The sequence below is a fragment of the Thalia democratica genome, chromosome 7 (assembly GCF_965202585.1).
Source record: "Thalia democratica chromosome 7, ktThaDemo2.hap1.1, whole genome shotgun sequence".
NCBI lineage: Eukaryota > Metazoa > Chordata > Thaliacea > Salpida > Salpidae > Thalia > Thalia democratica.
The window spans coordinates 58,598,220-58,670,308 of NC_139171.1; the positions used below are offsets into that span (position 1 = coordinate 58,598,220).

The 72,089-nt window shown below is 24.7% G+C and overlaps 1 protein-coding gene across 1 annotated transcript; it reads right to left on the bottom strand.

Annotated features, from left to right (window-relative positions):
- Window positions 1–22,479: 22,479 nt before the first annotated feature.
- LOC145840407 (beta-hexosaminidase subunit beta-like) lies at window positions 22,480–45,555 on the bottom strand. Its single transcript, XM_082947658.1, has 15 exons — window positions 45,342–45,555; window positions 44,724–44,914; window positions 39,987–40,097; window positions 38,304–38,418; window positions 38,001–38,066; window positions 36,207–36,253; window positions 35,836–35,946; window positions 35,439–35,540; window positions 34,758–34,926; window positions 34,103–34,244; window positions 33,618–33,774; window positions 32,763–32,937; window positions 32,257–32,353; window positions 31,840–31,944; window positions 22,480–23,447 (listed from the first exon to the last, which is right to left on the bottom strand). The coding sequence occupies exons 1-15, from the start codon at window positions 45,514–45,516 to the stop codon at window positions 23,396–23,398; spliced, it is 1,815 nt and encodes a 604-aa protein (XP_082803784.1). The 5' UTR covers window positions 45,517–45,555; the 3' UTR covers window positions 22,480–23,395.
- Between the last annotated feature and the right edge of the window lie 26,534 nt (window positions 45,556–72,089).

Consider the following 72,089-nt stretch of genomic DNA (forward strand, 5'->3'; position numbering starts at 1 on the left):
TTATAAAACATCCATAAGAGAAACAAAGGTATAAAACATGTTAAACTAAATAATTAGTTTGTAAAGTAATTATTATTGTACATAATAAAAATTATCTGCATTTAGTTTATTTACTAAAAAAGTATTATATATTTAACTTACTAAATCCAAGCACTCATTACACTCTGTTTCAGATAATAACTTGCTGTTGTAAGAAAAAGTTGCTATGAAACTGTGAAATAAATACTATTCGAATGCTAGTTTGTATTTTTGACACTTTTAAGCCAAAGTAGTAAAGTCTTTTATTATTTTTTTTAAAGTTATACAGGGAAAAACGAAATTAATAAAACTAAATAAAAATTCAAAAATTTTTACTTAAAAATATTATTGCTCAGCGGGCCACTTTTAAATGCTCGCGGGCCACATATTTTTCTTTCGCGGGCCGCATTCAATTCAAAAAGTAAACTTGCTCGCGGACCGCAGATTTACCCTTTGCGGGCCGCAGTTTGCCGACCCCTGTTTTAGATAAATTATACGTTGATAATATTGTTAAATGAAATAAATTAAGTTATTAAATGAAATATTAAAGTTTATTAGATCTAATGATTGTGTTTTCAGTCATTCTCTAATCAATTAAGTATAAAATTTTATTAAAACAATAAAACTTTATATAATAAAAAAACATTAAAATTTTAGCATTTGTGTTTAAAGTTATATTACAGACATGAAGCATTAAATTATTTATAATTCTATACATTTATTTTGTTTATTTGTTATAATTTTATCTAAATTTGTCTATGTAATTATTTTATCTCAACTAATACTAATCTATATAATTTAATTGTTTGTTAACTATAATCTCTGCTTAAACAGCTTATATAGACTTTCAGTATTTTAATACTGCATTTTTTTACTAATACATTTTCCCTTATAAAAATAAATTCAACCTTATAAAAATGCAGTTAAATAAGTTTTATAAAACAATTATATTTAAAAATATTTTTATAAGAAACAAAAATTTAAAAATAAACTTGTTATATCGTTTTTTATTGTTTTATTTACAATATAATATGGTAAGGTTTAAATTATAAGTTCAGGTTATTAATTTTAATATTGTCCGTAAAAGCTACGAATAAATTATAAAAAAAATATTATATAAATGTAATACACTAAAGCTTGTTGTAAATTATTAAAGTAGTTAACATAAGTTTTCTTTGTAAGTTAATTTAGGATACTTATACAGTAAAAAATAGAAAAACGTAATTTTGCTATTGATAAAATAAGTACTTTCATTTTTAAGAATTTTAAAGTAAAACTTGAGCATTTTAAAAATAAAGATTTCTTTTGATCGTTTGAAGATATTTTTTGTGTTCTTAACAACTTAAAACACATTTAGTAGCAATAAGTACTTTAAATCCTTAAAACAACTTATTCTATTGAAAATTCTGAATAAAAATCTTGATTTGTTTTTCGTGAACGGCTATTGAATAAATAAGAAATTAATTTTTCATCCTATGAAAAAATTAAATAACTATTTGAAAAGACTAAACTGAACTCTAATAGTTTTTTAAATCAACGAATATTCAATGTCAACAAATATTTTGAGCTCTACATTATCGGCTTTTAGTTATAAAACGTAAACCTTAGGCCTTGGAGTTAAATTTATAAACAAGTTTTATAGAAAAACCTAAATTTTCGAATACTTAAACAATTTTTTTTAAATTTAACATTTTTTCTAACGTAAGCTAATTACATTATTAACTTTACTCACTTAGAATGCAAACAAAAAATCATTTTTTTAAAACAAACTAAATTAGTTAATTTTCAATCGCTTGGTAGCGCTGTGTACAGAATAAAACTTGTTTTAATAGTATATAAACTTAATTAACATTATTGTAAAACAGTAAGCTTTTAATACAAATATTTAATTTCGGTTGTAATAACGGTTAATAAAACATCTTATTTTGTAAATTTAAAAAGCTTAAACCACTATAACTTAAAAACAGCAATTTGATAATTGACAAGTTAATTCACGACTATTTCAATTTTAACTTCTCAGATATCAGAAAATAAAAACTACAGCCGTCATTTGTTGACTATAATGAAAATCAAATAACTTTCTATCTAAATACATGTTAGCCTGGTTTAACTGTTTTTGCGTAAATACATTATTTAAGAGACTGTTTATTTTAATAAACCGCAGAAAGAGTATATTAATTTGTTAAAACTAATAGTTTTATAATAAAATACATTTATGATAACTTTTTGATTAAAAAAAAACAGTTTAATGTATCCATAGTTAATGAATTGCTTTTTTCTTGACATAAAATTCATAAACGAAACATAAATTACCAAAAAAGTTTATTTATAAAATAAGTAAAACAACGTGTAAATTTTATGCTTAATTACAAATATATTTTTTAATGTGTTTTAGCGCTTTTTCATACGTGTCGACTTCTTGAACTTGTATAAAACATGAAAATAATTAAGTTGCTTTAAAAAACGCTTTACTGTGTTATATTAGTGTTATAAAAAAAGTATTATTTATATGTTCTATAAAATTAAAGTAGGTAATATATAAAAATATAAAATAATAATGTAGAATAAAATGTGCATAACTAAATTTCATAATTAAAAAAAAAAATTCAGCTTTAAGTTTTGTCAACAACTTTTTTCTTTTGATAAAAACTTAAAATTTGAAGAACTTTAGTTCTTTGATAAAAAATGACTTCTTTTTAAACTATACTTTAATCAAAATCTTTTGCTACATTTATAAAACGGTTTTTTTATGAGCAAAATGACTAAAAGTTCATGAAAAAAGTTTTTTTTTCTATTTTTTAAATAAATTTAAAGCATGCACAAAGAGTATAAATAAATTTAAGCAAAATTTTGTTGCAACACTTTCTATGAATTAAAAGTTAAAAAAGAAAATAGTGAAATTTAAATATAAACTACAATTATCAACTTTACAACCTGCACTATAGTTGTTCTGTAGATGATTGCTACAATTAGATTTCAATTTTGAATTTGTACACAAAACTTAAATATTCAAATGTTTTAGGTAAAAAAAACTAATTTATGTATTTTTTTTACACTAAGAAATAGTTAGTGTTAAATAAATCTAATTTGATATGAGTTTCCAAATTTAAAGATCTTTAATCGAGCGTAATTTAATAAGTGCTTTAAAATATTAAAGTTTTTAGTTTTGTTTTATTAGTTTTTCAGATTCTTCCAAAAAAAAACTCTGACATAGGTTTATTTTAAACCATTGTGCTGTTTATGAGCTTCTTTGTATTTAGTATTTTTAACCAGTTTATTTACATTTTAACTACTTAATATATTTTCGTCAAAATAAAACTTAGTTTTATCAACTGTTTCTATAGACAATTTTCAACAAGTTCATTACACGACTAAAGTTTTCTTCAAATAGTTTAATTTTACGAGATTTTTTTCTTTTAAGTTACAAGTAATGATTGTTGTTAAATATAAATACTACAGCTTTTATAGTTTATTTAATAGATCGTATGTATGTATATATATATATATATATATATATACGATTTTTATATTTTTTTTTGTGATTATTTAATAAGCCGTTTACTCAAAGGGCCACATACATTTAATAGTCTAATTTATAATGTATTTAAAAAATGTTTCGGGGTTTAAGAGAAAACTAAATTTAGTAAATTTTGTAAAATTCTTACTTATTCATCCGTTACATTTTATGATTGAACTGTAATTAATAACCTTAAAAAAACATTATGAAGTACTTATCATTTTTTGATGTTTTCTACAAGTATACTGATTTAATGTACATAAAACGTTTTAGGTACTTAACACATGGTTTATTTATAAAACAAACTTGTAAAGATAATTATAGCTAGTAAATTAAAGAGTGCTTGTTGTTTTAACAAATATTTTATAACTTCCATATTAATTACTTTTCTCAAATGTCACAAAGCTTTTTAATTTATTTTTAAATTATAATCTTCAAACAAAATACATTTATTGTTATGGAATTAATATAAGCATTTTTTATAAACGTCAAAAATTAAATTAATTTTTACGTTTTATTCTTTCATTAATTATTCGAAAATTTTAAAATACCTGTTTCTATCAACGTTTACTTTAATAATATGGTTTTACTCAAAACAGCTAAATCATTACCTAGAAAAATATGCTTGTCATAAGTATACTTTAATAAGTAAAAGTATAATCCAAAAGTTAAATAAAAATAACTCTAAAGGCAAAAATAACTAAAATGTATTTGAATAAATTTCGATAGTATTTTATAAATTACGGTAAACATTTACTTTTAAAGTTAAAAATTATGTAAAATATATATTTGAAACCTTAAATTTTTCTGAAATTTTAAGTAATGTTTATAATTATTTTTTCGAATACTTGATATAATTGTAAAATTAAAACAAAAAAACAAGTATAAAAAACTTTTAAAAATGTTTTAGTCAATGTAGTTAATCTAAATTTTCGAACTATGTTATAGCTTTTTATTCTGTTTTAATTTATTTAAGATTTTGCATATAATAATTCTAAATATGAAAAAAAATAATTTTTTCAATTAGTACCAATAATACTAACAAACTATTAATTTGCGATGTATCGTTTTTTAGTTTCAATTTTATTCAAATGCTACTAATTCATCAAAAAACCAGAAACGATTATTATGAGCTTTTAAAAACCTATTTCTGTAGTATGTTTACAATGTAACTTATTGCAAGTATCAAGCTACTTTTTTTTAAAATCTTTTAAAATTGTCAAAAAGTTAACACTATTTAAAATTTTTATAAAAACAAAAGTAAAACTTCACTTTTAGTATTTATGCTAAAAATTTCTGATAATTCAAAAAGTTTACATGGTTAAAGTATAAAAAACATTTCTAACTTGTAAATATATTTCCCAAATAATTATTGCTTAACCCAATTTTGTAATTGTTTGTCTTTTTTTTTTTAAATAACCAGAAATTAAGAATAAAGTCAGAATATATTATTTAACCAAATGTGTACAACTGAAATTATCTATTTTTTTTAGTATTTTCCTACGGTCATATAATTACATTGCAAAGCTAAGTTTTTTTAAGAAATTTTACAAAATATATGACGGTTTTTTTTTTGTAAAAACAATTGCAAACATTAAAATATAAAACTTTTTTAAAACACCATAACTGAATTAACGCTATAAAGAATACCTTAAATCTGTAAAATTAAATGTATCTGCGTAAGTAATTTAAACAAAGTTTTTTTTTAAGTAACTATCTTGATAGTAATTTACTTTTAACTTACAGCTGAAAACTATTTGTACAGCTAAAAATGATAATTAAATGTTAAATGGTAAGTATTTAAGTATCGACGAGTCACCTGTATAATTTTCAATTTTAACTTAAAAAAATCAGAAAAATTATTTGACGTTAATGAGTTGAGTAATTAGTTTTAACTACGTTCTAGTTTTCTATTCATAGCTAAAAGTTGTTATGCAACAAAAATTTACGCAACTTCAAACTTAATTGTTTTATACAACAATTTTTAAAATCAAAGAAAATTCTTTACTGCAATTAGTAAAGGTTACTTAGTGATTGATGACGTTTTAACATCTGATGATGTTTTTCTGTTTTCAAAAGGAGAAATATGGTTGCCGTATTAAAAAGTATAAAAGAAAAACTTTTTGCAAACATAATAACAGTTCAAAGACTAAGGAATAAAAAGCACGGGGTTTTAACAAATAGGTTGTCGAATGTTTGTACATTTTACTTTTTATTTTGGTAGAAACATTTATGAATAACGTAAAGCTTATTCAAAAGTTGCTTTATTTTATTATATAGGTGATAAAGTTGTTTTGAAAGTATTTTTTATTAACATATTCAAGTAAAAACGCAAAAAGCTAATTTTTCGAGGTGACTGAGTTTAACAATGAATAAAATAAAACTTAAACATTAAAAAAGCTTGCGTTTAACAAAAAAATCATAGAGTATATAAGTATGAAAAGTTTAAGTTTCAAAGTTACTATGAAGATATTGATCGTCTTTTTATTTGTGGTTTTTAACGCAAACATGACTAGTGCAATGAAAATCAGTGAAGCAGAACCATTGACGGAAGAATACTTTGATCTGGTATGTTTGCATTTCAAAAATTATTAAGTATGATATATTTAACTTTGTCTAGAATCTTCAGAATCTATGAAATTAGTTTTAGTAATTTTTGATAATTAAATAGTATTGTTTTTTTATTCAGATCGATGTTGAATCTTCAGAAAACGATGAAACATTTTCGGTTGACGAATACTCTCAAGAACTGGTTTGACTATTTTACTATAAATTAATTTTTAATTAACTCAACAATATTTTTACAAAGTAAAACTTTGACTTTAGAATACTAAGGAAGTCTAGTTAAACAAAGTTTCTATCATTTTAGATAAAAAAGTACTTCGTAAAAAATGTTGAAAAACTTCTTTTTTATTATCTTACTTAATAATTAAGCTAAAAACTAATAATTTTTATGAAGAAATGAAAATTAACTTTAAAAACTCTAAAAAATATTCAATAAATTCTTTGTATAAACAAATTCTACTAAAATTTAATTAGATAAATTAAATTAATTATAACAATAATGAGTTTTTATACTAATCGTTTAATCGAAGTAAGTTTAGTTTAAATTACACAAACTTCTAGCAGTAATTTTAAAATTAATTTATTTTTACATTAGTTTTTAAAATTTTTCACACAGAGCCAAACAAATGATAAAAATATAAACAAAATGGTTTTACAAATATCAAACAATGGTGAATACTCAGAATACGTTGGTGTTACTTTTTATTTGCCTGAAAAAGATTATTTGTTGTCAAGTAACTCGGTGCTAGTTGGAAATAGTAACATGAACAGTTCAGAAGTTAAAGCTGCCCATATGCCATTTAATGGTACTACGTTTATAGGTAAAATACGTTAAACTTAATTTTCAAAAACTTTTTCAAACCTTTTTATTCTTTTTTTTAATAAAGGTGTTAAGCAAACATTGTTTTAGACTAAGACAAAAGTTATTATATTATTCACAAAAATAAAGCTGTTTGTTCTTTTTGTCATTAATAGTAATGTAAGCATTTAGTTACTGAATCTATACTATATAAAGTATTAAAAAAACAACAAATAAATGTTTTCTTCATGCAAGAATATTATTATTGTCATCTTTCATATAATTATGGTTTTATTTTAAAAAAAGTTTCACAATTACATATTTGCTTTTATATATAGTTTTATTAAAAATATTTTAGCAGTTTCTTTTGTGAAAATATGCTTAATTTAAGTACTTAAACTGTTTTATATACATTAAATTATTTAAGTGGTTTAAAATTATTGTTAACTGTATAATTGACAATTACAATGTAAAAAGTTTAAGCTAAAATACTTAGTACAAAGTTCTAAAAACCTACGCGCTCTATGAACTTAAACTTAACAATGCTACATTAGAAAACTAGATAAGTTAATACTCGATAATTCTATTTCAAACCCTAATATTAACAAGGCTTTAAATTCTATTGATGAACAAATAGAAAAATATGTTTATTGTTATAAAGTGATTTATAACACGCAGTACAATAAAATGCGAAACAAACAAAAAGGAAAAAATAACATACTGAAATCTTTTACATTTTGTTTAAAAAAGTGTTTAGTGTAGATATTAAGCAATTTAACACTAGCCTTATTTTTAAAATATAACATTTTGCTGTAGATGACGAAACATATAGTGAAGTTCAAAGTTCATCGACGAAATCGATATTAAGAAGTTCAAATAATATGAGTTACTCAATTAACTACAAAGTGACTAAAAATAAAGATAAGCTAACAACAAAACAGAACAATCAAATTCTATCTGTGGTTGACCTCTATTCTCTTGATCCAACTAACTTGAATGTTCAAGTAAGCTCAGCAAACTTTGGCGAAAAGAATTACCCTGACTTGGCGAAGCACAGATGGATAATAAGAACTCACGAAGGCTTTTTCTTAAAGTTGAATTTCAACTATGTAGATATTGAAGTTGATCTTGACACAATTGACGTGTATAAGATTTATGATAACGGAGATGAAGAAATTGTCGATCAAGTAAACACTGCAAAGCAACTTGTGGTCGAGTGTAAACAAGTTTATATAATTTTTAGATCCGACTGCACTGTGAACAGAAGCGGTTTTCAAGCTTCAGTACAAGCTGTTGAAAGCAAAAGTAAATTAGGAAAACTATCAATTGAATGTACAACCACCAAAACAGAAACAAGTCAACAACCAACTTCTGAGATGTTAACATTTCCAAACACTACTCCTGTGCTAACAACTACCGAAAAGACAAATCTTAAATTTACAAATCCTGAATTAACAACTTTTCAGAAAGCAACTCCTGAACTTACAACTATTGAAGAAACAACTACTCAATTACCAAACTCTAAAACAACAACTGTTGAAGAAACAACTACTGAACCACCAAATTCTAAAACAACAACTGTTAAAGAAACAACTACTGAATCACCAAATTCTAAAACAACAACTGTTGAAGAAATAGCTCCCAGATTCATATCTACAAAACCAGCAACTACAGAAATTGAATTTTTAACTACAACTCCTTCACGAATTGTTAAGAAAGGTTAAAAATATACTAGTTAAATTAAAAAATCTAAAAATTTAATACTTTGTGTTCTGATTATGATTAAGCTTTATATAAATTAAACATAAGCAACTAAATCTAAGCTTTTGTAGCTCATAAAAAAACCGGTAATTAATAATTGTTTAATTGTAGTTATACAAAACTGTTCTACAACTATTACAATCTTCTTACATTTCATATTTTGAAAAAAAATATCTTTAATTATTTTTGCGCAAACTCTCTTATAGTACACCAACTTTCTGTTTAAGCTTAGTTAATAGTTATATATATCTTAAACAATTAAATACAACATAAAAATTCGAAAAAATTGCCACTAATATAGAGTTTTAATTTTTTTTATTATAGAGTTAAAAAAGAATGATTATAATATATTATAAATAGTATTAGTAGGTTATTTTTTCAGTCAAGAAAATATTTATTACGTAACAAAAAATCAAAAAACAACAAAAAGCTATAACTTTGTTAACATAGTTTAGAAAAACTATGTACACATGCATAATAGTTCCTAAACCTGATAATTATCACAGAATACATACACGAAGCTGTGTATGAAATGTTGAACTGGACCGAAGCTAGAGCATATTGTAAAAAAGAATTTAATGGAGATCTTATTCAGTACGATGAAAGACTTTTCACAATGGAAGGTAGAAGGTACGTGTTGATTATTTAGAAAAAAAATTGAGTTGTTTGTTAGCTTTTAATTTTGATCATCAATAAAAAAGCACAATGAACAAAAAATGTAGACAAAAGTTCCTTAAGAAACACATAGCAAAAGTGTTTTAACTTAGTATTATTATTAATACTCCCATTCAATTTCGTTTTTAATATTTTCGATGAAGAAGCACATAACTTTTAATTTATAAGTTTTTTTTTTTAATTATATTTATAATAAAATTATTGAAAGTAATACAATTGTGAAAAAAAAATATTTTTAGGGAAATTGTGAATAAGTATGGATTCAGATACACATTATACCACATTGGAATTAGACGGGATCCTGACGACTTTTCAATTTTTAGAAGATCTGGTGATGGCCAAGCTGTGACGTTCCCATTAAACAGCTGGCGGCCTAGATATCCGAGAAACGTAGATTCTTATAGTTATTTATACTATTATAGTATTTATAATAAAGTAGGCAACTATCAAGAAACAAATAAAAATTATTTTATTTGTGAATATTCACCACCATCTTCTGAGATAGTAAAATTTCAAACTACTGAATTATCAACTCGTAACACAACCAACTTTGAAAAATCATTTTCAAGACTAACAACTACTAAAACAGCAACTACTGAAGTAGAAATAAAACCTACTACTACTTCAGAAGTCGTAAAAACAGGTTAAAAAACTACTATTTAATAACAATAACTATTAGCGAAAATATTATATACATAATAACTATTTATATATAACTAATTACTTAAGTTTATAATTTGATCAAATTTAAACGAGCTAATTTACTTAAAACATTTTGATTAAAATAATAACTTAATTTAAAAATGTGTTTTATTATAATTTAATAATAGTGTAGCATAATTTTTCAGTTTTTAAAATACTTCTACCTTATCTAAAATCTAAAAAAAATAAATAAAATATTTTTACAATACTTTTTGATGGCAAAGTTATTTTGTTAACATATTATTTTAAAGCTCTATTTATTTCAATAAAAAGAAAGTATAGCTGAAATTTGGTTAACTATCTGTTAATAAACGTTTAATTTTGACGTAGAAAAAAAAATTATTGGAGTTTTAATATAATTTATAAAAGAATTTTACGCGTACAATTCTTTTTATAAATTTAATCATTATCACAGCATACATGTTTAAAACTGTATATCAAGCTTTAAACTGGACCGAAGCTAGAGCATATTGTATAAGAGAATTTAATGGGGATCTTATTCAGTACGATGAAAGACTTTTCACTATTGAAGGAAGAAGGTTGATTGTTAATTATTTAAAACACTTTTTAGTGATTTGTTAGCTTTAAATATTTGTTATTACTAAATAACCACATTAAACTAAAAACAGTTACAACTAAAAATATTGACGAAAACTTATGAAAAATACAAAGCAAATGTGATTTAACTTACTATTTTAATGTTAGTTTTATATAATCTTTTATCAAATTATTTTGTTTAAGAAGCACGTAACTTTTAATTTACGAGATTTCTTTATATTTTTGATAGAATTATTTAAACAAATTTAACTGTGAAATTTATGTTCAGGGAACTTGTGAATAAGCATGGACTCAGACACACCTATTACCACACTGGAATAAGACGGGATCCTGACGACTTTTCAATTTTCAGAAGAATTGGGGATGGTCAAGCTGTGAAGTTCCCAATAAACAGTTGGCAGCCTGGCTATCCGATTTACGGTGCTTCAAAAAATTATGCAGTGTATAATGCTTATTGGAACGTAATATATAACTGGCAAGGTTCGACTCCAAGAAGTTTTATATGTGAATACTTACAACCCTAAAACCATTGAAAACTTTATTCTTGTCGAAGTGCAACTGTTATATTTTTAAAACTGTTTTAGTTTTTTTTATAAATATTTAGTTTAAATCACAGAAAAAACTGACAATAAAAAAAATTTAAAACGTTCTAAAACTCTCAACACAAGAATATTATTCAAACTGCTTCTAATATCTATGATGTAGTAAATTAAGAAAATAATAGTTTAATATTGATCAAATCTATTTATTTATATATTTCGATAGATTTTTGGTTGACATTAATTTTATTATAAAATTGTAACTTGCTTTAAATAAATTATAGATAGTTCTCCACTTATGAAGCTATAAGAAAACAAACTATGACTTATTTTTGCAGAACAAGTGTTATTAATTACTATAAAAAATAAGTATTGTTTTGTTTTTAATAATCTGCATAAGTAAAATTTAGTGTTTTTTATTTGCAAATAAAATAAATACATAAGAATGTATTACTTTTAGTTTATTATGTGTCATTTGTTAATCTAATTAAGACTTTTAAATTTTTTATAATATTTCAAGTATTTTTAAGTTTTAGTATAGGTTGTAAAAACTATACGAAATAGCACTTAACTAAGTTCATTAAAAAAAAAGTTAAAAATTTATTTTCTTCTGAAATGTTAAACAGTTTCAATTAATAGTTTTAATATTTTTTATTGAGTTGGTTAAGTTAATGTATCTTTTATTTACGATTCAGTATATTGTTTTGTATCATTGATTAGCTTTTCTTACTCAACTAAAATTATGTGCTTATTTAACATTTTAATGTTTGTTTTTAACTTAGATAATTCTGTTGGTTAGTTTTACGTTTGTTTAATAAACTTTTAGTTATGTGTCTTTTAAACTACACAATATATTAAGTTGGTGTTATCGTTTAATAAAAAAAATAAATTAACTTGATTGCAAAACAACTATCTGTAAGTACTTGAAGAAAAGTTAGATAAGCTTTTCTTTTGTTTTGTATTTAAACTTCAGTTAATACAGAAGTACTAACTTACTTTCTTAAATAACTACAAGTAAAAATATTTCAAAATTTTTATGAATTTAATTTTACAGTTTACTTTTTACAAAGTGTTAAAGATATTACTAGTTCATAGAAAATCTGTTCATAAACTTAAGGTTAGATGTTTACTTATACATTTAGATAAATAAATCTTAAAAATGATAACAGTTTTATTTTATCAATTTTTATAAGAAGCATTTATTAAACACAATATGTAAACTTTGATTAATTTTTTTTGTGTAAATTGTAATCTAAAAAAAAAGTATTTTGTTAGGTTTGTAATAAAAGTACAATGAAACACTTGCAAAATAAAAATGGGATTTAAAAAACAAGCAGAAATATTAAAAGTTATACTAAAACTTCTAAACTACGACTTTTAATCAAAGTGTATGCTTAATTTTACTTGAAGAAAAGTTTTACACTCCAAAGAATACATCTACCACTAGAACTATTTGCAATTACAGCTACAAAAAAAAATATTTTAGAATAAAAAAGATTGAGCGATAAAGCTCAATAAATTTTTAAGAATAAAAAACTGTTGAAATTTTTGTTTTATCAATAAGAAACGTTTGTCTCTTAAAATGCAATTTAGAAAAATTGTTATTTAATTTACATTCATGTTTAAAGATAATTTTTTAATACTTAGACATCAAGTTACTTTTTTACCTATAAATCAGCAGTGAACATTACTACACTGCATTTTGAATGATTAAGATAGATTTTCCAAAAATTTGCAACCGAATTCGTGGTTCATATTTCAAAACATGTTGCTTAGTATGCAGAGAAATAACGTGTATTTATTTAAAACAAGATTTGAGTGTAAGCCAAGAATCATAGTATTTTTTATTTATTTGTTTGATAGATAAAATTTAAAGATTTTTTTAGGATTGAGAACTTATGAACAAAAAAAAAAATCACGCATTTATATATGCTTTCAAAAAAATATTGTCTATTTAACATTTAGTTTGTGGTAATAAAAGCTAATATAAATCACAAAAATAATGTCTTGAATTATAGTTATTTTGATTATAAGTATAATATAAATCATTTGTTAGACACCGTAGTATAAGATATGCAAACAAGAACTTTTAAAAACTGAATGGGAAATTGCAACCCATTGTATGATTTTTTATAACAATTATACAAAAGTTATAATGATATATAGTAAACAATAATTATAATAACAATTATACAAAAAACAATTGTCTGCAAGGTCGAGATGACGTCAGAGAAATAGTCGGTTACGCGTCACTGCGCGGCATCAGGGTAATTCCCGAGTTCGATACCCCTGGTCACACCCTGTCGTGGGGCAGGAGCCATCCGGATTTGTTGACCCCTTGCAACAGCAACTGTTAGTTGAGTTCATAAATATAGTAATACGTTGCTTAATAGTTAGTAATTTATGAAATAGGGGTCGGCAAATATGCGCCCGCGAGGTACTTTTTAGCTGAAAGCATACTTTTAAACAAAATAAAGATAAAAGGTTTTGCAATGAAAACTTACAACTAGGCTTTTAGTTTAATAAGTACTCTTTTAAGGTGCTATTCTATTGCTTATTTCAATATAATTTTAAGTTTAAAATAGTATTGTTCTAGTAATTACTATGTTCATTTTTATATATCCGGGGCCCTCAAAGATTTTTTCCTAAATAGAGCGGCCTGCGCGCAATTTTCTGATAAATATTGCTTGCGAGTAAGAAAAGCCTTTCGACTCCTGTTGTAAAATCATCGAAAGATTAAGTTGGCTGAAATAATAAAAATTTGAAGATTATTTTGCCTTACGTTTATTATTGCTAAATATAGAATGTTTGAATTGTTTTTTGTTGACGTCACAATCGATTAGAATTTTTTTATGGTAGAGAGAGAACTCTAAAATTTTTTTTATTAATTACTTTAATGTTTTTTCAATTCAACTTTAAAGGTTTTCTCTTTTACAACACTTTACCGTAGATCTTTTTCTATAAAAATAATAGCTTTTTTACAAAAATTTTTCATTTCAAATTCTGATAGCTTTCAAAAAAAATTGCACAAAACGTTTTTTAATTAGCATTTTATTTAAAAAAATAATTTTCATCTTCACAGTCCACCCCTTTAAACTGAGGTCCGTTTTATAATTTTTTTTCTACAAAAACGACACAAACTTTGAAACACAAACTATTAGTTTTTGAATTGAAACTTTTTTACATTAATAAATTATCAAGTTAACTGACTTTAAATTCTGCTCCTATTCAGCCAACCACCTAAACGTTCAATCCGACGCGGGATGCAACTTACGAGTTCATGGAGCAGTTTCTCACTTCCGTGAAAGGGGTTTTCCCCGATAACTGCATCCACGTAAGCGGGTAATAAGTTGACCACTCATGTTGGTTAGTTGCTTGTTAGGGGAATTTTTTAAACTAGATATTTTGAGTTAAAAGAAATACTATCGTTTTTTTTTGTGTGTCAAAATGAATATATGTATAATTTTACTACAAATAAGTAAAATATTTTTTTTTAGTTTTTTTTTCTAACTTGTTTCATGATTACAGGATGATTATAAATAATTAACTAATAAGTGACAATGGTTTAAATTGGAATAGAGAATAAATATTACGAAAGAATACTTACAATAATATTTTAATAATATTTTATTTCACAGCAGTACAAACAGGGAAGCACACACATATATATATTTATTTATTTATTTATATATAAATATATATAACTTATTTAATTTTTATTTATCAAGTCATAGGAGTACAAGCAGAGAAATAAAAAGGGTCATATACAAACAAGTTGTTTATGATAATAATTTAGCAGAATTACTTACTGGGAAATACAGAGATGTAAGTATAAACAAATGTTTTATATTTAAAACTTGTAAAGTTGACAGAAGTACAAAATGATAAATACAGAGGTACATGTACAAACACAAGATCGACTTCACTGAGGACCTGGTCAACGTCTACATGTCCCGGATGTTTGAAATTGCAGACAAACTCAAGTTCAGACCGATTGTGTGGCACGAGGCGTTCAAACTCGGCCCTAAGATTAGAATAAGTAGTTAAATGTTGAAAATTTTATTTATATTTATTCTAATAGTATTTTATACGAGTTTAAATTATTTTAAATATTTTAAACATTTTAAGAATGATTTGTTGTTTTACAACTCATCTGAACGATCGAGTGATACAGTATTAATGTTTAAAATAATAAGTATTTCTGTTAAGTTTTATCTTTCAGTACTTGATAAAGTGGTATTTAAATAAAAACAAACAAAATAGTTTTGATGTTCACAGACACAAACAACAACAACTCAGTAACTAATAACTTATCCTAATATCACCACGTAGCTTTCAGAAATATTAAAAAAGAAATAGTGGTAATACAAATGTTTTCATTCATTAGGAATTCAAAAACGCAATAGCTCGGATATGGGACCAAAACTTTTTCTTTACTACTATTTTTTCATTTTCACAGGGATTTAAAAACGCAATAGTTCAGGTATTGGCTCAGGTCACACCATAAAATTTCAGAATGATCATTTACATATTATTATTAGTTTTTTTAGTTTATATTGTTTACCTAACTGAACAGTTTCGTTGTAAAATCAACGGTATAGAACAATAAAGTAACTATTATTTGTTTTACTTATTATTTATAAAACTTAGTACTTAGTAGGTATTTATTAATAACCGAAAAGTTTTTTGTGAACCAGATCCTAGAACCAAAATTTTTAGCGTCTTATGTTTTTCGTTATTTTAATTGATTAAAGTTAAAAGCTTAATATGACATTTTGCTGTTAAAACACTGACATATATTGTTCTATATAGTATGAAATTTAATGCTTAAAAATAGTATTTTGTAATTAAAAGCAGTAAATACTGATTTTTTTTCATATGTTAATTACATATAAAAGAGGTTTTAAACTTCTGATGCTCTTAAAGAACATATATTAGTATCTTATTTTGAAAATGTCAATACTTTTAAACAACATAACTTAATTGATTTTAAAACATATATTTTTTATTAACTCTGATAGAAAAAGTGCATGTCATAAACTTTCAAAATTATAAATAAAATATGTTCTTAGCTACGGATTTGCTTTATCAAATTTTCAATCAGTTAGTGTACTAATAGTACTAGGGGCTATAAGTTTCATCTAAATGTTAAATATATAGTTTTTGTTTTTAGTTATTTAGTTATAATTTAAAATAAATATTTAATAATCAAATAATTTGACTTTTCATATATTCTGTAGTTTTACTAAACAGAAGAAGGACTACTGCTTATCTAACCATAAGGGGGGATGCCGCGATTTATGACGTAACAGAACGATGCAATTATGACGTAACTATAACGTAATAGTCGGTAATTTTACAATGCTCTAACCTGCCCTTACTCTAAACTGTTTTTCTTCAACTAAGAAGCTACTTTATGTTTGTTTTGTGGTATAGTTTTTGTTACAAAAAATATATACTACTAGTTGGCAAAAGGTAGTACTTTTTATAAAAGTTCGCAAATCGAAACTGTTATACGGAAATTTGTTATAATGCTTGTATATTTAAAAAAAAAAAAAACTTTAATTTCCAGAAAAAAATCTTTCAACTTACAAAATGAAAAGAGTTATTTAAACGACTTTAATTTAACTTAAGCTTTTGATTAATACGGTTAATATTCAAATAGTAACGCTTTTAACTGTTTTATGTTATTTATTGACGTTATTTTAGTTTTTTCTTAACTACTTTTTTAAACTCAAAAACGTTTTAGCTTTTAAACAATTATAAATAGGTGTTTTATTTATTATAGAGTTGTTTTATATTTTGAGTACTTTATCTTTAATGTATTAACTATTACAGTTATTACTTACGTTATAGCAATTTTTATAGATTTTTGTTTCTATATAATTTTTAGTTTTATTTCCAAGCTCAATAAAATTCCTATCAAAAAGTACTCAGGTTTTACACGTAAAAATTCTCTAGTTCTCTATTTCTTCTACTTTAAGCTACTTTTATACTCAAGTTTTAGATTTGTAAAATATAATTTTAAAGTAGCAAATAAAATAATTAAACTTCTAAAAAAATAACACGAACTACTTTTGCGTAGAACTATTTTGTTCATTAGATTTTATATTTACTGTTTTATAGTAAAATTAAAAGTTTATAGTTTATACTAATTATTAAAATTGTTCTACGAGTGTGTTTCTACTGTTTTTTTTATAAGATTTACATTAAAGTAAGGTTTTTATGCTTTTAAGTTTTATTTGTTTGACTAGTTATAAAAAATTGTTACAAAGTATCACTATGTTTTAAACTTAAACAGATGCGATTGTACTTTAAGCTTTGCTGTCTACTATTTAGTTATTAAAACTTTTCTTTAAAGTGAAGTGTTATTAATAGAACACGTTGGTTGTTATCTTGTCTTGGACAAGACTTTAAAAGGTGTCCGTGGTGTGCAACTCGATAACAGAAAGGATTATTCGTGCACCAGGTCTTAAGACCAAATAGTTTACGCACTTTTTTTCGTTCAATAGAAAATAAAGATATTTGATGAAAGTTAGCTATTAATGTTATAAAATATAATTGAGTTGTAATAATTTTATAGCAAGTGGAACTTAAACTTATCGTATAACTTTAAACATTAGTTAAATAAAAATAAAAAGTTGTCAAAAAAGAAGCATATTAAATGACAAACGTAAATCATAGTGAAAAATCATTGACTGGCAAGTTTAAAACGCAAGACTTAAAAAATATAGATTGTGTAAAAATAATTAGAATATTAACAGCAAAAAAACTCTATTTAAGAAATTAGTTAAAAACAACAGCATTTTTATTACAAAAATATTATGTTCCAACTGTAGTGATGTACCGGACCCGGACTTTTTTTTCAAATTAGAATCCGGCCGGAACCGGATCCGGACTTTTTTTTTCAAATTAGAATCCGGCCGGAACCGGATCCGGATTTTTTTTTAAATTAGAGTCCGGCCGGAACCGGATCCGGACTTTTTTTTCAAATTAGAATCCGGCCGGATCTGGATATCAGACAAAAATGGCAATATCCGGCCGGACCCGGACCCGGATAGTGAGTCCGGTACATCACTAGAATAAACTAGCCTGAGTCAGAATGAGATTTTTTAAAAACTGAAAAAATAAAATTTTAATCTAATAATAAGTAGAACAGCTACCAACAAGGTTTACAAATTTAGGTGTTATTTACAGTTAAAAATCTGAAATTAAGTTCTTGAACAAAATACACTAGAAAGTTACAAAATATTGAAAACTGGATCAGCTCAAACTCATTCAAAATCTAAAAGAAAACTAGCCTGAGTTTTTATAAAAATCTAAACTAGCCTAAGCAGTCCAAGATTTTCTAAAATTCCCAAAAATTTCAAAACTAGCAGGGTTGCCACTGTTTAAGTCAATAAAACTAGCTAGAGTGAGTATAAACAAGCCTGAGTCAGAATGAGGTTTTTAAAAACTGAAAAAATTACTTTAATCTAGTAATCAGTAGAACAGCTAGCAAAGGTTGACAATTTGGTAGTAAAGTTGTGGACTGATTGTGGTACACTTAACTTACTAGTCCTACCCATCATAATTAAATCCTACCTTATTTAATTAATATCTAACAAATACTAACTTCTAACTGAGACTACTTTCTATAATCAGACACGACAGTTTTGAGTGATGAATCTGTTCCCGAATAGTGAGTCCGGTACATCACTAGTTCCAAGTTACTTGGAAAACAAAACTAAAGTGAGTATTTAGTAGCGATTTTTCTAATAAAAAACAGCTGAACATTTTTTAGATAAGTAACAAAGTAAATTTCTAGTCAGACAAAGCATACATTTTGTAAAATAAACTACAGGTGGTAAATCTAGCAACAAAGAATGTTTTTCTAAAGCATGTAATTTTTATCAAAAGTTAAAGTAGTTACAAAGAAAAATCGAAGTTCGTCCTACAAAAAAAAAAACTAAAAAGCTTATTTTTTATCTTTGTAATGAAATGCATCGTTCTCTCCATTTCGTTTGTAATAAATTCATAACTTCCTCATTAAAACCACTACAATTTGTAATTAAGTCTCGACAGATTAAAATAAACTTAAGGAGTTTATTCTAAGTTGACCTATGGTATTACGTAGATACGTTTTTGTTTTTTTCAAAGATAAAAACGTCTTTTTTAGCTTATGTTGAGCACAGAGGTATAGTTATTAGAATTTCTAGAAGTTTTATAGTTTCCTAAGGCTCTTATCATTTTTCGGCACATCAGTGTTTTTACTGATTCTCCTTTGTGCCTTTCTGGTCGATTGTAAAAAAAAAGATTAGTTCGTTTTGTAGTTTTTTACAATCTACAACAGAATAGTATAGTTCGCTGCATGGATAATGTCACAAGGAAAGCGTTTAAAAAAGTAAAATAAATTATCTAAAAACAACAGAAATATGTTTAAGTGTTCTGAAAGTTACAGCTTTCTGCAACGTCTCCCTTACACTGCCACAAACTTTTATTGCGGAAGGAGAAAGGAATATTTTTGCATAATCTGTAATGTTGAATTACAAACTCTATTAGCAGCATTTAAAAAATTCTTAACATTTTTTCAAGTTTTTGCACAGTTAAATTAATGCTTTGCATTACCTTATACAGAAAATATACTTCAGGCACAAGTTTAGAAAAACTTTTCAATTAAAAACTAAATTTTTCAATCATTTAAGAGTATTATGCAGTTTTTATTTTCATTCGTAACGGCCAGTGTTACCAAAAAAAAAGTGATTAACTTATTTTTCTCGCTACAACTTTGCAAACAGAAAATTGTCTGAATTTTTTTCAATCTTCAAACTATCCAGAGTTTTTTATTTAAAAACAAATTATCCTGAGTCATTCTGAGTTTAAAAAATTCTTGATCATGCGTGCCTCCTAAAAAATATAAGAAAAGAAGATAAAAGTATAGAGTGTATCAGCTTTATCCTTTAAGCATTTAATTTCCCTGATATTTTTTTTCTTTAACTTTGCGTATTTGGTAATAGAAAAGTTAAAATACGGTTTTGAATACCAAATATGCATAGCCGGTGCGCAGAAAGCATTGTGTCCCGGTTTTGATTAAAAACTCCATAAGAAAATTTTCTATTTCTACATATCTTTATCTGTATCAGTATTTTATTCTGTTTATTGATGACTTATAACTTAATATTTTATACGTGACTTTTTTTATTAACTTAATTCAAAGTTGTCTATCATAAAATATCTCATTTACAATCAGTTTCAATAAACAATTACAAAAATTATTGAAAATTTAAAAACTCTATATTGAACATAATAAACAATGAACTTCACCGCACACCAAAAACAACAGCATCCAAGACAACCTACGACCGGTTTCGTAGGTTGTCTCGGATGCTGTTGTTGTTGGTTGTGCGGTGAAGTTCATTGTTTATTATCGATGGCGAAAAAAATCTCAACCTTTTTGATGGTTGGCCGAAATAATTACCTTATATTAACAAACAATTTTAATATTAAAAGACAAAACTATTTACAGTCAACTTGTAATGGATACAACAATTTTCAGACAGTTGTTTTTTTAAAAGAAAACTAAGATATCTTTGAAATTGCTCTTTAATAGTGTTAAAGACTCACTGTAAACGACATTTAAATTTTTAAACAATGCTTAATATTGGGACACGTTCAAAATCCACCCGATCAAAATTGAACGCGGGTGGATTTTGATACTATACCTTAGTATTATTATGAGTTTAAATATATTTTAAAAAGTATGTTGCTAATCTATTAATATACCCTATAACCTAAAAATAAGTATTTTAATTTGAAAACTAAGCATACAATTTTAAAATTGTACGTTGTTTAACCTAATTTAATCGACTTTACTTTTTTTTTTACTTAAGCTACGAAATAGCAGACACAACTTTATAGTGGTGTAAAAATGTTTAAGCTAAACTAAGTTTTATTTTAACAACTTTTTAAATTTTTAATTATGCTTAACCACGAAGCAAGTAGACTGATATTTTTAATAAAAAATGTACATTCTTTTAAAGAAAAAGTACATATTTTAAAGTTATAGTTTAAAACATACATATGGTATTTGTTTTTTTAATAAAAGCTTTACAGTAACGTAATAAATTTTACGTAGTTAAGTATTACAAAAGTATAAGTTTGAATTATCATATTTTCATTAAAAATCATTTTAAATTAAAGTATACTTTTCAAATTTGGTTTCGGTACTTTATTTAATCTAAAACCGCAAAAGTGAAAAGTACATTTAAATTAGAGGTAAGTAATTTTACTTGTAGCTTACATAACTATTTTACAAGTAAAACCAGTAAAACTTTGTTCTTTAATACCTTAAATTCAAAAAATCAGTTATTTTACTCTTATTAGCGAGGTTTGATAAACTTTTATGACCATATTTTATAAATTTATTACAATGTTAACTATCTGTAAAGTGGTGCTGCTAAGTTTAAACAAACACCAATGCGTTCATCTTAAAATATTTTAATTATTTATGATTTTTAAAATAACGTTATACACCTGTAAATTCGAGCAAATAATTAAGAAACATACGTCAATACTTTTAATTGACGTCATAATCATATAACATAAAATAAACAAATAAACGCTATTCTGATTTTCATTGCAATTTTCAAACGAATATATTTTCTTATTTTTCAAGCTGTATACATATGAATACACTTTGAATACTCTAAACACGTTTATTTATAAGTTTTAACTTGATCTGTTTTTAATCATATACATATTTCTTGCACCAACAAGCTTACGTTGAATCAAGTTACTCAAATAATAAAAACTCAGATACTATGTTAATTTCAAGCCATAGAACTAAGTATTAAACGAGAACCGATGAATAACAAAATATCAGTACGGAAAAAATTTGACACAACTTTTCTTTATATTGACTTTGTAATGTAAATAATTTTAACATTTTAGATGTAAGACCTTTTTTTAATTTATTTATTGGGTTTTATTTTGTGTATTGAATATCTTGTAAGAAATCGATTACTTATACAATTGATTTAAACAGTTGAACAAAGAAAAACTATGTGTTTTAGTTTGTTTAACAAGTTTTTAAGTATCAATTACTTCAAGATAAAACATTTTCGAGCTACTTTGTATTTTTACAGCGTTATAGTTAAAAAACAATATCTTTTTCATAAACTTTGTTTAGTTTACAAAAACAAAAGAACAATTTTAGTAACTTAAAAGCAGACAGCAAAGTACAATTGCATTTGTTTAAAAACAAAGTAAATTTTGCAACAATTTTGAAAGTACTAATCAAACAAACTAAATTTAAAAATCTTTACAAGAAGGTAAAAATTATAAAACAAATATAAGAAAGTATTTGCAGAGAGCGATAGTAATAATTAGTAAAAGTTAAAAACTTAAAACATTTACTATATAACAGTAAATATAGATTATGATGAACCATTTATTTTAAAGCAAAAGTGGTAGGTGTAACTTTATATGTTTTATTTCTCAGACACTTAATTATTTAAATAGGTACTACAAAATATACGTTATATTTCTTTAACTTGAGTGTAACAGTAACTTTGTTCAAAACAACACAGAATTATAGGAAATTTATTTAGAAAGCCGACTACTTTTTGGTAGTAATTTAATACAGATAGGGTATTGAGAAAAAACTAAAACAAAAAAAATTATGTAAAATGACTGTTCTTAAAAGTTACTAAAACGTAACTATACATACGGTAATGCTTGAAATATTCAAGATAAAGTACTCAAAATGCAAAATAACTCAATAAACAATAAAACAGCAATTAATAATCCTTTTATAGCTCAAATGCTTTAAAACTTAAAAAAGGAGTTTAAAAAACAAACATAACGCTAACTTAATATTCATTAGTAACATAAAACAGTTACAAGTATTACTAATTGAAACTTAATTGTATTAGTTAAGAGTAAAAGTTTAATTGAAGTTGTTTGAAATAAAACTTTTTATTGGAGTAAGTTGAATGTTTTTTTCTTGAAATGAAATGTGTTAGCTTAGAAAAATACGCAAGTGTTGAATTTACACAAATAAACTAATTTGAATAGATAAATTAGTTCAACTTGCAAACTTTTATTAAAAATGCTATTTTATTTATTTATTAGTAGGTAAACTACTTTTTATATAACTCAAAATATACCACAAAATAAATACAAAACAGTTTGTTAGTTGAAGAAACACAGTTTAGAGTGGAGGCAGGAGAGAGCATTGAAAAAGTACCGAATGTTACGTCATAATTGCATCGCACTGTTACGTCATAAATCGCGGCAAACCCCCGTTCTGGTTGGGTGAGCAGGAATTCCTCTCCTGTTTCATATGAAAACATTAAATAATTGTTTTAAACTAAAATTAAATAACTGAAAACAAAAACTATTTAATCAATATTTAGGTGTAATTTGTAGCCCTTAGTACTATTAGCACACTAACTGATTAAAAAGAATACTGATCCGTAATTAAGAATATACTTTATTTGTAATTTTAAGTTGTTTTCATGATATGCACTTTTTCTATTATTCTTCAGAGTTAATGAAAAAAGTAGTGTTTCAAACACAACCAAATTAAGTTTTTTTTAAAGTATTAAGTTTTTCTAAATAAAATACCAATTAAATTGTTTAAAAGCATCAAAAGTTTGCTTAAAAAGATAAAACGGCTTTTATAGGCATCTTTTATTTATGATTATTATCTAAATATTTAGGTTTTTATTGTATGTAGTAAAAAGAACTAAATTTTAAAAGATATTCTATGCAACCTATGACCAAAGTTTTTAGATTTTAAACATAAATTTTAAGAGTATTTCTCACAATCTACTCTATGCTATTGTTTAAACAGCAAAAAGTCATCTTTAGTGTAAACAACTACTCGTTCATCCGTTGTAATAAATAATAAAATAATAATCTTTTTATCATTCGACAACTTTGCTTATACAATGTAAATGTTAAGTAGATTAATAATTAAAAATAAAAATTATCTTATCAGTCTTTACCGTTGTTTGTACAATCTAACTGATCATTATAACAAATAATACAAAATATACAAAATAACAAATACCTGATCATTCTACAACGTTGTTTGTACAATCTGGCTGATCATTATAATAAATAATACAAAATATACAAATTAACAAATACCTGATCATTCTACATCGTTGTTTGTACAATCTAGCTGATCATTATAACAAATAATACAAAATATACAAAATAACAAATACCTGATCATTCTACAATGTTGTTTGTACAATCTAGCTGATCATTATAATGAATAATACAAAATATACAAAATAACAAATACCTGATCATTCTACAACGTTGTTTGTACAATCTAGCTAATCATTATAATAAATAATACAAAATATACAAAATAACAAATACCTTATCATTCTACAACGTTGTTTGTACAATCTAGCTGATCATTATAATAAATAATACAAAATATACAAAATAACAAATACCTGATCATTCTACATCGTTGTTTGTACAATCTAGCTGTTCATTATAATGAATAATACAAAATATACAAAATAACAAATACCTGATCATTCTACAACGTTGTTTGTACAATCTAGCTGATCATTATAATAAATAATACAAAATATACAAAATAACAAATACCTGATTATTCTACATCGTTGTTTGTACAATCTAGCTGATCATTATAATGAATAATACAAAATAACAAAATAACAAATACCTGATCATTCTACAACGTTGTTTGTACAATCTAGCTGTTCATTATAATAAATAATACAAAATAACAAATACCTGATTATTCGACATCGTTGTTTGTACAATCTAGCTGATCATTATAATAAATAATACAAAATATACAAAATAACAAATACCTGATCATTCTACAACGTTGTTTGTACAATCTGGCTGTTCATTATAATAAATAATACAAAATATACAAAATAACAAATACCTGATCATTCTACAACGTTGTTTGTACAATCTAGCTGATCATTATAATAAATAATACAAAATATACAAAACAACAAATACCTGATCATTCTACAACGTTGTTTGTACAATCTAGCTGTTCATTATAATAAATAATACAAAATATACAAAATAACAAATACCTGATCATTCTACATCGTTGTTTGTACAATCTAGATGTTCATTATAATAAATAATACAAAATATACAAAATAACAAATACCTGATCATTCTACATCGTTGTTTGTACAATCTAGCTGATCATTATAATGAATAATACAAAATATACAAAATAACAAATACCTGATCATTCTACAACGTTGTTTGTACAATCTAGCTGATCATTATAACAAATAATACAAAATATACAAAATAACAAATACCTGATCATTCTACAACGTTGTTTGTACAATCTAGCTGATCATTATAATAAATAATACAAAATATACAAAATAACAAATACCTGATCATTCTACAACGTTGTTTGTACAATCTAGCTGATCATTGTAATGAATAATACAAAATATACAAAATAACAAATACCTGATCATTCTACATCGTTGTTTGTACAATCTAGCTGATCATTATAATAAATAATACAAAATATACAAAATAACAAATACCTTATCATTCTACAACGTTGTTTGTACAATCTAGCTGATCATTGTAATGAATAATACAAAATATACAAAATAACAAATACCTGATCATTCTACAACGTTGTTTGTACAATCTAGCTGATCATTATAATAAATAATACAAAATATACAAAATAACAAACACCTGATCATTCTACAACGTTGTTTGTACAATCTAGCTGTTCATTATAATAAATAACACAAAATATACATAATAACAAATACCTGATCATTCTACATCGTTGTTTGTACAATCTAGCTGTTCATTATAATAAATAATAAAAAATATACAAAATAACAAATACCTGATCATTCTGCAACGTTGTTTGTAAAATCTAGCTGATCATTATAATAAATAATACAAAATATACAAAATAACAAATACCTGATCATTCTACATCGTTGTTTGTACAATCTGGCTGTTCATTATAATAAATAATACAAAATATACAAAATAACAAACACCTGATCATTCTACATCGTTGTTTGTACAACCTAGCTGTTCATTATAATAAATAATATAAAATATACAAAATAACAAATACCTGATCATTCTACATCGTTGTTTGTACAATCTAGCTGATCATTATAATAAATAATACAAAATATACAAAATAACAAATACCTGATCATTCTACAACGTTGTTTGTACAATCTAGCTGATCATTATAATAAATAATACAAAATATACAAAATAACAAATACCTGATCATTCTACAACGTTGTTTGTACAATCTAGCTGTTCAATATAATAAATAATACAAAATATACAAAATAACAAATACCTGATCATTCTACAACGTTGTTTGTACAATCTAGCTGATCATTATAATAAATAATACAAAATATACAAAATAACAAACACCTGATCATTCTACACCGTTGTTTGTACAATCTAGCTGTTCAATATAATAAATAATACAAAATATACAAAATAACAAATACCTGATCATTCTACAACGTTGTTTGTACAATCTAGCTGATCATTATAATAAATAATACAAAATATACAAAATAACAAATACCTTATCATTCTACATCGTTGTTTGTACAATCTAGCTGATCATTTTAATGAATAATACAAAATATACAAAATAACAAATACCTGATCATTCTACATCGTTGATTGTACAATCTGGCTGTTCATTATAATAAATAATAAAAAATATACAAAATAACAAATACCTGATCATTCTACATCGTTGCTTGTACAATCTAGCTGTTCATTATAATAAATAATAAAAAATATACAAAATAACAAATACCTGATCATTCTGCAACGTTGTTTGTACAATCTAGCTGATCATTATAATAAATAATACAAAATATACAAAATAACAAATACCTGATCATTCTGCATCGTTGTTTGTACAATCTAGCTGATCATTATAATAAATATTACAAAATATACAAAATAAAAAATACCTGATCATTCTACAACGTTGTTTGTACAATCTAGCTGATCATTATAATAAATAATACAAAATATACAAAATAACAAATACCTGATCATTCTGCACCGTTGTTTGTACAATCTAGCTGATCATTGTAATGAATAATACAAAATATACAAAATAACAAATACCTGATCATTATACATCGTTGTTTGTACAATCTAGCTGATCATTATAATAAATAATACAAAATATACAAAATAACAAATACCTGATCATTATACATCGTTGTTTGTACAATCTAGCTGATCATTATAATAAATAATACAAAATATACAAAATAACAAATACCTGATCATTATACATCGTTGTTTGTACAATCTAGCTGATCATTGTAATGAATAATACAAAATATACAAAACAACAAACACCTTATCATTCTACTTCGTTGTTTGTACAATCTAGCTGATCATTATAATAAATAATACAAAATATACAAAATAACAAACATCTGATCATTCTACATCGTTGTTTGTATAATCTAGCTGTTCATTATAATGAATAATACAAAATATACAAAATAACAAATACCTGATCATTATACATCGTTGTTTGTACAATCTCGCTGTTCATTATAATAAATAATATAAAATATACAAAATATCAAACACCTGATCATTCTACATCGTTGTTTGTACAATCTAGCTGTTCATTATAATGAATAATACAAAATATACAAAATAACAAACACCTGATCATTCTACATCGTTGTTTGTACAATCTAGCTATTCATTATAATAAATAATACAAAATATACAAAATAACAAATACCTGATCATTCTACATCGTTGTTTGTACAATCTAGATGTTCATTATAATAAATAATACAAAATATACAAAATAACAAATACCTGATCATTCTACAACGTTGTTTGTAAAATCTAGCTGTTCATCATAATAAATAATACAAAATATACAAAATAACAAATACCTGATCATTCTGCACCGTTGTTTGTACAATCTAGCTGATCATTATAATAAATAATACAAAATATACAAAATAACAAATACCTGATCATTCTGCAACGTTGCTTGTACAATCTAGCTGATCATTATAATGAATAATACAAAATATACAAAATAACAAATACCTGATCATTATACATCGTTGTTTGTACAATCTAGCTGATCATTATAATAAATAATACAAAATAACAAAATAACAAATACCTGATCATTCTACAACGTTGCTTGTACAATCTAGCTGATCATTATAATGAATAATACAAAATATACAAAATAACAAATACCTGATCATTATACATCGTTGTTTGTACAATCTAGCTGATCGTTATAATGAATAATACAAAATATACAAAATAACAAATACCTGATCATTCTACATCGTTGTTTGTACAATCTAGCTGTTCATTATAATAAATAATACAAAATATACAAAATAACAAACACCTGATCATTCTACATCGATGTTTGTACAATCTAGCTGTTCATTATAATAAATAATACAAAATATACAAAATAACAAATACCTGATCATTCTACAATGTTGTTTGTACAATCTAGCTGTTCATTATAATAAATAATACAAAATATACAAAATAACAAATACCTGATCATTCTACATCGATGTTTGTACAATCTAGCTGTTCATTATAATAAATAATACAAAATATACAAAATAACAAACATCTGATCATTCTACATCGTTGTTTGTACAATCTAGCTGTTCATTATAATAAATAATACAAAATATACAAAATAACAAACACCTGATCATTCGACATCGTTGTTTGTACAATCTAGCTGTTCATTATAACAAATAATACAAAATATACAAAATAACAAATACCTGATCATTCTACATCGTTGTTTGTACAATCTAGCTGATCATTATAATAAATAATACAAAATATACAAAATAACAAATACCTGATCATTCTACATCGATGTTTGTACAATCTAGCTGTTCATTATAATAAATAATACAAAATATACAAAATAACAAATACCTGATCATTCTACATCGTTGTTTGTACAATCTAGCTGATCATTATAATAAATAATACAAAATATACAAAATAACAAACACCTTATCATTATACAACGTTGTTTGTACAATCTAGCTGTTCATTATAATGAATAATACAAAATATACAAAATAACAAATACCTGATCATTCTACAACGTTGTTTGTACAATCTAGCTGTTCATTATAATAAATAATACAAAATATACAAAATAACAAATACCTGATCATTCTACAACGTTGTTTGTACAATCTAGCTGATCATTATAATAAATAATACAAAATATACAAAATAACAAATACCTGATCATTCGACATCGTTGGTTGTACAATCTAGCTGTTCATTATAATAAATAATACAAAATATACAAAATAACAAATACCTGATCATTCTACATCGTTGTTTGTACAATCTAGCTGTTCATTATAATAAATAATACAAAATATACAAAATAACAAATACCTTATCATTCTACAACGTTGTTTGTACAATCTAGCTGATCATTATAATAAATAATACAAAATATACAAAATAACAAATACCTGATCATTCTGCATCGTTGTTTGTACAATCTAGCTGATCATTATAATAAATAATACAAAATATACAAAATAACAAATACCTGATCATTCTACATCGTTGCTTGCACAATCTAGCTGTTCGTTATAATAAATAATACAAAATATACAAAATAACAAATACCTGATCATTCTACATCGTTGCTTGTACAATCTAGCTGTTCATTATAATAAATAATACAAAATATACAAAACAACAAACACCTTATCATTCTACACCGTTGTTTGTACAATCTAGCTGTTCATTATAATAAATAATACAAAATATACAAAATAACAAACATCTGATCATTCTACATCGTTGTTTGTATAATCTAGCTGTTCATTATAATGATTAATACAAAATATACAAAATAACAAACATCTGATCATTCTGCATCGTTGTTTGTACAATCTATCTGATCATTATAATAAATAATACAAAATATACAAAATAATAAATACCTGATCATTCTACATCGTTGTTTGTACAATCTAGCTGATCATTATAATAAATAATACAAAATATACAAAATAACAAATACCTGATCATTCTACAACGTTGTTTGTACAATCTAGCTGATCATTATAATAAATAATACAAAATATACAAAATAACAAATACCTGATCATTCTACATCGTTGTTTGTACAATCTAGCTGATCATTATAATAAATAATACAAAATATACAAAATAACAAATACCTTATCATTCTACAACTTTGCTTGTACAATCTAGCTGTTCATTATAATAAATAATACAAAATATACAAAATAACAAACATCTGATCATTCTACATCGTTGTTTGTATAATCTAGCTGTTCATTATAATGATTAATACAAAATATACAAAATAACAAACATCTGATCATTCTGCATCGTTGTTTGTACAATCTATCTGATCATTATAATAAATAATACAAAATATACAAAATAATAAATACCTGATCATTCTACATCGTTGTTTGTACAATCTAGCTGATCATTATAATAAATAATACAAAATATACAAAATAACAAATACCTGATCATTCTACAACGTTGTTTGTACAATCTAGCTGATCATTATAATAAATAATACAAAATATACAAAATAACAAATACCTGATCATTCTACATCGTTGTTTGTACAATCTAGCTGATCATTATAATAAATAATACAAAATATACAAAATAACAAATACCTTATCATTCTACAACTTTGCTTGTACAATCTAGCTGTTCATTATAACAAATAATACAAAACAACAAATACCTGATCATTCTACATCGTTGTTTGTACAATCTAGCTGTTCATTATAATAAATAATACAAAATATACAAAATAACAAATACCTGATCATTCTACATCGTTGCTTGTACAATCTAGCTGTTCATTATAATAAATAATACAAAATATACAAAATAACAAATACCTGATCATTCTACAACGTTGTTTGTACAACCTAGCTGTTCATTATAATAAATAATATAAAATATACAAAATAACAAACACCTGATCATTCTACATCGTTGTTTGTACAATCTAGCTGTTCATTATAATAAATAATACAAAATATACAAAACAACAAACACCTTATCATTCTACACCGTTGTTTGTACAATCTAGCTGTTCATTATAATAAATAATACAAAATATACAAAATAACAAACATCTGATCATTCTACATCGTTGTTTGTATAATCTAGCTGTTCATTATAATGATTAATACAAAATATACAAAATAACAAACATCTGATCATTCTGCATCGTTGTTTGTACAATCTATCTGATCATTATAATAAATAATACAAAATATACAAAATAATAAATACCTGATCATTCTACATCGTTGTTTGTACAATCTAGCTGATCATTATAATAAATAATACAAAATATACAAAATAACAAATACCTGATCATTCTACAACGTTGTTTGTACAATCTAGCTGATCATTATAATAAATAATACAAAATATACAAAATAACAAATACCTGATCATTCTACATCGTTGTTTGTACAATCTAGCTGATCATTATAATAAATAATACAAAATATACAAAATAACAAATACCTTATCATTCTACAACTTTGCTTGTACAATCTAGCTGTTCATTATAACAAATAATACAAAACAACAAATACCTGATCATTCTACATCGTTGCTTGTACAATCTAGCTGAAGCCTGCTGTACGTTGTTCACGTTCTTGCTGCTCCAAAGTCTCTCCGCCACTGCGCTCGTTCGCGGCCTGCGCAAGTTGTTTTAAATAACTGTTTTTGTGTGATTTCACAGCAATAAAACAAGTTTAACTGAACAAATATAAAACAAACAAGACACCTTAAAGAAAGTTTGATTTGTCAAAAAACTTTCTAAAAACGAAAAATTATAAGATAATTAAAAAACGTACCAGACTCCTTGGAGAAAGTTTGATTTATCGAAAAACTCCCCAAAAACAACAAAATTTTAGATAAATAAACAACGTATTAGACACCATGGAGAAAGTTTGATTTATCGAAAAACTCCCCAAAAACAAAAATTATTAGATAAATAAAAATCGTACCAGACTCCCTGGAGGAAGTTTGACTTGTCGAAAAATTCTCCCCACATGCAAGCTTCACCTCCGAGGACTCGAGAAGATATCTCCTCATCCTCAATGGCTGCAAAAATAATATTTTTTTTTTCAATAACAGTGATAATAAAAAGAGTTGGGCATTTTCAACAACAAAAAATATATTATAACAAATTTAAGTTGTCCAATGCCTTAACTTTCTACAATTAAAACAACCACAAAGTTGCAATTATGTTTTTAAAGGCTGAGTTTTACTTTTTAAATACTTCTACGATTAACAGCTGTTTATATACCACTTATTTGTTAAATTTTATCCTTAATAGAAGAAACACAGTACAAAAAAATCATATTGTGTTATTTGAAAAAAAACCTGCTTACGAGGTCACCAGCAATTAAAACTTAAAGATTCAAATGAGGACGTTTCAAATTCAATAAAACATCGCAACATCCTTCTTAAACAAAAACATCAAAACTTTTATTTTGCATCTAAAACCAACGATTGAAGCTCAGCGGCTCGAATGAGTACATTTTCGCCCAACTCTCCCCGTACCTCACGTGGTCCAAGTACCACGGGTACGACACTATGACGTCACGCCCCTCCGACGTCATCTGGTGCAGCGTGGTTTCCGGCGTGACCTGGTCCCACACCTGCACTATGGCGTTCTTGAAACCCTGGAAAAATTGAAATGGTGAATAAAAAGTTTTTGTCTCGTACACGCACTCAAGCGTTCTTAAGTAATATTTTTTTTTACTTTTTGATTTTAGATTGAAGGTTTAAAAAATTATTAATCACTGTTACGTTCTTGAAAACCTGTAAAACAGCCATTACTATTTTTTTTATAATTTGTTATTTTATTATAAGTTTCCATCGTGACCTGGTTCCATTTAAGGGGTTCTTAAATCTCTTGTGCAAGCAAATATGCATTGGGTAACTTACTTTTAAATTTAATTTTGACTACATTACGGTATCAGGCTTAGATACCAGCTTTCCCGTTCAGTTATCAGTAAGTTAACTACGTAAACTTTTTCTGTCTGCTTTTGAGTAAAGAAAGAGCTTGTTTAACATGAAACTAATAAAATTAAACACTAATACTTCTTCAGTTGGGTAATAAAATTATACTGCTATGTTTTTACCTATTAAGTTTTTTTTAAGTCTAACTAATACCAAAAACAATTGAAACGTATAAAAATGTACTTCAGCTTCTTGTGCCATAAACTTTGGAAGTTTACCCTGACCTGAAGCCCAAGTTTGAACCACCAGGTACTAGGACCAATTATTCTGAGCGTCTTTTTTTGTCGTTCAACAAATGTTACAATCATATCTTGTCTATTTAAAATTGCACTTGCAATACCTGAAGGCCGAGTTTGAACGCCTCGTGCCACACGATCGGTCTGAAGTTGAGTTTGTCTGCAATTTCAAACATCCGGGACATGTAGACGTTGACCAGGTCCTCAGTGAAGTCGATCTTGTGTTTGTACATGTACCTCTGTATTTCTCTGTTTGTGCTCCTGTGAACAAGTTATTAATAACATTAGATATGTGTGCTTGTACGGTAGACGTGTCTTTATTTTTTATAATTTTTACACTTTTCATATTTAGTTTTAGTATTAGAATTGTGTTTGAACGCATATTATATTTCCCCGTAAGTACTCTGATAGTAATTTAGATTTTCATTTATTTGTGTTAACAATTTTTATGAAGTATCTATTTATTATTACTGTTCTAACCATCTAATCGAATATTCAGAATTTGAACACAATTTTTTTGATACCAATTAAAAAATTAAACTTTGCAAAAAGAAACAAAGTTCTAAAATTCCCCTAACAAGCAACTAACCAACATGAGTGGTCAACTTCGTCGCCGCCCATGTGGATGCAGTTGTCGGGGAAATCCCCTTTCACGGAAGTGAGAAACTGCTCCATGAACTCGTAAGTTGCCTCCCGCGTCGGATTGAACGGACCCCAGTTTGGCGGGTGGGCTGGATGGCGGGAAATTTGTTTTATTGAAAAACACAAACAAGTATGAGCTTTGAGTTGCAACATTTTTTTATCGAAAGCTAAGTATACATGTACAGTTCAAACAACAGAATAATGTTACACAAAAGTAAAATAAAAAAACGAAAATAAGAACTATTTTTAATATTAATTGATAACAGTAGAATTAAAAATACTTCAGAGTAAAGAGTATAAAAATTAAAAGCATTTGTGTTGCAATAATTTATAGAAAGTTTTTGTCATACTTTTTTCATTTTTTATTTCAACTGCTCACAATTATTTTAACGTTGATATATTTTTATTAACCTATCTCTCTCTACTAAAAAGATTTTCGATTCGATATTGACTTCAAAAAAAAAAACTAAACAAGCAGCTATGCCCAACATTTGACAAAAACAATCTCCAATTATTTATTGTTTCAGCAGAAACTATCGTCCGCTTATTTCATACCAACTATTAAACAACATATGTCTATATTACTATCTTCATCAACTAACAGTTGCTGTTGCAAGGGGTCAGCAGATCCGGATGGCTCCTGCCCCACGACAGGGTGTGACCAGGGGTATCGAACTCGGGAATTACCCTGATGCCGCGCAGCGACGCGTAACCGACTATTTCTCTGACGTCATCAGGAGTGTAGACGAACTTGAACGGATGGTACGAGCCCTGTTTGTTTATTTTAATTTCTATTTTATTATCAGTCATACCTGCTTTTGCATTGTATTAAGATACTAGTTTGTTGTCAACTATTTTTTATCAACTGTTATTTGTTTACTTGAGTTGAGATGTGCCAACTGTTGAGCATAGTAACAGCCATGTTGGTGGGCGAATATAAAGTTTTAGTTACTTAACTGTTATGCCTCAACTGTTATGTTTATCAATTTTTATGCCATGTTTTTGCTTGCTAGTTATATTACTTTTTTTTTTCGTTTAAAAGCTAATTCACTCAGTTGAACTTTCAGTTTTGATATTTTTAAAGTAGTTTTTTACGTAAATTGCTGAAAATTTTTAGCATGTTAGATAATTCAAATTTAGCTTAAGTTTTTAACAACTCGCAAACAAAAATGTTATTAGACTTCGATAAACTTTAGCAACTTTTTTTATGTGAGAATTTTCGTATTTTCCAGGAAATTACAAACATGCACACAAGTGTAAAACTAAAAATAATACAAACATACCATGTAAGCGAGTTCGGGAAAGTCTTTGTTGAAGTAGGAGAAAGACTGGTCGTCGACCATGTGCCAGTGAAGTACATTCATTTTGTTGTATGACATCGCATCCTGGTGATGAATTAACGATAAGTATCTTTTTTTAAGTAGTTCTAATGATTAATTGAAACGTATATTACCTTAAAAACCAGTCTTTACAGAATATTTAGATTTTTTCAGCTATTATTATAGTTTATGACCTTGGTATTTTTATAACAACAGACTTTTAAGGTCAAGTGAAGTTAAAAATGTAAGTCTAAAGTTTTAATACATAAGAATTTGTTATTATTTTATCAAGTATCTGTTTTTTTTTTTCGTTTACTTTTTTATACAAAAGAGTTTATTACATAACTACTTATAGACGAACCAAATTTTTCAGTATGACATCTTTAGGTAAGAAATGCCTGGCAGTGTCAATCAGCAAGCCTCTGTGTTTGAATCGAGGGTAATCAACTATCGTCGTTTCGTACAATACTATCTAAAAATATTAAACATAATACTCTACACTAGTTGTTTACAGTGTTTTGTGCTAAGATTGACTAGTTTATACAATACTAAGTATATATTGTTGTTTAACAATGTAAATAAAATAAAGTAACTGTATGTAACATTATTGTTTTAAACTGACTAGCTCATACAACACTGTTTGATGGTTGGCCCAAATTTAATAGCCAAAACTTTTACATATAACATATAAACAAGTAATTAGACAACTAAAATAAATAAAAACAAACTAACTTCTCCTCTGCTTGTCCTCCATATGAGCTGCGAAAATGTTTCCAATCCTAAAAGTTTTAGTTTAATAATCGATCAAGTATGTGATTATATCTTTGATAAAGTTAAATAGGAATATAGTAAAAAAAACTTTCAGTGTGTCAAACACTGTATTTGCTAATTTTTTAAAGTTTACATAAATGTTACAGCTTAATTGTTTCAAAACAATAAAAATACTTAGTTATAGTTTATTAAGCTAAATAAACCCATTAAAATTGATTTTTTTAGCGCAAATAACGTTATATAACTATGTTTTTAAAATCAATCTTTATTGGTCTATTTAATTGTAGTTTGAAAATAAACGCTGCTAAAATTGAAAATGTACTTAAAATTGCTAAATCCTGTTCAGAATAATTGATTAGTTTACGCTGTTGAGCAACTTAACTAAACTTTTTGTTTGTTTTTAGATTTTTATTGTTTTAACGTTTGTAAAACTAAACACAATAGAACATGTTAAAGCTAGTTGGTAAAATGTTTTTTTTTTTTGGTTTTGTAACTTTTTAAACTTTTTACAGGATTGTTTTGTGTAAAACTAATGTTAAAGAAAATTTAATTGTGGAATAAATTTTACTGGGGTCTACTAACCATATCTTTCACAGATAAACTATTTTTACTTGTAGCTTATTTATATCATTTTTAATTTTTAAATTTAAATATTTAGTAAACTAGTGTGAACTATATTTCATTTCTTGTTTGTTTCAACTTATTTCCCTACAATACTTCAAATGACTCAATAAACTTTTTTTACACTGTTTGAAAAAACTTCAGTCTAAAAATTTATTAAACCTAACATTCGTAAAACTTGACAAGTCAAAATATTTTGAAAATCGCATTTATTATTTATGCTGGTAGAATTACTTGAAGCTGATCTTTTATAAAATGTTTTGATTTCTTGACTTGAAAGACGGGTTAGTCATACTCGGTAAAAAGCTTCATAAATAATTAATGGTGTATATCGTATTTCCTTCAAAATATTTTTGAAAACGTCAAGAAAACAAAAGATTGACTGAGAGTTTATATAAAAGTTCGAATAATGGAGAAAATAAAAACAGAGTTTATACAAAAATACTTCTGCTTTAAATGCAGAGAAAATAAAAACAAATCTCAGCATCATACAAAAACCCTTTTATGTAATTCAACTGTAATTTAGATTTTCTAAGATTAAAATGCGCATTATTTGTAATCTGAAAGAGATTTTCTTCCGTATAATGGATATGTAAATATTTAATTTTTCAAAAAAAAGTCTAACACATGTTTGTTTTTCATATTTTGAAATAGAATTTTTTGTTTACAGAAACTTTAGTTAATGCATTAACAACATTAATAAAAACTTTTGTTCAACTCTATGTATTATTATATTGAAAACAACGTAGTTATTGTCTTTTTTTTTTGATTGTTAAAAAACTTTGTTCAATTATTCTTAATAATTACTATACTGACTTAATTTAAATTCGTGTTAAAACATATAAATTTAGTTTTCTACTTTTAATTTGCACATTTTTTGTTTTTACAAAGTACCTTTTGCCAATTATATAAAGCTAAATATTTTATTTCTTTTTTTTGTTAGCTTTTACACTTATCATAATTAACGACACTATGGTTTAATATATTACTTTGCAAAGTTTTCATTTAATTAAAAGTAATAACTTTAAAATAGAAATCGACTAAAATATACAAAAAAGATAGTATTTGAGAAGTATTTTTCTAAACTTATGCACTTTAAATTCAGTTTAATTTAAAAGTTAGTTATCTACTTACCTCGAACCATTCCCCATACACTCTTTGCTTCAATATAAATTCTTTCAGGATTAGCTACAATCCTATCTGTTTTAAATTATGATATTTCAATAAACGAAAAATCATTAAAAAGTTTATATGTTTTCAGTGTTTAATTTTTTTTATTCAAAAACTAAAAGTCGGTAATTCTGCATAAGTTTATGTATATAAGTTAATAAAAAAACTTATACATTTTTATAGAGCATCGAAAATTTTATCTTTTAAACCAAAAACTACTATATGTTATAAAAATTTCAATGTAATTAAAAATGTAATAAAACAAACAAGACTCATCCATATCGAGATGCGGTAGCTTCTCACATTCCTTCCCGGTCACAACAATTTCCACTTCGAACAAATCAGTCGATTTTGAAATAAGCGGTCGGTCGGGCGAGCTGAACTGAATCAATTGTATTTTTTTCAGTAATCTATGTTATTTGTTTGTTTGATAAAAAGATATTTAAACTTTTAAAATCTTTTTTTTGTTTTTTGTACTAGTTTTTATGAGTAATCTAATTGGTTTAGTTTTTAGAAAAAAAAAATTTAATAAGTTATATACAGTATAAAAGTTTGAAATACTGTTTAATAGTTTAAGTTAAGTTTTAAAGGTATTTTAACAGTTAATCTTATATTATGTTTTATTGTTTTCTAGTTTGAATGATACCTTTAAAAAGTATTAATCACCAGTAATTTAAAGCAAATGTAATAACTAAAATCTTTAATTTAGATCATTTAAATGAAACAAACGATAAAAGTTCATAAGAATGCTTATAATGTATAAACTTATGAATATTTTTCTAATAACAGCTTGAAGTCATTCAGTAAAATAGTTTTTACAAATCAAGGCTACTATGTTAAAACTAAAACGAAATAATACTGCGAACAATTCAAAAAAAGTGAAAAAAAGTTTAATAGTATTGTTGGTATAATCTAAATGTCTTAAGTAAAAACAAAATGTGTGTACAAACGGAACTTGAAAACCAGTTTTACAAGTAATAATGATCTTGATAATTACACGGCTCGTTAATTTCTTACTACGAAAAATATTTCAATGCCTGAATAAGTTTTAATCTAAATTGAAAAAATTCACAGTTGTAGTTAAAATTATCTTAAAACAAACTAAACACTATGAAGTTTGTTTTTAAAGTTTAAAAAAATTGTTTAATTGCTGCTTGTAAAATAAAATTATTTTTTAACAAAGCTTCAGCAGTGTGTTTTGCTCAAAAAGTTTTAATTAAAGTACTAATTAAATGTTTAACTTATGATTGTTGTTTTACCATACAAAGTATTAGATTTTAAACAAAAAAGCTATAAATTTTGATTAAACTAATTAAAGTTCTGTTAGAATCAACACTAAAAATTTAAAATATATTAATAATTTATATTTTTACCTAATTAAAATTTTCTAAATGTCTATATTTACAACGAATTTGTTTTTTGAAATTTTAAATATACTACTTACTTTAAATTTTTATTGTTAAAGAGTAAGTTAAATTAATATTGTAAAAATACCGAAAAGTTATGAATGTTAATTTTAAATACTTTTGAAAAACTATTTATAAAGTTGACAAATTTCTTAGCTTAATAGTCTAAAGCTCATATAAGCTTTAAAGTATATGTTTCTTGTGAAAAATATTATAATCTAAACAAAATTTAATATTTCAGTTTAGCTTCATAAATAATTAAAAGTGAAATATGGTAAAAAAAACTACAAGTATTGTTTTTCTAAAAATATTTATACCTAAAAAATAAAATCGTTGTGATTCATAATCAAACTTTAACTATAAAATTTTTAAAAGCGATTTGAAAGAATTTTAACAATTATGCACATAAAAAAATACTTTTTTTTAAAGTGTTTACAACTACACTAAACGCATTATATAAAAGTTAATAACAATAACTAGTATAAACTGCAGCACAAAACTAAATGTTTTTAAACTTCCCATTTTATCAATGAAAACTTCAAACCTCATCGGTAATTATATTTTTATACCGCTCTATGGCGCTATCCACTACGTCACACTTGAGTGATTCCGGATTGTAAATGAACTCTAGTAACCCCAATTTCAAACCGACCAACTGCAATAAAGTTTGCTCTTTAATTATGCTTTTATAGTTTATATAAGCAGGTAACTTTACTTTATCGTGTTAAATTAATTCAAGTTGTGATTTTAAGTCTACCATGTTTTTAAAACAGTTACTTTATTTGATGCGACCAAATGCAATACAATGTACTACTTTGCTTTATATTATACAAAGTGAAATAAGTGTACAATTAACTGTGTCAAACTAAATTGTAGTCTGAAGTAGTAATGGCAACATTTTAAACATTTGAGTATAATTTAAAATTTACTGTACATATAATAAGCTTACTTACAATTTTGAAATAAATTAAAGTGTTCAAATATAATTTGCTTCTTCACCTACGATTTATTCAAGTAGGAAGTTGATAGTTGAAGTGTTTAGTTTTGCATTAATAAATCGCTGCAGTCTTAAGTAGTGTTTGTAACACTTTAAGTACTTAACTATAATTTTTTAAACATACTAATAAGTTAAATTTTAACACTAAACTAAATTCGCCACTTAACGTTTGCCGAGTTTGCATAAGTAGGAAATTTAATAATTATAATTTAGTAATTTAAGTGTTTACTTTAACACCGGTTGCCTTTATATTAGTTTTGCAATTAGTATTACACTTCCTGCCAATTAACTTGATCAAAGCTTTATTGAAAATTTAGATTTACTTGAAATTGAAGTTTTAGACTTCAAATATTTTTACAAACATTCTAACTAACGTGTCGCAGCACAAATTCAAATATAATTACATGCTTAAAGTTAACTTACTGCTTAAATTAAGTTCGTTTGCTTTATAAATGGAGCTTTATAAAGTAGGTATTTGATGTCCACTATAGTTTCAAATAGTTTTTGTCATAAACTTTTATTGAATATGTTTATTTTGACGGGTGTATTTTTTAAACTCAACATTTCTATATAAAGTTTAAAATCTAACACTTTTTCAAACAAAACTTTTAACAGACTAACACTAAAAAGTGACAGTTTTGATTACAAACTTAATATCAATAATAATTAAAAAAGAGTTTAATACAATTACGTATTACTTCCTTACAATGTAATTCGCAGTCGTCTCAAAAACTTACTGTAACCTTTTAAGTAAACCATTGCTAGTACATGTGTTTATTGAAGTGTTAACACTTTTCTTATTTAGTTTTAAAAACTTTACTAAAACCTAAAAGTATTCATACCAAAAACAGTTAAAAAAGGGAAGTTAAAAGAGCATAGTATTTTGAAAACTACAAGTTTCTGAACAAGAACTCTGACACGTCAAGTTCTTTGTTTGAAAAGTAAACAAACATACCGACTTACAAACAAACTTTTGTTTTTAAACAAAGCAATTTAATTGATTTGAACAATCTTAAGAAACAAAGTAAGTAGTTGTTAGAGTTTTTAAGGCTCCACATGAAAGTAACAAACTATTAAGAGTAAATACTTTAAAATTTTAAGTATTTGTAAGTAGTCATTTTGAATGTTTTTTGACAATAAGAAAACCTTGAAGCTATTATGGTTAGCTTAAAATGTAAGCAGACAAGTAATTAATTGTTTTAAGTATAAAAGTTGTTTGCGGTTCGAAAACCCTATTTTGCTTTTGTTTTCATTACAAACTGGATTTGATGAAATTAAATAGTTTGAAAAATTTAAAACAGAGTTTCTTTTTTTGCACGTTATAAACTAAATCAATTTTGTGGTTTTTTAGTTTAAATATTTGGATATTGAAATTAATAAACTTCAAAACTAGTTTGGTTTACACTGCAGTTTAAAATTGAGATAAGTAATTAAAAATCTAAACTCATTTAACTTTATTCTTTTACAATCTTTTAATACCGTCAAATCTGTTTTTTAAGTCTTTTTAACTATTTAATTTTTTGTTATATCGTTTTATACTAACATGTACATCAACTAATACTATTAACAAACTAAAAATGGTTTTTGATCTTATTTTTATTAAAATTATATGTTTGCTTGATTTTTAATGATAAAGTTAGCCTTTTTTATAATAAAAACTTATTAATACCAATAAATAACTTTTTTAAACAGTTTCACGATTAACTGTTTTGCTATTTTACTAAGTAGTTGCAGTTATTAAATTAGTAGAAGTTTTTGATATAATCAACTAATTTAAAATAACTTATTAAGTCGGAAAACCATCATTATTTTATGAGTTGAGAACAATCTTTCTAAAATAACTAATCAGTTATTAAAGCTTAGTTAAAGCATTCTTATTTATATTAACTGTTTCACCTTGAAAAATCAAATCAATAAAGTCAGCACGAGAAAATTTTTATTTAGAGTAAGAAAAGTAATTATTCAAGAATTTTGTTTTAAAACAAAACAACTTGTATTGATTGCAAACAATCTTGAAGAACAGAGTAAGTGCTACTTAAAATTCAAAAATTTCCACAAAAAAGAAGCAAATCAGTGAGAGTAAATACTTGTAAGTCTGAAGTATTTGTAAGTGGTCATTTTAGTGGATTTTTAACAAAAAAAAATAATTCGAAACTACTATGGTTTGCTAAAGCGTAAATAGACAAGTTATTATTTGTTTTACGGAATTAGAATTGGATAGTGGCTAAAAAAATAAAAAAACATTTTTTTTGCTAACTTTTTATAGGAAACATAATATTCTTTGAAAAATTTTCATATATAGAAATGATTTGGTCATTCAAACTAGTGATGGTCGTAATTGATTTGATTTGCACCGTATGTTAAAATTTAAATCGCTTTTAAATACCTTAGGATATTTGAGTTTTAACTGAAATAAAACAGCTAAGTAGTAGAAACTTTAAAGTATCATAAAATTTAATTTGTTAAGACATACTTTCAAATATAGTAAAGATACTAGCTAACTAAAATTTGATTTTATGTTTTTATGATAAAACGCTAAACTTCAAAAATCTTATAATAACTTTTTTTATAACTAAACAACACAATACTAGTAGATGTAGACAATTAACCATTAGTTGTACTTATTAATTGTACAAACAATTGAAGAGTGCGTATACAATATAAACATTTACTCAAACGATAGAAGTAATTGATAAAAAGTTACAAAATGTTTATAATTTTCCTGTAAAATATGGCTAAAGTAAATATTTAAGCCAAACAATTAGGTTGTGTATAAAATCAAATAATAATCCGGTAGAAAAACAAACAAAGTAATGATTAAAGTGTTTAAATATCAAACATGGTTTTTGCACGTTTAAAATTTACTTTGAACATTTAAATGCAGAACTAACAAGTTTTTCAACATTTTTTAAAAACCAAATTTCTTATTATACATATATATATACTGAACCATGACGAATAAACTAATCCCTTGGTAAATGTGTGTTTTAAGAAAAAGTATTAGGTTGTTTAACGTATTTTATACTTTAGCGAGTTTCAGTTGTAACGTTTTTGTTCATTTAGCTACAATAAACATAAAACACTATAACTTTTTATTTCTAATTAATGCAAGCGATGCAACTTAAATCAAACAAAACTTTTGGTTTACTGTAAAAAAATTTCTTAGCACTTTAAAACACAAAATTAACAAAGCAGCTGTGATATGAATGTAACAGAAGATTTCCAATTTCCCGAAATAATTTTCAAACTTAAGACAAAAAGTTAAACACAACGTTTTTTTTATATTTTAAATAAGGTGTCGAAAAACATCTAAAGTATACCACAATCTTTTCCTCACAGACTTAACTTTATATTTATTTTTACAAACTCTATACAAAGGCTACATAATACCTCGGTTTATTTTCTCAGTCAACCTGAAAACCCAATAAACCTAGGTTTTCAAAAAAACTTGTTTTTTTGAATATATAAGTATTATACTAATTATGTTTTTACTTTGTTTTAAACAGTTTAAACTTTTTCTGTTATTTTTATTTGATTTATTTCGTTATTTGTCTTTCTGTTTAAGTGGCCTAGGTTTTGGTGCCTAGGACAATAATCTTACAATAATAGTAAAATAAACCACAACTTTATAAATTAAACTTATCGCAAACCTTACAATATTAAACTTGCACCAAAGTTTAATAAACAAATTAAATTGTAGCAAACCTAGTAGTATATATGTATACAAATGCATATATTAAATACTTTATGAAAAGTTCTGGTCGACAGGGCTCTACAAATTGAATTGGAGCTAAATATTTATTTGATTATATAAAAAACAATAGTTTAGACAGCTGTTTCGTACATGAAATATAAAACTTCATACACTCCTCAGTAAGCTAGAGTTTATTACAATGTTAAACAGGAATTTAGAGTTTGAAAATTTTTATAATAATTTTGACGTAGTAATAACAGATAGAGTTTATTGTACAGTAAGCTGAGTTTGAAAAAATTTTGTCGAGCACTATCGACCAGGACTTTTCATAAAATGTTTAATATGTATAAATATATATATATAATAAGGTTTATTTTAAGATGTAAAACTCGAGTCCTTTGAGTTTTACATCTTTAAATAAACCTTATTATTTATAAAGCCCTTAAGGTGGGCTCAGTGTTAAAAAATTAAATTTATTAAGTTAAATAACTTAATTCTATATATATATATATTTATTTATTTATTTATATCCATTTATATATCAGTATATTTAATATTTTTGTTTTTAAATCTTAACTCAGTCATCAAACCTTGTTCTTAACGTTCTGCTGGTTCTGGGGCTGCGGCCACACCAGCCCCCGGGGCCTCGTCCCGTCCAAGGCGGTCCACGCGGAGTTCGGGTTGTAGTGCTGCGGGTGTATTCTCGTGAGCGGGGAATCCCTGGACAGGTTGGCAACCACCCAATCGGGGTACAGCTTCGTTGTCGTCGTTGTGTCGATTGCTTTGAGTTGGGTTTTTTTTTAATTTTTTTTACAATTTGAAAACTAAAGCGACTTTTGTTTAAAAGAGTTTGCACTAAATGTTCTAATGATGTATTTATTATATAAATGATCAATTATGGAAAATATTGTTTAAAAAAAAACTTAGTTTTAAGCTGGGACTCAACAAGATTTTTGACTTGCTTTAAAAAAGTGTGTTTGTTTAACTCACTAATGTTTTACTTAATACTAAATGCAATGTTAACATTCAATCTTGCTAAAAAATTGGTATAAATTAATTTTATGTCTACTTGACTTTTAATAGTAAATTACAAAATACTTATAAAAGGAAGCTTTTTTAATTTGCCAACCATTAACTTTACTGTCTGCAATCAACCGTGCAAACGTTAAAGTATATATTGCTAAAGTTTAGTTTTTTTTTAAACCAACCTTTAACATTGTCTGTTATGACGTCATAGTTGGGCTGAACGTAGTCGCGCTTGCGACGCGACGAGGGTCCGAGGAAGATGAAGAGGTTGAGGAGAAACAGCAAGCAGAAGAGGAGAAACAGCACCTTGCGCTTCCTGAACAAGATCTTCATGAGATCTTCCACTTGATCTTTCATTTTTTTGTTTTGTTATTATTACTATTTATTATTTGTAGTTTCTCTCTATTAAAACAGGTATTGAATAAGTACTGGTATTATAAATTCATAGAAATTTAGTTGCAATGACTATTTATCTTCCGTTTCTTAAACAAAATTTTCATAAGATCCTTGAATTTATTTCTCAATACTTTGTGTGTTTGTTATTTAAATTTTTGTTTAACATTTGTATTTTCAAATTAACATCTCTTTTTTAATTAATTATTAGGAAATATTCGTTTATTTGAATAATAGTCTAAAAATCTAAACATGTAGACAAAATATCTTTAGTTGTTTTTTTGTTTGCATTTTGTTTATTTAAACTTAATTATTTGCTTATTTAAAATAAAAGTTAATGTTCAAACGATATTTTTAACTCTAATTGATCTAAATTATTTTAGTCATCAAAACATTTTTGAATTAATTTAAATCTACTGAAATACTTGATCTATTGTTGCTTTGCTTGTTATGATATGTTTTTAGAAGTCTTTGCTCTTTTAAAATTAAAGTTGTCAATAAAACGACGTGTTGATTAGTTAACTAGGGTATCAAAGCTAGTTTTATACTTAATTCATAAGGGTTATTAAATTTTCTAATATAAATAGTAAGTATAATTCGAAATTAAAATTACTCAAAGTGGTTTGTGAGTTTTTTAAAAGTATGCTGAACAGCAGTTACAGTTAAGCATCTGCTAAAAACATAACTTTTATTCACAAAAAGTTTTTGCTAGTTCGTATATTTTCATTTTTCTTGTAGAAAAAGAACTTTAAATTTTCTTGATTATAGATCTCAAAAATTTACCTAGTTCATCTAAAACAAATCCTCAGTCAAGTCGAAAACTAATTTAAAGATATGTTAAGTTTGTTCTTTATTTTATTATGTTTTTAGTGTTTAAACTACTTTTTTAAACAAATCGTTATAAATTAAATATTTTTTAATTATTTTCCAAGGAACTGTTTGTTTTAAGCTTCTTTCATTTAACAAAATCCGTTAGATTAGAAATGATGATTTTAGTTTGTTTATACTTTTAAATACTTGCTTTCTAAACTTTTAAAAATACTACCTTAATTTTTTTGTTTGTTTGTTTGTTTAACTTGCTAATAATTTACATTATTTCACTGGCTGCAATTAACTCCACAAACACTTATTAACTTTTGCATTGTAACAAATTTATTATAAACTGTCATACTTTCTAAATAAAATCAATTCTACAAAAACAGTACAAGTCAGCTCTGCTATCAAAAAGAATAAACCAAAAACAAATAAGATTGTTGATGTTTATCGCACAAGTACAAGTTTAGTTTGAAATTCTACTGATTTAATGAACCTTGACAAATTAAAGTACTACACTAGACATTAAAACAATGCTTTACAAAGGTTTTTTATGCCAACTTTACTAATAGTTTAGTTAAACTCTAAAACACTCAAAGTTCTTAAAATTCAACTCAATATAATTTTTAACAACAGTATTTCAACATACTTTAAGTTAGGATTTCAATTAAAGTTTAATGTATTATATAAACTTTTTGTGTAAACATTAACAAATATGTATTGTGCGCCATTAAGTTCATTTAAACTAGGTTTCTATCAGTTTACTTTGTTAAAATAAACATACTGTATTTTTCATTTTGTGCTTTAGAACTAATGCATGTTTAACTGTTTTCTCCAAACGACTAATTTTAATTTTATTGTCAAATGCTTTTACAATGACACAGGATGTTTTAAGTTTTTATAAAAACAATTTTTAAAAATCAAAAAAAAATTTTCTCTAAAAATACTTTTGATCTATAGACTTTTATATGAAATTTGACATTTGATAAAAAACATTAAACAAACAAGATTAAAAACTTTAAACTAAATCTATAAAAAACTACTACTGCAAAACGTTTTAAAAACAAAAAACCGAAGCTAACCAAATGCATTGCAATTATAATTGAAATAAAAACAGCTGCTTATCTGCACTGGACATTCAAGTAAAAAGTGCATATCTAATACTTACGTCTGTAATAACTAACCTACGTATTAAAACGAAACGCTGCTCTTGACTTGACTGCAGTTCTTGAAGGATTATCTTTATTGTTGTTTTATCCTAAAACTGTTGTCTTTTTGAATACACAACTCAGTATGAAGTAAGCCAATAAAATTAATTACAACTGATCATTAAAGCATAGATCTGATAATACAACTTTATAGCATTGTTACGTCACTATATTTGCATACAAGTTTTAAAGTATATATATACTTTTTAATGTACAAATGTAAACACAGTTAACAGTAAAATGTACTTGTTTCCTTGTCAAAAATACAAAGTTCAATGCTTACATCTTCATGTTTTATATTTAGTTATAAAGTTTACTACCAACTAAATACAACTTGTTAGTAAAACTTGGCGCCAATCAATTAGTTTTTAATATTTTTGTATTTTTTTTGTTATAAAAACAAATTTATGCGTTAGTGATCGTTTAACATTGCTTAACGCTGTATACTTATTTGTTTATAAGCAATGGAAAAATAAAACTTTTAAATCAATCTTAATTTTCAAAACCTCCTTTTTTAAAAACTAAAATGCTTTTGCGTTGTGCTAACAAAATAAACCTACAAGTCAGTGTTCTTATAAAACTATTTAAAGTGTTGTTCTAGATCTAGACTGGTGTAGAAATTATTTCAACTAGGTTTACAAAAAAAAAAACAGTTCTGAATTATACTCTATAAATTATACTGAAAAACAGTCCCTTAAACGTTTATATCTCTGAAATAAATAAAAAACTTAATTTCACTACGATAATTTATTTAAAAAAAGGTGTCAACCAAATTCTCTTAATTATCTTAAGTACTATCTTAATATTTTTCTTAAAGTTATTCTTTAGAAATATAAACGAAACCAACTATAAAGCGCAAGTAAAAAACTTACTTTTCAGTAAAGGACTTATATTTTGATAGTGTGTTAAAAAGTAATAAACTTTTGTTCATATTCTTAGTGCACAATAAGTTTTAGAGCAATCAGTAGTTTTGATTTGAAAGCTTACAAAACTTTAGTTTGTTTATTTAAACTGTTTGTCTAATGATTTATGCACTTGTATGCTGCATTTTCACATGCTATAATAAACTAAACTGTAAAAAAACTATAAGTTTAATAATTTGTATTTAAATACAATTGCTTTGCAAGAATTAAACTATCATCATTGACATTTTATTTTTTTATAACACTTGCTTTCAAAAGGCTATTAAAACTTGTTTTGTTTCTACTTAAACGCTTAAAAACTTTATATATCGTGTACTTGTTTTACTTGGGTCTACACTTAAACTAAAACTTTAAACTAGCTCACAGTTTTGTGAAATATTCAACAAAAGTTAGAAATTTAAAAAGTAATGTAATTGCATTAATTTGGCAAGCAGACTAAAAATAAACAAATATACTACAAACTTCGTGACACTAAATATTATTTTATCGAAATACGTGATGTTACTAAATTATATTTACTTAGCTTAGTGTTTTAATTAATTATTGACAAATAAATATTTCTCTTATGTAAACATGAGTTGCTAAATAACTCAAAACATTGACTTGTTTCGTTATAATAGCAAAAAAAAGTTGTATGTTTTTATTACCACACCAGTAAAATTTTATAATAGTTCCTATGAACTACTTTTGCATCATTCTTAAACATTAAATATAAAATTTAAAACCATTCACTATTTCATTTCAACAAGCTTTTGCAGCTACAATAAGCTTATACCAGAAAATTCGCATTAAAATAATATAATAACTTGATTAATGCAGAAAAAAAACTGAAATGTTAATAAAAAGTTCTTACCAATCAAAAGGTATTTAAAATTAGATTTCGTAATAAAACCTCTTTAAATAACTACTGAGATTTTCTATTCCCAATACATTTTAAACCATAGTAATATTAATAGTAATAAATTTAAAAAAACATATAATCACAAAAAAGATTTAGCTAGAAAACTTTATGTTATACTGATTTAATACAACAATATAACAACGAACAGTTTCTTGTTTATAAGTTAATTTTAAACGATTTCGATTATAATGTATATAAAAATCAACAACTTTTTCATATACCATCAAAAGTTGTCCAGCTAGACTGCAAAACAGACATTCTCAACCGGTCAGTTAAAATTACAAGTTTGTCTAAAAAAAATAAGCGCTACTTGGAAACAGACATGAATGTTTAGTTATACATATAGAAGTACGAAAACTTATCTCTAAAAAATTATTTTAAACCTGTGTTTCTGTTATAATTACGTAAGATAAATACAGTTGCTTTAAATCATCACCAAAAAAACAAAAAAAAACTTCAACTTTACACAGTTGGTAAATACCTACTAAACTTTCATTTGACACAAATTTGCGATGCGGTTACCCTTCGGGCATAAAACGGGTTCCTATCACGTCTCAACTTTCTCAAACCGGAACTTGTAATTTTCATTGAAATTCGATGTTTTGAGTTGTTGAGTTGAACTTGGTTGTAAAATAGTCAGCTTAAGCCAGCGATGTAACAGCAATAAAAGTTTTCTAAAAGGTCTTTTATTAAATCCTATTAACATTTTTACTGTATTCACAATTCCATTGCGTTCTTTTTTTTTAAATCTCACGATTAGAAAAACATTTAAGAAAACCAAATATTGAAACAATTTAGTTATTTTTAGATTTTGAAATCGTTGAAATACTTTTTATAATTGTTCTTATTTAAAATTAAAAAATATTTTTTTAATGTGCCTATTTGATTAAGATTGTTTTTTTTTTCAAGTTTGATAGTTTTTAAATTGATTTTTAATATGTCATTTTTTTAATGTAACAATTGAGTTTTCAAATTGTTATTTATAAAAGTTACAGTTTTATAAGGACGAATATGGTAGTAAAAGTATATCATAATAGCCATAATTGGTTTACAAAACATATTTTGTTTAATTTAAACTAACTTTAATTCCAATAACTTTATAAAGATAATCAAGAGTAGTATAAAGTTTTTCCAATAAAAATAAAACTACGAGTAACTTCAAATTTACGTTAGTTAAATTAATACTTTAAAGTCCACAAAATGTCCTAGACTTATAAAAAAATAAGTTTAAGAGCAATTTTAAACATATTTAACTAAAAAAATATTAACTCAATTTTAAAGTAACAGTAAAATTTTAAACAAAAGTCATAAAAATAACCTAAAGAAGTATTATTCAGTTTGATTTATTCAAGTTCTACAAACATTTTATTTTACGCGGATGCTTCAACACTTCCTAACACACAAATCAAACAGAACGAATCAATATTTGGCACGATTCAACTCGACGAGTTAAAGTGACCATGTGATTTAACCGTGACGTAATAACCAAACATCTCAGTCACGTGACAATTTTTAGCTCACTCGTTGACATTTCTTTAAATTAGTTTACTTACTACTAAGACTCACTGAACATCATAAATGACATTATAACTTCATTTCCTTTTTACAGAATCCATCGTTTGATTGTTAAACAAAAAACTATTGGATTGTATCAAAGCTGTAGGTGTACAATTAAAAATTATCGTTTAAAATTTTTGTGCTGCACAATGAACGTTTTTACATGTAAATTTTTTCATAAAAAAGACTGTAGAGTTAGTTACTAATTTTAATTTAAACGTTACTATTTTTTTCATACTTTTTAAGAACAATTTTGGTAAATAAATTACGAAATTAATAATATGTAATTAAAAAACTTAATTTTTTAGTAGTTAACTCGTAAAAGTTTAGCTTTTTCAAAGAAAAAACTTTTCTGATCTTTTAACAAAAAACAAATCATTAGCTAATAAATAAACAAACAAACTATAGATAACACAAAAACATTAGCTCACGCATGAAATTTAAAAAAAGTGGAAGAGTACGAAAAGTCCTGAGAAAAGTTAATATTAGTGTAAAGTAAAATCTGTCAAAATTACTAGAAGTTATAAATCATTCAGCATTCGAGAACTATTCAATGTAGGGAAAAGTTGTGTACAAACAGCCTTTTAACAAAAGGTCAGAGTTTTTATTGATTTGTTGAATGTTTGAAGCAAATGTTGTGCCATTTTATCTTTGGTAGTTCATCTTAACTTTTTGTCTTAGTTGATAATACACACCACATATGAAATTGTGTGTTTAAAAGTATCAGTTTAACATTATTAAAAAACTTTAATATTAAGAGTTTTAATATTTTTTTAATTTTTAAAATATTTTTTATGATTTTTTTTTTGAATTATAAAGCAGTTAATAAAACGTTTAATCAATTTGATATACTAACAACTTAGTAATTTTTTTTAACTTATCATTTAACTTTTGTAGGAACAATAAGAATTAAAATCTAAACAAAGAATAAATACTACATTAAAAGTTACAATAAATTGATGAGTTAATTAAATTAATACTCTCAAAGTATCTAAAGTTTAATTAACATAAAATATCATAGCTATTTAAAACTCTACTAAATTTGAATTCATCAATCAAACAAAAACTACTCGAACAAAATACCTAACATCGTTAAAATGATTGATAAACTATTAGAGCAAAGTAAAGAGACAGATCGAAATTTGATATGGATTTTACAGGCATTAAGTAACCTCAAAATATTTTTATTTTATATGAGTAGGATGCTTGATGCCTCGGGGTTGTTTTATTATCAGCTACTTTGACAACTTAAATATTGACTTAATTATAATCTTATTACACGCCGCAAGTTGTTGCAAACCCTTTTTTAAAATGAGCACATAATTTTAGACTACAGCGATGAATGTTTAAAATAACCTTGTTCTATATTGATAATTTGAAAAATGTTTAGCTTGTTCAACAATATATTAAAGTAAGTGCACAATTAAAGAGCACAGCGATTTTTTTTTACTTGGTTTAACAATATACTAAATTTGTGCACTACTCCTTCCTAGCTTATAAGGTGTTTTTAAAATAAAATTAAAACTGTTTATGTTTCAAAAAGCAAAACTTTCTTTTAAATTTTATTTATTAACGACTTTATGGTTTGTTTCAGGGTACATCATAAGATTCAAGCTCTCCGAAAACTTTATTTGAAGTTTTTTTTCAAGTTGTATTTATAAAAATTATGTGCAGTTTGAGGCAAATCAATTTAATAATATAAAACTTTGTAGAGCTTTGCAAACTCTTTACTTTAGATAAAAAATTCAAATAAAAATTATCGCTATATTTATAAATCCTAATGTAAGCAGTTTTATAATAATTAAGTAGTTTAATAAAGTTTTCGCTTTCATTATTTACTAAAAAAAACTATAAAACATAAATTGAATAAAAGATTATAAAAGTTCAACAACAATTAATCAACCCATCAACCAAAACTTTTTAATGATTTACTTTGTCATTAGTTAACTTTAATATACTTCTTATTAAAGATAATTATTAACAAGTTTGTCTTATTTTCATCGTTGCTATAAACTAATGTATTGTAATTTATCAAAGTAAAACACGTCTATACAAGATAAATAATGTCTGTTTGTACAAAATCAAAATATTATCCGCACTCTAATGATTAAAGCAAACTACAGTAATTTATCTTTTTGCTGTAATCGATTGTTTTTAGTCTTTTTGCTTGTTTCTTTATATTCAAAAGCTTTACGAATTCTTTAAGAAAATGTATTGTAGTTTTGCTAAATATACACAAAAAACAGAATTGAGTTAAAAGTTTAAATGTTAAACTTTTCGCAATTAGTCACACTTAACTTTAAGTTATTAAAAATCTAGCTTCAAAAATATACCTTTAATATTTTTTTATAAAATCTGAATATTTTTTAAGTAAATGAAAGTAGCAAAATACAATAGAGAACAAATAACATACTTGAAGTTAAAAAATATTTAAATAAGTGGTTTTATTTTAAATATCATGTTCAACAACTTTAACACTATTAGCTTAAACATCGTGCATTGATAGAGTTCGGTCTACTTAATTGAACAATTTGTGTAAACTTTTACAAAAAACAAAAACTGTTGCAAAACAATTACATGAATCTTTAGTATCTAATTTTTAAAAGACATAACAAATTTTCAAAGATTTAATCGTCACTTCAAAAAGTTTATTTACTAAAAATACTTTGCTAATACGCCGTATAAACTAACAAAATTATTTTTATTTGACCTTGTAATCTGTCAACATTTTTACTTACAACTAGTTCGCTTAGAGAAAACAATTAAAAAAGTATAGGTACTAATTGGGTAAGTAAGTTCATCTTTTTATCTTAGACAAATATTTATAAAAACCGTTATCTGTAACAAGCACTTGAACTTGCCCTATAAAAAATAGCTTTTAAAACATTCTGAAATGAAAAAAGTACAAACTCTAATTTCTAAACGTGTTTCTTGACACTTGTTTTGCTTCTTTGAACAAACTATGTTTCTGATTTTACAAAATCACGCATTTTTTTACACTTAAACGAAAAAAAATTAATAAAAGACCAATAAAAATGAGTTCAAGTTCAGTTGAACAAATATAAATGTCATCAATTTTACTACCCCTTCTTCATGCTACTTCTAATAAAAACTTCGCGCTTGTTCATTGTTTGAGTTGGAAGAAATATTTCAATTATTCGCGCTCACAATTAATAAAAAGGCGACAACTAGTGTTTAAATAATTTGTTTAGGTTTTTTTTTGTAACTAAAATACATTTGATTTTGATAAGAAAATAGGTTGTTGCAAAATAAAAACGATCTTGAAAAGCTTTAATAACAAATATCTGTTTTGGTAATCGACAAAAAAGTATCTGGTTGTTAATTTTTAGCATTTTTTTTATAATTCAAATGTTTATTTATAACAAGAAAAAACTGTTTTAAGGATCGTTAAATCTATTATTTATTATAAGTTTATTAAGTTCTACAACTATAGTTTAACGTATAATAAATAAAAAAACCTTTACTATACAAATAGAAAACGTTTTAATTGACTAACAATTGTTAATATCATAACTTTTTGTAATGTAAAGTAAAAGTTGTTAAATATTAAGATGTTATAAGTATATTTTAAATACAGATTTTTGATTAAAGCTGAACTAAACAAAACAAAAAAAGCAAGATTAGGAATTGCTCATAAAGTATTTAGTTTATTTTAAATTTATCTTATTTTACAATTTTGTATTTAAATAATATTGTTTTTTTTTTAATTTTTTTAATAATAATTTTTGACCTGTATAGGTACACAATAAATTAGTAGGTTTCAACTATTTAATTGCTTTATTAAGTTTTAGATCGTTAACTTAAAATTATTTACATGTAAAACAAATATCAATTTTCCTAATCGCTATAGATTTCTTAGCTTTAAATTAGGAATTAAAAAATTCTAAAAACTATATTTTTATTTTATTTGTATTTCTTTAGTACTGAACTAGACTTTATCATATTTATATTAGTAATGTTTTTAAAAGTTTAACTTATACCATTACGTAAAATTTCTGAGAAACAATTTCTTTACTTACTAATGAACTATTTTTTATCAATGTTCTTATTTCTTATTAACCTTAATAAAACTGCTAGTAAAACTATAATCGTTCTTTTAAACTATAAATTACTGAACAAATTAACAACTTAATAAAATTAAAACGAAATGCTATACAAACGAAAACTGCTAATTAAATTTTGGCTGTTTAAAAAATATAATATTGAGTTTATAAAATGATACCAGTAAGTAGGACGTTATGCTTGAATGAATTTGATGACTCACAGTGATGTAAGAGTTTTAAACGAGAGAATAAAGAGAATATTGTATAAGAGTCTGTTTTTTTTTGTCAAAAAAAAAATTTAAACTATTCAGATTAAAAACAAAAATAAATGTTTAATTTTTTTTAAATAGTTTTTTAACTTTTATTTTGTTATTGTTTTTATAGTCTTTCTTATGTTTTAATAAACAAAACTTCAGTTTCATAATTATTGCTTGTCACTAAATTATCTCAAGCTGATTTCTTTATATTATATTTAAAGATGTTTTAATCTATTATTTTGTTTACTAATGTTATCGAATCAGTAGTTTTATAGAATTTTATTTTTACGCAATTTTATTTTTATTTTTATAAAAATATATCTTGAAGTATTTAGGCATCTTTAAAATGACCAGAAAACTAACAAACCATTCAGAAACATTTAGTACGTCGTTTTTGTCTTAACGAAGTAAACATGTTAAGATTAATCAATCTGATAAGTTCTGTTACATATGTTGCATTTCAAATCAATTAAATATGACTGTTACTAATTCAAAAAAATTTTTAGTATGCCAAAATGAACACTTAAAAATTTTTTAAACACGAAAAGAACTTTGTAACTTTTGACATAAAAACAAAATCAGTTTAGTAATATAAAAAGTTATTTGCCAAACCATAAAACCAAGGTTAGTATGTAAAACAATCAATCACAAACTTTACTCTTGGTTTAAGTTAACAAATAAAATGCTTCAAGTATTCTGAAGAAACCATTAAAGTGACCACTTACAGCTATAAGTACCTTACTCTAACCATTTGAACCTTTTAAATTTTTGAATTCTAAGTGTTTTTTACTTCTTTAAACTTTCTTTGCTTTAAGTTTAAAGATTTTGGTTTATATAACACTTAGTACCTGCAGTATTTTTTCGGACAAACTCTGTTGTGCTGATTTTTTTTTCAAGTTAAAAGTAAATTGTTGATTAAAAGTGTTAATAAAAATTATAATTCCTGTTTTAAACAACTAGCTTTAACTCAAGCAAAATTTTAGTTGCAACCTACGTGCTTTATTTAAAAATTCACAAACAACTAGAAAAGTGACATTCTAGGTTAAACACATATTTTATTATACATACTTTTATTTTAATGACATTAATTTGTATTTATACGACTGTTTTTTTTATTTTAACAGTTTAAGTTTCTCAAAGTATCTTAGAGCATTAGAAACTTATTTTAAACTTACAATGATAGTTTTTTAACACAACAAAATTATACAAAAGCATATTTAACAAAGTAATTCACATAAAAGTTAAATTAACTTTTTAATAAAAATTTATTAAGCTACAAATAACGAGTTTGTTTAAACTGGGTCAATAAGTTCGTGTGAGACTAAAATCACTAATGTGTGATGTTGTAGTGTTTCAGTTTTTGCAAACTTTCAATATTTATGTCAACTTCTAAAAGTATTTCACATCAATCAATTATTTTTTCTGATAAAGCGAAAAACAAATATAGTGTTTTGGTGGTGTTCTTACAACTGATACTTTTTTAACTGCGTTCAAATTTGTGTTTATATCTAAACTTTTAAACATAATGTAAATATTTTTCAGAGTAGGTTTATATTAAGTTTTAAACTATAATTAAAGAGCATATGCTTGTTTTTTTAGTCATAATAGTTTCATTTCTGAAAGATAAAAGTGTTTTATCTATAACGCCATTCACCATTATTAAACAAAGCAAATACAAATCTTTACAATGTAATTCAACAGCTAGTAAATTATTTTTTTAAATTTTCAACTATTGAAACGAATTAATTGCGCTTTTTGGTACTGCTTCCTAAAACCTCTGATAAACTTAGTTATAGTTCTGCATGTAGTTATAAAAGTAAGTGCACTTAACAAAAACTCTAGTAACTATAACTGTTTACAACTTTGAGTAGATGTACTTAATGTGGTAATGTGAGTCAGTGGTCGTCAAAGTGTGCACCTGTGCACGCTAGTGTGCGTAGATTTTTTTTCAGTGTGCACAGAAAGCTTGGTAAGGTGAAAATATGTTTTTAGATGACGCTTGTTTTGTATTTCTATGAGCTAAAGATAGTTATAACACACAACAACAGTTTTCAAACCGTCATTTATATACTACGGCACTGAAAAAAAAATTTAAAATTTTACTTATTAACAATATTTACATACTTTTTATAGCCTAGCGTGCACAAAGTTTATTTCTCAATAATTTAGTGTGCATAGCTTTTGAAAAGTTTAAAGAACACTTATATAAGTAACTAGCTTCATGTAAATCTAAAACAAAGACCTTTTTTAGCAGTTTTTTACACATATCAACAGAAATTTAAAATCCTTCAAACGTTTTCCCGTAGTAACAAAAAAGAATCTGATTACACTGTTGGTCATAAAAACACATCAAATATTACTTACACTAAATAAAAAATTTGAGCTCATTAACAAAAACTGCAACAAACCAATCTAATATAGTATAATAGTTGAAAACTAATTTCAATTTAAGAAACCAAAGAAAGCAACATTCTTATAAATTATTAATAAATAATATGAAACATTTAAAAATTCAACTGGTCAGTTAAATACCTACTAAACTTTCATTTGACACAAATATAATAACACGAGCGATACAATTACGCTTAAGGCGCAACAAAAAATATCTTTCAAGCTTGAATGATCAATAGATTTACTTTCTTAAACCGGAACCTGTTATATTCTAAACGTTTGCAGTACTTAGGCAAAGTTAATTTGTTACCTTTAGAAAACTATTGAAAGTTATAACACTTGTACTATTTGATCTTATCATTCAACATTGCATTAACACTTGCAGTGTTCAGATAAAGTTTATTTATTAGCATTACAAAGTTGTTACAACTTAAAAAATTTCTACTAGCATTTAATGTTACACTTTACAATCCATTAATAAACAAATTTAATCACGACTCCCATAAGCCAGTTTAAAATAAATGATGATAACACATAAGTAAATAAAATAAGTCATTTCTTCAGATTTAAAGAACACTTTTTGTTTTTATTATTGCCTAGGCCTTCAATAAGTAACAAAAATAAGCACACCAGGCGCAAAAACTTTTTGTTACATTACTTTTCAAACTATGGCTAACAATTTTTGTCTAAACTAAAACTAAATATCTTATTTAAAAAAACTTTATGACAGCCATCTAAAAAGACTGTTTAAAAAACTCACAGAAAACTTATACAAAACATGTAGTCAACCTACCTGTACAAAGATCGAACATAACAACAGAAATACGTCATAATATGTCACAATTAACATATATCAATGTCTTTTTATTCATATTGACTGCCAATTTGTCATTTTCTTTTATTGTTATTGATAGAACATTTCGTTTGACAGTTGTAAACATTTAAAAGAATTTGAATAACTTCAGATACTTATTTTTTGACAATTAATAATACTTAAACCTTATGAAAAGTTTAAACAAAAAAGTTTTTGGCTTTGTAATTTTTTCAAAAATGCTCTTTAATCTTATCAAATACAAGTATTTGGTGTATATTGAACTAGTTTAAAACTATTTCATGCGCACAATTAAATCGTTCGAAGCAAAGCAAATAGGATTTTGTTAAACCGATTGATCTTGGCAAAAACAAGCCTTGGATGACAACGAGTCAAATTGATAATTGTATCACTTTTTGAAGTCATTACCATATAACAAAATAACGTAACAGTATTTGAACTATTATAACAACTATTCTGTTTGAAATGAAACATTGCATCCGAACACTATTTATTTACTAACAACAGTTTACGCTTAGGAAAACACTAATAAGAGGTTTAAGAATTTTTTTAAATTTTAACAATGAAACTCAGACATTGTTTTTAAACTATGTCTATCATCTTTCGTCTAAACTAAGTCTAAGTAGTTTTATAAAAACATCTAAAAACGCTGTCAGAAAAGTTGTAAAGTCTTTACAATAACAAGCTGAGAACTTTTACAAAGATCATACATAGCAATTAAATTACGTCATAGTATGTCATAATCAACAACTTTCAATATCATTATACTCATATCAGATATTACTTGTGTTTTTTTTTAATTGTTGTTGATAGAACAATTCGTTTGATAGTTGTATAAAGTTTTATGAAATTTGAATAACCGCAGTTAAGTTTTGTTTTTGTAATTAATAAATTTTAGTCTTATTTAGAAATTTTACACATAAATACCTTAAGATTTTTTTCAATATTCGTTAACTTTATTTGAAAGAAGATTTTAGTGCATTTTGAACTAGTTTAAAACTGTTTAATACGAATATTTAAACCGATGCAAGCAAAAAAATTATGATCTAGCTAGCTAAACAAATCGATTTTAGCACAAACAAGCCTGACAAGACTCAACGAGTCAAATTGATAATGTTATTATTTTGTGACGTCATAAAACCGTAACAAATCAGTATTTGAACTATTATAACAGCTATAATGTTTGAAATTAAATGTTGCATTTTAAGCCTATTTGTTTACTAATATCAATTTACGCTTAAAAATACATTATTATGCATTTATAGAAGTTTTCGATCAGCTTTTAAATTATTGCAATAAAGCTTAGACATACATTTAAATTAAAACATTTAATTAAGAAAAAAATTTATCAATCTAAAGTTCAAAGATGTTTTTTAATCTAAAAAAAAAATAATTTAAAACCTGGTAAAAATATGCATATTTTCCAAATATTTAAAGCAGAAAACATGGATGCTTATCAAAAAAAAGAATTGTACGCAGGCGAGCACAAGAGGTTACAACTTTTATCAATTTAAAACAAAAGTTTATTGTAGCAAACATTTTAACCTTTCAACCTTTTTTTTTTCCACATTTTTTAATCACCCCCAATACAATGATGATACTGATATAAAAGTACATAAAGCAATATGTTATAGTGTTAGTAAGCTTACTCTGTTGTTTGAGTATAATTTTAACTTTGACACATAAAAAATACTTATAAATTTAATAACACCTTTTAAAAATAGACTTGTTCTGTTTATTATTTTTTATAAATGTCTTTTTCTGTCAAGTCTTTCTCAATTTCATTTTTGAGCTTCACTAATGTATTGTAATTTATCAAATAAAAAACTCGACTCTAAATATAAATAATGCTCAAATATAGAAATTAAAACACTATAAACACCCTAATGATATCACTATTAAGGTAATTTATCTTTATGTAAAAATATATTCTCCGTTTCTGTATGTTTTATAATTTTAAAAAGCTATTAGTTTTGTTCATTTCCATAACAGCATTTATAATTTTTTCGTTTTAACGTATAAATCAAATAAAATTTAACAAAAATTAATTTTGAACAAACTTAAATACTTTTTAATTAGCAATTTTAATCAGATTCAAGTGTGCCTTTTATTATGAATATTTTAAGCAAAAAACCTTTAAAGTTTTAAGAAAAAAATATGTTTTAATTTTTCTTAATGACTTACAACCAAAAGCTTTATATTTTACACTTCGTTTAAAATAATATTAAGCATGTAACAGCTTTATAAGTTTAATTTTTGCTTAAAATTCGTACTACTAAGTTTGTTTTTTTTACAAATCCGATTAGTTTCATAATACTTTAATACTGAAAAAATAAATTACTAAACATTTTTATAAAAACTTAAATTCAAAATAACCCGAGTTCTAATAAAAAAATACCAAATTTTTATAATTTCTGCCTATTTTATTACATTTAAGTTTATATGTATCAGTTATAAACAGTTTTATTTTAATATAGTTTGCCATTATAGACACATAAACTTATATAGTAATGAAAATAACTTTTGTGTTGTTGTATGAAGTTTTCATACTTTTTTATTATGTGATACATTTTAAACTAATTAGTATTAAGTAAAAACATTATAAGTTTGCTTCTTCATCTCAAACATATTTCTGTGTATGTCATACGTAAATCATTATCTAAAACAAAAAAAAACACTCGAGTTTTTTGTATTAGTAAATGTTTTGATATTATACTTGTTATTTTTGCTATTAAATTAGTTTTTATGCAATGTCTTTTTTATAACATTAACAATTTAAATACATTTTAGTCTAAAAATTTTTCAGAAGATTTAAATTGTTAAAGCGTGTATTTTAGACTATTAAACACTTCTTATAAGGTTCTAATTAAAACACAAACTAATGCTATTACAAGATCTGGAATATTAAGAACCTAGGCTGCAGTTTGTAAGCTCTTTTGTTTTACCAAAACAATGATCGATTTTATGAAACATTTTTAACTTACCTCATATGCAGTGTTTGAAATCAATTTGATAATTGATAGTTTTATTTTTTCTAGTTTTTTATTACAAAAAACATCGCGAATTTGAGTTTGTATTGTATTTAGGTATCCAAGCACATTTTTAATGCAAGAGATTAGGCAGTTAAACAATTTAGATAGTGCAAAAATTTACTTTATAGATAAAAAGTAGATAGCGACTGTACCTTTATTTTAAATTAGCCATAGTTTTTTTATCTTTTAAGGTTTTGATATAACCTAGAAACAAAGTTTAAAATATTAGATCTACCTTTTTACAAGTATCTTTTAAATATCAGAAAGTTTAGTTTGAATCAAATTAAAACCCTTAATGTTTTTACTGCACTTGACAATTTCATAAAAGTATAACTCAATATACTTAATGTAGGCAATGAAGAAAAGATAAAGTCTAGGTTTGTACAAACAAGGCAGTTATTTGTAAACATTCTGACTGCTTTAAACTGGGTCAATAAAGTTTATGTAAATTCCAGAAATCATCCATGTATAAAGTTGTAACACTCCAGCCTTTGCTAACGAATGGATTTGAAAAAAGCTTCTTTTTTACAATCAGTTTTAATTTCCACTTGATATAGAAAGCAAAAAGTAAGAATTTTCCTACTAACAATTGTATTAACAGCTTGCAAAAAAAACTTATTTGCAATTTAAAAATTAACCAAGTTGAAGACATAAAACTACAGCAGATAAATCTAAATCTAACTTCAACTAAAAACTAATTTAAATCAAGTTTAAACTTTGCTTTTTTATAGCAACTAAATTAATTCGAAATGAAACCAATTGTTGTAAATGAAAGCACATTGAATAGATGACTAGTTCATAAATACCTACTAAAGTGTCTTTCGACACAAGTATGAACTCATAAATGATACAATTGAGCTTAAATCTAAACAATAGGTATCATTCACGTTTGAATGGTCTTTTTAATGTTTTTATCAAAACCTTAAACATAATTACATACTTGAAATATAAAGCGTTATAATATACTTTTTGGTTATTTTTTTTTTAACATTTGCCATTTAATGTTTACAATTGTTTCTTAATTTTAATAGGTTTTGCTTCAATATAGACAAAAAAATGCAGCATAATTTATACTAAAAATGTAAATAAGGCTAGAAAAATGAAGAAACAAAGTGTTATCACAAGTTAAGTGCTTGAACAAAGATCAAACGAAAATGATTAAAATGCATCTTACTATGTCATAATTAATACTTGTCATATACTTGTGCTGGTATAAGCTGTCACTTTGAGGTTTTTCTTATATTCACAATGTTATTGATAGAAGATTTTTTATGGTAATAATATAAAAATTACAAAAACTAGTATAGGTTAAAGTTGACAATTAACAACGTTATAAATTAATTTTATTTACTTAAACCAACTTAGATTTTAAAACACGTTAAAAGAAAGTTTTGAGGTCCTATGAGGTTTATACAGCTATTTCAATGTTTGCTTTATACAAGTTTAAGTTAACTTTTGAATAATTTAAAAACTACATAGTTTAACTCGTTTAAAATGTTTAAAAAGACATTTAAATTGAATCCAATTGAACAAATCGATGTTTGGCGCAATTTAAATCTCACTAGATTCGACTAAGCAAGTTAAGTTGTTCACGTGACTTCTTTATGACGTCATAATCGATTTATGCAGTCACGTGACAATTTGAAAATCAGCCAGTGTCAAGTCTTAGCACTAAGAAGTGCTAATCTTATGATTTAATTCGCTTTTAATTTTCTATAAAATTCAAATGTAACAGTCATTGTTAATTTTTATAGTGACTTTAAATAGTTATAAAACTAATTTCATAACTAATACATTTTGAAGTTTAATAAGTAGTTTCATAATTCGTTTGTATAAATTTGATTTACTTTATAATGATTAATTAACAACTATTTAAATTATTTAAGTTTTTATGCTGAATAACTTATATTTTACCAAGTATTGTTAATAGTTGCTTCTTTAAAGTTTCAAGATAATCTTGGAAAATATTTAGCAATCGTAAATTAAAGTTTTAAAACAAAACAATTTGAAGTAAAAACTTGATAAATAAATCTATTATGTAGCCTGTCAAAAATAAACGTCTATTTGTCAATAAAATGTGAATGGAGACATCAATGCTTAAGTGTAGGGAAAGTTTTTAAACAAACGAACTTTTAACAAAAGGTCAAAGTTTTATTGGTTTTCACAAATGTCTTTGCTAGTAAACATTTTAAGCCTTTTACCAATGAGTGAAATTTTCCCATACTTTAGGAGAGGTTTTAAAAGTTCCTTAAATTTACAAAAACAGCATTCATTAAAAATATAGTTTACTACTTCGGGAAACTGTTTAATTCTTTTATTAGTTATTACTTTATTGAAAAAAAAAGTTTTTTATTGTAGAAAACTTACTTCAAATACATGTTTCTGTCTTAAAATAAATTTAAGAACGAATATTAAATTACATGTGTCTAAAATTAAGTGAGGTTTCTTTATGTCTTTCACATTTTAAACAGTTTTTTAAGTGCTAAATAAATAAATCTTACTCTTATAATAAAATGCCTTTTTTAGCAGTTATTATTTACTTCATAATATGATACTTTTCTATATAAAACCATTACATGTTTTTTCTTGTAACTATAAATAAAAATAAAACATTAGACAACATCGTTCCAAAATTTATATAATTTATGTTCTTCAAATTTTTGTACACATTAAATACTTGAACATAAAAAGTATTTTTCAAGGTAATGACATAAAATAAATCATTAAAAGTTCAAAATATTTGACTTTAAACTACTTTTTCTAGATAGAAAAAATAAGCTAAAAATTATTTTAAATTTTTATCTTATTTATTGACAACTCAAGTAAATTTATAAACAAAATCAATTAATCAAATTACTAAATAAAAAATTTATCAGACTACATTAATCTCAAAACTTAATCGAATCTATGTTATTTACAAAACCAGTTTCGTTTTAAAATTTAAAAATTTTCATATTCTACAGAATTTTAAAAGCTTTACTAAAGTTATTTTATAACAACATAAGTTTTCATATATCAAAAAACTAATTAAATATACAAAGTTAAGTTTATAACTGTATAACTGTTTTTTTAAATCTTAATATAATTTTAGCTTTTAGTTCTAATAAGTATTAGAAGTAAGTAAAACTTCATATAAAATTGTTTGCAAAGATTTTGAAAATGCTAGTCTCATTAACAACTACTTTGTTAGACAAACATTTTTGTTAAAGTTTTGAAACACCTTAGGGTAGATTACAGCTATTTTGACCACGTTCAGTATTGGATAAGTTATAATCTTATTTCATGCCCACAAACCTTTGAAAACCATTTAACTTTAATAAGAAGGCTTATAATGGTTTTTTATTTTATTCAATTTTATTTTTTTTAATTTTTTTAAAGTATTATTTTTTTTTTAATTTATGAAATTAACACCATTTGTTAGAAGATAAAACATTGAAGTTTATATCTAAATTATAATTAAAATTTAGTTTAACATGTTTGTTAACATTTCAAGGTCTTTGGTTTATAAACAACTTTTAAAAACATAAGTTTAAAAATAAAACTGTCTTTAGTTTCAACGAAAACCGTATTACTAATATAAACACTTCGTACAATTTAAAGGCAAAAAACTTTAAACTCTGACTAATTATAAAATATGTTTAAAAATATAAATAAAGTTAATCAATTCTTTTACAGATTCAACTCATTAATTATTTTATTTTTGCATACAAAAAAAGTTATAAATTAAAGCTTAAATTTTCATAATAGCCTAATTACAGCAACTTTAGCAAGAATTATACAAGGTTTCCCTATAAATGTTTAAAATGATTAGTTTTATTTCTTATTAATCATCTCAAACCTTACTTTTTTAAAATAGATTTTCTCCCAAGTTATTCTCATTAAATTTCACTTATGCATAGTAATTTATCAAAGCAAAAGTCGACTGTACAAGATAAATAATGCTTAAATATACAAAATCAAAGCATTATAAACACTCTAATGATCTAGCATTACTAAGTAATTTATCAAAATGTGGAAATCAATTTTATTTTTCTGCATGCTAGTTGTTCTAAACAAACCTGATTTTTTTGTTTATTAGAAATATTTTTTTTCCTTATTTCCACATACTAAGTAAGTATAAGATATTACAGTTTTTTAATAAACAATAATCTTTTAAGGGTCGACAATCTTCAATCGTTTTTTAATAAGCTTCGTTTGATAAATATTTTTATAAATAGAAAAATAGAAAAGCGACTTTAGAATATGATCTTTGTAAAATTCTAACGTTCAAAAATCGAAAAGCAAACAAATAACACTTTAGCACTTCAGTTAAAACAAAACTGAGCTTATAAAAGTTTTACAATTTAAATTTTTTTCCTAAAAACTTTTTGTTCGTTTCAAGCTGATTAATTAGTTTTGAAAACCGTCAGTTCGTACAAACTAATCTGCTTAAAAGAACAATGAAGCATCAGTCTTTTGTTGAAAGCTAAAATGCCGTTATTTTCAGACTATTAAACACAATATTATTGTTTGGGTTTTGAAAATAAATTTAAGAGTTTAAAACTCATCAACAATAATAATTTTAGTATTTAACTGCTAAACATTTAAACATAAAAATAGATATTTGTTGTTTTATAGACTTTTTAAAGTCTGTTTAAATAAAAAACTGTTTAATATATTTTACAAGTAGTTGATGATGTTAAGTTGTATAAACATTCCTTTCATCTTAAACAAAAACTTCGAGCTGTCTTCATCTTAAACAAACACTGAAACTGGTTAAATAAACAAATAATCTATAAATAAATTGTACTAAATTAAAACAACTTAACAAACTTTTATATCAAGCACAGTAAAAGGAGTAGTAAACTGTCACGTAGAAACTGATAAAATAATTTTTTTTTAGTTAATTTTTTCAAAAAAGACTGAATAATGACAAAAACTAAGCTTATCTTTACTAAAACTCATATAAAAAAGTCATCAACTTGTATAGGTAACCAATTTAATCTGTAAACAAAGTACACTAAGATAAAGAAACAATAAACTTCTATATGAAGTTTGTGTTAATTAAAAAGTAGTAGCAATAAGTTATCAAATAAAAACCGATAAAAGATTTTTTGCTATTTTAACAAAAATGTCTGTGTAATGATAACAAAAATAAGTTCAAGTTTAATAAAACCCATACAAAAGTCATCAACTACTTCAATTTTATTACCACTTCTCAAGTTTATTACCACTCTTAAAGTTTTATATTGCCTCTTATAACAACTTCTCACTTTATTGTTTGAATTGGAAGAAATATTTCAGTTATTCGCGCTCTCATATACAACAAAAAAGCGACTGGTAGCGTTTAAAATTTCAAATCTGTTTCGATTTGTAGTTTGTGTTTTAAATTTTAAATTTTGTTTTCGCAAAAGCAAAGAAAAACGCACTATGAGTTGATTGTATAAACGGCTAAATTAGATTACAAGTAAAAACGTTCAACTAAGTTTGAGTGTAAATTGCAAAACAGTATAAACTTGTAATAATAAAAAACAAAAAATGACAAAAGTTTTGTTTATAGTTCACGAACTTGTTTGATTTCATTAAATTTGAAAATAAAATTAAAAGATTTTAATTTTGCCGTAATTTTGTTTTATTTTTCTAAGTTTTAAATACTAATTAATAGCTAAAATACATTATACATGGCCCATAAATAATCTCAAATAAACATTTATTCGTTATATCCATAGTTTGTTTTAAACTGTAAAAAACATGAAAATAAATTTAAACACATATAAAAATTAAAGCTACAGATAAACATTTATAAGTTTAACTAATGTTTCAACTTTAATTTCAGAATGAATTAATCGCACTTCAAGCTATGATGACTCACAATGAGAATCTTTAATGAGAAAATGAAGAAAAGTGGAAAGTATTACATTTTCTTCGATATCTATTGAAATTGTTTCGATACCTATTAGGATGAATGTTAAACTAGTTTAACATTAAATACATTTATTATGAACTAGTTCAACATTAAACTATCCACCTAAATATCAACGATTGTTCTTTTTTTATTTGAAGTTTGTGTTATTTAAAACATAGTAAAAAGTTTTCAATGGTTTATAAGTACCACAAAATTAAAATTAGGCCGAATATATTGTTTATTTTACATAACCTTCATAATAAAAAAACTTAGTATTTTTTTAAAATCTAGGTTTACCTACATATGTTGCATCTTAATCGATTTTACCGTTTTTAATTTCGTTTAAAATAATGTTTTTATATCATATTATTTTTATATAACAATGTTTCAACTTCTCATTTTTAAATTAAACTTCCGAAAACAGATAACTTGTTTTAAAACATATACATTAACAGCAGTGAACTTTCTGCAGAAACAAAACTAAAATCGCTGGAAATTCAAATTTATATTTTTCTATATAATTTTTTTAAGCTAATCAAGTTACTCAGTTTCTTGAAAATATTTAAAAACATTGTGTTTTAAGAAACATAATTATTGTGCAAGTTTTTTTCTCCTTATGTAAATAATAACTTAAAAGCATTGACTCATAAAATTGTTAATGAAAAAATCATTTTAATTCCAACTTGTAATCCAGCTTAAGAATGAATATCAGTTGGAACATTATTTTTCAAGAACTACAAAACATTCTATCTAATTCACCTAATGGATTCAGAAAGTCCTAATGGATTCATTTAGACTATAAAATTGATTTTTAGCCACTTAAATAGTACATTAATGCTGGATAAATACTTAAGTTTTGATGAAAATTGACAATATTTTCTAATATGTAGTACTTCACAATTGTTATAAACTCTTATAAAAGTCTCTTTTAACACAAATATAAACTTATGTGAGAAAAAAGAAACCTCGTAAGTTTGGATGACTTTATTGAAAAATGTGTGAATAGTTTTTTTGTCGTTCTGAAACTTAAAATATATTTTCGCAGTTTAAAAGCTTATCAATACTTAAGTGGATTTAATGTTTAGCTTACAAAAGCTCTGCTAAAAATAATCGTAATGGAACTTTTAAAAAAGTATTTTTATAATATATTAACACTACTCCCATTTATAGTTTAGAAACAAAGGTAGCAATTATATGTTTCGTAAATTTAGAAAACATCAACTAATGCATAATTTTACTTTTAACTTTTATTGTGCGGGTAAAACTTATTTGTTAACAATATTTTATTTTTGTTAATCCATTAAAGCGATTATGCTTTTTTAAAGCTGTGTTTTTAAACTTCCTTCTCATTTTGTAACATGAAAGTATAATAACCATACTATTTTATGTTCAAGATGTGTTACTTTAAAACAAAACTTACATGCAAGCATTACATATACACATAACACAAAGTTCGTTTGGATATATAGTTCAAAGAGTGGTCATTTAAATTATTATGAATTTTTAATGCAGGTTCAAAAAAATATTTGTGCAAGTTATCATTTTGAAAAATGTATGTATTCTACATACTTAAAAAGTATAAAAAATATTTAAAAGCTGCATACAAAATTTCAAATGAACTCATCAGCTAAAAAAATATGTTAGCATTTATAGTTATTCAAATAATAAAATCGAAAAATATTTCAACCAAAACTGTTAATTTTAAGCTTTTGTATATTAAGTATGTTAAGAAAAGTTTATGTAGAAAGACAAATATTTGAAAACTTTTTATTAGATAGTGCGTAAGCTTGTAAAATTATACTTACAATATCGAAAAAAGTTGCCATCATAGAGAACTAAACTACTTTAAACTTGTTTAACCCATAATAACTGTAATTAAGAACAAAAGACTAATAAGTGCATTTTTTAATCACTTATTTATTTCCCTGATAGATGTGATTGATTATTAGTAAGAGAGCACATGAAAAGAAAACGCAATTAAATGAATCAATGTTTGGCGCGGTTTAATACAACAAGATTCAGCAATGCTCTTTAAATGCCATGTGACTTGACTATGACGTAACGATCACGACGAAACAATCGATATATATAGTACTGTGACAACCTTTACTTTAATTTTATGTCATCAATTTATATTGAGGTATGTGTATTTAAACGACTTTAATTGCTCTTTTGACTTAAAAGTTTGACTTTAAAATGAAGCCATATAAAATTTTTTATCTGTTTTTATTTAATTTCTTTCTTTTGTCTTAACTGTTTACGTGTTGTGTGATAAATTTCAAGCATTGGTTTAAGTAAAAGTTCATGGATAATATTTCACAAGAAATTTGTAGATAAAAAGGGTTCATTTTTGTTGACAAGTAATTATACTGCCTAGCTAATTAGTCTAGCCTATTTCTTCGCAAGTAGGACAAAACACAAAGCTTTATCATTTGACACTTAATTAAAGTTTTTTAAATAATGCATTTATAAATTTTGGAAAAAAAAAACAAACCTATATACAGATAAAGGTTACTGAAGTTTGTTGACTGTGGAATTATACCAGAGACTAAAGAAAAAACTTTCTGAAAGAAAAACAAAAATAAAGTATATGAAGATAAATAATGTCGACAGTAAACATCATTTATTTTACAAAAGCTTTAAAAACAATTTAAAAAAAGAAAAAAGGCTTTTACATAAACCTAACTACATAAACAAAATTGTTTGAAACTAGTTTTTAATGTAAGTTTATACCTTCTATCTATTTTGTTTATTGGCTGTTTAATGCAGATGTTATTGTTTAAATACTTCAAAACTTTAAATATCAAAAACTTTGAGGATACTTGTGATTTTTTTTCAATGCGGTAAAGATGTAACTTTTTATAAATGCATAGTTTTTAAAGCAACTATAAAATGAGAAAAAACGTAAGTTTTAAAACAAAGTAAAATAAAAACTTCATTTAATTCCTACATATGGTAGTAATATTATTAGTTTTTTTTAAAGCTATATAAACACTTTTATTAAATTTTAAAATGTGTTCATACATAAATAGCTTTTTAACTGTGTTTTTAAACTATTTAGAATTCAAAATACTTTATAGTATTTCAAAAGATTCTTAGATAGTTGCTTTTTATATACATACATTAAAATTTGTTTTGTTAACTCTTTTTTATATAAAAACGAAGAATTTTATACTTTAAAACATTTTTTTCAAGTTCAACAATGAAAACAAAGCTTTCACGTTTTTCCCAGACAATCCCCCCGTGAGCTTAAGAAATCAATTTTCTACGAAACTTGAAAAACTGTATTGCAATAAACATTTTGTGTTTTTCTGTTTTCACTGGGAAAGCGCATTAGGCCTTAAGAAGTTCAAGACTCGAGTTTTGAATACAATTGTTACAAAAAACTCATAACTTTTTAAAAGCAGTCATTTAAAAATACTTAATTAAATTTAAACACTTATTTTGAAAACTTTAAAAGCTTAGTTTATTATCTTTATAATTACTTTCGTTACAATGCATTTTTTAATCAAAGTTTATCAAAGAACCAATAAGCCATAATCTTTTGCAAATTTTTAAATTCTAATGCTACTTCAAAACAAATAAAATTATTATCAACTTAATAGTAATTTTTTTAGTTTCTGTTTTATGTTTAAAATTCATTACAAACATAATAATTCTTGTTCAACTCTCTGTTACTAAAAACTACAATTTTATCACAAAGTTTTATAATTAATTTGAAAGAAAATTAATATTTAGCTGAACATATATATTATTTAAAATTAGTTTGAAGAAATGGTTAATAATTATTATAAGCAGCAATTGTATTCGATTTAAAAAAAAATTGACTATACTTGTTTTAATTATTATAAAAAGCTCGTTGAAAGAACGTGTAAGTAAAAATTATGTTTTAAATAAATTTCTTTATAAATCACAGACTTGACCTAATATGTTAAAATTAATTTTTAGGAGTATAATATAGTTTTTTTAAAACTTAAACGTGAAAAAACTTTAACCAGAAGACTGTTGACACAAAACTTCAACAATTTTTTGACGCCAAAAATAAAAAAAAGGTTAAAGCTTTGTTCAAGCATGAAAGCTATAAAACTTTGTTTTTATTAGATTTAAGTAGATTAGTTATCTAAGTTTTGAAAACACGAGTGTATACAACAAAATTAGCTTTAAATGCTTTTAAATATAAACTTTGTAGTTGCTTCAATTAAAATTCTTCTGTTTATAGACAATAGGCTATTATTGTTTTTTTTATAAAGTACAAAGCTTTTTTTTTACTTTTACTCTTAATTCAACCTATTACAAATTATAAATTTTCAATAAAAATATTTTATTAGTCGAAAACACTTGATAAATTTAATTGTAAAATAAAATGGTAAACATGGTACTTGCTTTGTGAAAAAGCAGTTTGTAAAATTTAATTTATTTCAATTTTATTAACTTTATATTGTGAAGGTAGTTTACGTTATAGTTTCTAACATACTTTTATTATTTATTACTAAACTACATCTAACTCTTTAAGATATGTTAAAATATTTCTGAAAAACTTTTGTAGATACAACAATAAATTTATAAAATGTTTGTTTAGGAACAAGTATAAATGTTTGAAAACAAAAAGAAAAAAACTAGCGTGTTAAGAATTTTAAAAGTAAACGAAAACTGTCTTACTTTTCTTAACCTGCTC

Coding starts and splice junctions, on each gene's coding strand:
- LOC145840407 (XM_082947658.1), bottom strand. CDS start 45,516: ATGAAAGATCAAGTGGAAGATCTCATGAAGATCTTGTTCAGGAAGCGC. Junction 40,098..44,723: donor AGCAGAACGTTAAGAACAAG/GTTTGATGACTG, acceptor ACTTTATTGCAG/TTGGTCGGTTTGAAATTGGG. Junction 36,254..38,000: donor TGTATGGGGAATGGTTCGAG/GTAAGTAGATAA, acceptor TAAAACTTTTAG/GATTGGAAACATTTTCGCAG.